This window comes from Diplotaxodon limnothrissa, linkage group LG4 (assembly GCF_057381915.1).
Source record: "Diplotaxodon limnothrissa isolate DT_005_m linkage group LG4, D_limnothrissa_male_GT1.1, whole genome shotgun sequence".
Lineage (NCBI taxonomy): Eukaryota > Metazoa > Chordata > Actinopteri > Cichliformes > Cichlidae > Diplotaxodon > Diplotaxodon limnothrissa.
The window spans coordinates 30,282,584-30,354,672 of record NC_140599.1 but is presented as its reverse complement, the minus strand read 5'-3'; the positions used below and the strand labels follow the sequence as shown (position 1 = coordinate 30,354,672).

The following is a 72,089-nucleotide window of genomic DNA, read 5'->3' as shown; positions in this document are numbered from 1 at the left end:
GTGGCGCTGCCTAGTCGGGACGCCGATTTTGTGAACAATTAATCCGTATTTAAGGTTGTTAAGTGTGTTGATACACTGAATTCCTGCGCGCTGAGGGGAGAAGCCAAAGCCAGCAGCTAATCAAAATGTCTCTCAGCGATTTACAGAGCAATGCAAACTGCACTTTTTTTTTCCTTTGGAGGGGTAGGTGGGGGGGGGTTACACTAAAACCTTTTCCCAGTGTTTCTGAGCTGAGCGTAAGTTGCTCCCAGCTGTTTTGGAGAGGAGGACTTGGTTCAGCATTTCTGGGTTTCACGCTGCCCTCGCTTTCCTTTTTTTGTCGTTTTTTTAGCTCAGTGTAGAATTTCTTGCAGGAGGTCACACTAAAGCATGTCAACTCTGGCTCCATGTGGCTGTTTATGTGTGTGACATTTCTGTGATGGGGTCAGACTATGCCGTGTTCAGTGCGTGTATCATCATACTTTTTTGGTCAGTGTACAATGTGCATGAGCAAAGTTGAACTGGTTTCTTTAAAAGAAACAAAGTTGTAGTACATCTGGAACACTGTATCCGTTGCTCACTCTTAACAAATATAATAAACAGAATACTGGCACTTATAATAAATATTGTTTTTTGTATTTTTATTTATGCATGAGTTACTGCCATCATCAGCTCAATCCAAAAAACAATAATGTGCCATTTTGCTGAAACAAACATTAATCATTGCATCTGCGTGCCCTGGATTGAAGTCAATGAAAAAAAGTAATCCTCAAAAAGTAAAAGGTACTATGTCATTTACAATTAAAAGTTAGGTTCAAACAAACACAAAGGGAGGGTTAGAGTTGCATTTTAGCCACATGCTAAACAAAAAAAGATCCAGAAACTATACAATTCTACCTTTTAAATCAGATTTCTAACACAGATTTTTTACAGGTTTTTTTTTTTACATCTACAAGACTGAATATGCTAAACAGATTTTTAAAAACTGAAATAAAGGGGTAGATGTAGAGCTGGGCGATATAAGATTTTTTCATATCACGATATGTTTTTTTCATTTCAGGCGATAACAATATCTATCACGATATAAGCCAAATAACTATATTTGTAAGATTTAAATGTGCCGTTGCTCACAAGTAAAATGTGAAATAATCAGCAGCTTGTTTTTATTTATATATTTATTTCCCATAATAAGTTCAACAGGGTAGATGTACTAAAGGAACATGAGACTTTTTCAGATAAATAAAGGCAAATATTGCAAACTACACAAAAGGCAGCCGCTAAAGCGTTTAAGTTTCAAAATAGAACAAACAAAACAGACTAAATTGTCAATTCCACTTAGAAACAAAATATTAATTCTAAAAATAAATCTTAGTTTGTTTTACAGAAGAACAGACAAAATTGACTAACTTTTGTCAATATCAAGTAAACTGAGAACTAAAAGGAAATTCTCAATCTCTCCTTGTTGTATAGCTGAGCTTTTCAAACAGTTTTAACAGTTACTTTAGTCTGACAAAAGCCGAATGACGAATTAGCGCTTCCAGTCAGAGACTGAGGCTACGTCCACACGTACACGGGTATTTTTGAAAACGGAGATTTTCCGTTTTCGTTTTAAAAAATAATCCCGTCCACACATAAAGGCAGAAATGAAGGAAAACGCTGCTATGAACATGCCAAAGCAGCAGGTGGAGCTAGATTCCTAACCGTGCAGAAATGTTGGCCAATCAGAAGTCTAGAAGCCTCGGTGGGAAAAAGTAAACAAAGCTGGGGCATAGAAGCAGAACCGAGTCGTATGTGTGGAGGGACAGTAACTGTGTGTATATGTAAGCATTTAAACACTGCAGAGAGTAGAATTAACAGTAACAGTATTGTAGAAATTCATTTCACCGAAACAATAACGTGGTGCACAGTGTGACGTCAAAAAATGCGCACACCTTTGACGCTGCGTTTTCTCCGTTTTTCTAGTCCACACGTAAATGCAAAAACTGAGTTTTCAAAAATCTTCGTTTTCAGTGACCAAAAACGCCGTTTACGTGTGGACAAAAGGTGCAAACGCATAGAAAAATCTGCGTTTTCAAAAATACCCGGGTACGTGTGGACGTAGCGCATGCACCAGTTTATTGTATTTCCAGACTTGCTGTCGGCACAATTTACAGTGCACGCTACTCTGTTTTTTGTCAGACTTGAAATAGCCGAAATACCTTCACACTACGGAACTTCTATGGCTCTTCCGTTCGACAATCTCTCCGGCATTGGAACCATCATCTGTTTTCTCTTCAGTAACCTTCGGTCACGCTCGGTTGATTTTTCTAGTCGGCACACTCATTTCCTCCATTACCCGGGCGGTACGGTGGCTGGCCGCTTCCCAAACAAATACACGTGTGCGGCTTGGCACTTGTGCTGTACGTAACAAGTCACGTGACGTGACGCTGCGGCTGTGATTGGTTCGGCTCTGCGCTACGTAATTTGGATTGGCTGCTCTTTTTTTTTTTTTTTTTTAAGAGGACAAGAGCGGCGAGGTCTATCGCGATAGTTAAATTTTTCTATCGAGAAAAGGTTATATCGCGATACATATCGTTATCGTTCTATCGCCCAGCTCTAGGTAGATGTAAACCTAACCGTATCACCATCACAAACTCTGGGGTCACTGGTGACCAGGTGGAGGTTAAGAGTTTAAAATGGATAACAGGAAACAATTCAGTGATTTTTTTTTTAACAGAAATGTGTTTGTATCCCATTTTAGGTGGAGGTACCATTGAAATGTAAGGAAATACACTTTATGGACAACTGAATATAGGATTGTCAAATAAATCGATACAATTGATACAAATTACTATTGGATTCGATGCTCATTTGCAACAGTATCAATACCAACAGGCAGGCACACAGCCCCTCCCCTCACTAGCAGCTGAACACATGAGCAGCAGTCACCACACTGACCGACACGTTTTGAGACAATGTGAGAGGTCAGCATAGCTCCAGTTTCAACAATGTTAAACTCATAAGTGTTAAGCTGGCAGGAGCAACATTAGCCATCTGTTATAATTCGTTATCATTAAGGCAGCAGTTAGCAGCTACAGCTAATAACAAAACCATAATGTTAATGTGGGAGCCAGGAAGCAAACATTATCAGTCCAGCCCATAGATTATGTTAATTTAACAGGATAACATAATTATTTGAGTCTAAAAGGTGTAACTTTCCTCTTAAAGTCCCAGATAGATGCTGTCAACCAACAACTAGAAAGAAACAGTGGCAGCCTACCTTGACAACTCCATGTGAGCAGCAAAGAAAATCATCTGACGTCAGTTTGAGTGTTTGAAATTTTGCCTCTTTTTCATATTTTAAATTTTGTTGTTTTTGGTACTGAAAATGGTTTTGAAATTGGGTTTGAAATTCTAGTATCGTGACAACACTATCCTCTTACACACGGAGTTGCTAGCGCAGTTATCTTTCACTCCTCCATAATTACATGTTCAGCTAAAGATGAATTGATGCTGGTTTGTTACAGTTATTACAGGGGTGTAATCTGCCTGTCATAACTTAGATTACCATGTGTAATTCTTGCTCTGTATTATTGTCATTTTCTAAAATAATCCACTGATTTTTCGTAGCCCTCTATTTGCTTTGCTGGTTTATGTAACAGGATGCATCTGTTAGGGAACAAAAATATTTTTATCTGGATACAAATGGAGATGACTATTTGTTTTTCTTCATTGACACTTCTCAATTTATTGCATTAAAGTGGGTGTTCTGCAATCACTTGTGATAATAGTGACGTGCAGCAGTTGGCTGTCACAGTCACATTATGCTTTTATCATTATGATTCTTAGTTTGGACTAAATACAGACGCTGCAGTTTGGCAATAAATTGTAATATCTGACATTTTTTGAGGTTTTAACAAGAACCTGAAGGCATCAAGTTTATCTATGTTTCATAGGAGTCTACATTTAGTACTGCATTACTGCTCATGAAAATTATATAATTTATATATTTTTCACATCACACTGAAGTCGCGTCAAACTAATGTGCATAATGTCTTTCAGCATGAGGCTTGGCAAGTATAAGTACTCCTATAAAACTCTAATATTTGGGATATTTTTTGTTTGGCAGTTTTACAGATTTGTTGCTCTTAATATTTAACTGTTAACACTCCTTTATCCCTAAAAGTCGACCTTTTTCTGCATATGAACATGGTCAAATTTGCAAATAATGAGGTGAGCGTATGTATAAGTAACAGTTGGTGCTGAAATTTCAGACTGCTCCAAACATTTCGTTTGAAACCATTTTTTTCTGCTAGTTGATGTTTTTAATTTCATTGAGCCAAAGGTCCCTAAAATAGTCACATCAGGCACACATCTAGTTGTGAGCACACAACCCCCATCCACCTGATGTTTATGAGGCACAGCCAATCAGAAGAAGGACAAATTAAAGGGAGAGGATGTAGGATAAATAATGATCATTCTGAACTGTGAATCATGCAAAAGTACTCTTAGTACAGTAGTGAAGTCTTTAAAAACAATGGAGCTGGACATGCTTGCAGGCATTATATATGTTAAAGTCTTCTGTTGAACAGAATGTGTAGATTAAAATATATATAGATCTTTGGGGATATTAGCTATAACAGTTCTGCTGATAGGTTTGATCCTTGATCATTTTCTTTTAAAAAAATATATTGCCTTCACACATTTCCAGTATCAGTGCAGCTGCTTATTATTTAGAGTCTGAACACAGTGTAGGAAAAAAAACCAGGCCTGTATATGACTCAGGTGTGTAAAAGCTCGACTATTAGTTTGACGTCATTGTTGTATAACGACAAAAACATGCCAGAATTGATAATAGCGGGTAATAAGCTTGGAGGCGTTCAATTCCGATAGATGGGATAATTTGGAAATGGTTCTCAGCTGCCATTCCCATCAATGACAGAAAAGGTCACACACTACTGTTTTGCTTATTAAAACTACACAGAAGGCAACTTATTTCTGTGATACTGGTAAAGTGGTGTTAATTAATTAATTTGTTGTTGTTTTTTGTTGTTTTTTTTTTGTGGTCATTTCAAATACAGTTTCCCCTGGGCATGTTAAAGCAGTGGTTCTCAAATAGCCAGTTTAGAGCCTGCGTATGATTGAGGACTGCATGGGGAAAATGGACACATCAGTGAAAACACTTTCAGTTAGAGTGTGTACCATGTCTGCTCAGCACAGTGCTTTATGTTGTTAATAATCATTTTCATACTGGTTTAGAGTTTTTCAACCATATCCAAGGTGGCTGTTTTTTAATATTGACAGTATCTGTCACTGTTAGGAAGATTTAACCTGCTTCGATGACTAAAACAGGGGAACTGAAATTACAGACATACTCTGTTAGTTTCCTGCTGGGCTGCAATATCATGGTATGACATGAACTATGTGATAACATGATTGCATTGTTATCCTAGGCCTCAGTCCTAGTAGGCGTAGAGATTACTTTACAACCCCGAGGCAACCACTGTTTGCAGGGAAAACTGGTTAGTCAGTGGTTGTTGGAAGTTGCTGGTAGGTGAAATGAGTTGCTAAAGATTCGGTCATGCAGGCCTAAAGTCTAGTGCAGGGGTGGGCAACTCCAAGCCTCGAGTGCTGGCGTCCTGCAGGTTTTAGATCTCACCCTGGGTCAACACACCTGAATCAAATGATTAGTTCATTACCAGTCCTCTGGAGAATTAGCAGACTACCCCAGTTAAATGGTGGTGAAACTGTGGAAAGTGGAATGCAAATCAGAAATAAAGCTGGTTTGCCTTCAAAGCGAAAATGGGACTTTTTAAAATGTACTGGTTGCAGCAGTAAGTCACAAGTTTTACTTTGACATTTTTCACTTTCCCGTTTGCGTTGCCCTTTCACTACTGCCTGGTGAGTAGTTGGCAAGCGTTTGCAGATAAGTTGGCATCTTTGATACAAACCACAGTGACTTGCTGGCTACCAAAGCCATCACATGGAGGTTTTTGGTTCTGCACTCTCTTTGAAATCTATTTCATCTACTGACAGCGACCAGTCGCCATCCAGTCAGCTGTTATACATTTTTCCCTAGCGACTTGTGGTTGCCAGGTGATCACCGACCAGTATCTAGACCTGTGTGCAGAGGCATTAAGAGGTCAAAACTCCAGCTAGACTTCAATTACTCGACCAACATATTTGACTTTTTGCCTTATCAGAGCACATCATCAAAATCAATCTTATTTAAGATGTTATAGACAACATTTTACATAGGACGGGTACAAAGTCGAAAAAAAAAACAGTCATCTACATTCACAAAGATATCTGAAAGTTAAACATCTACAAGGATGGGCTGATATGGTCAAGTGATTTCAGTCCAATCACAGACAAAGGGGAGTGTCCAAGAAGAAACATGGGTGGAATGATGTTTAAATTTTGCTCCATAATGTCTTTGGACGTCAACACCAAGTGAGCACACAGTTTTGTATTTTTGGTACCTATACTTATTTTATTTAAAAAGTTGATATGTTTCCATTTTGACCCCGGCAAAAAGCCACAAGCCAAAATATGTCAGTCAAGTGAGTGTTGCTGGAGTTTTTCTCTCTTCTGACTTTATTCTCTCCTCAGTGCATCTTGGAAGTGGGTGAATTTGTGCCAAAGACCTCTATTTATTTATTTTTTTTCATTCTTATGAAAAAATTATGATAGCAAGGGCTGCACTTTGAGAACCATATGCTAAAGGACAAAATACACTTCAGCATTTCCACTGCTAAGGGAGCTTAATGGTTTGCACTATTTAGGTAGTGGCAAAGCCCCAGAGTGTGCACTTTTTGCTGTGTATAAATGTAATGGTTGGAGCCTGGTTTGATGCACATCCATGTATCAGGACAAAGCTCGCTGCATCTCTAATTGGAGTGAGGAGTCACTGCGATTCAACAATGCTGTGCAACAGCCCCACTTTGAAGTTAACAAGAGCGTTTTTTTATATGTAACATTAAGTCGAGTCCCCCACACACTTACATCATTTACACACACGCACTCCAAGCTAGCCGCTCCGACTGAGCACCTTTAATCACAAAAACGTTTGTTTCTAATTAGAACAAGTAATGTCATTACAAGTCTTCCTTTACTACTCAAGGTCAAAGTGAAGGTCATCAATACATGATTTCACAAATGGAGTTGTGGACTCTCTTCCAGCTACATAGTGTAGAGTAAAAATGAGCAAATGCCTGAGAAATAATGAGAACAGCAACAGTTTAAAATAAAAACGATTACGATATTAACTGCCTGTGCAAGTGAAGTGCTATTCTTTAAAGCAAAGGAGAATGCTATGACTGCATATGTTCTATTTGAAAAACATTTTCTGTTACATGACTGCAACACACCACTCAACTGTCTGCTCACTATAAAGAAAAATAAATTAGATTAGTTATAAAATGGGACGTTTTTAGCACTGATGCTGTCATATTGCTGGTGTTTTGCACATTAACAACATACAGAACAAAGTGAATTATTTAACCAAAGGAGTTCTCTGCAACATATGATGCCAGATTTTACACTGGAACAAGGCTCAGCGTTTAACTCGGACAACACGAGTGGAAAAAGGGAGAATAAGTATTTACTAAGTGTCGTGCAACATGTGGAGCAGAGGTGGGTACACTTTTATTTTGTGTGCATCTGTGTGAATGTCTCCGGCGAATCCTCGCGGTTTTACGCATAAACCTTCGTCTTTTTCCCAAACAAACCGACGGCGTGTGCGTTCATGAGTGAGTGATAAGCAACACGCTCTCGGCCCCCATCCATTCAGGCCTCGCCCCAGCCTTCTCTATGAGTGACACACTGACTAATACACAGACAGATAAACACTCACACTGACAAACACGATAAGGCTTTGCCCACAAAACACTGACACGGACTGACTGATGGACGTCTCCATGGAGACTAGTCACCAAGACTGACACAATGTCTCTCGCCGCTGAGCGCCGTGCCAACTGAATCAGAGAGGTGAGGGAGAAGAAATGGAGATAGAAGGCGCGATAAATAGTGTGCAGCACCAGAAAGATTACAAAACAGCGTTGAAATGTTCCGGCCTGCGTGTGGATGCAGTGCAGATCTGCTCTAAAGCGCCACGTGATCGTCTTCGCTGCCCTCCAATCGGCTCCTCTCACACCCTAGTCTCACCCCACCACTTACACCTCTCCATCACTTTTCCCCCTTCACACTCCTCTTCTCTCTCTCTACCTCCTTTGTGCTCATCTCCTCGCCCCGCTTTCCTCTCTCTACACCTAAGGCATGTTTATTTCCACACCTCACCTCCTCTGCTGATTTCTCCACCCTTCTTCCTCTGCAGGTTCTTCTCTCCAGCCCATCTCTCTCCCTCTCTGTCTCATTCCCCCCTCTCTCCCTCTCTCTTACTCTCTCCCACGCTGTGCGAAATGGAAGCTCTCACAGAGACCTGAGGTTGCCATAGTAACCTGCCATAGTAACCACTCACCATCTTGCGTCTCTCCGTCACATCGGCGGGGGCTCGGGGCGTCCGCGGCCCTGCTCTGCAGCTCCCAAAGCGGGGTGTCAGTTCGCTAAACCCTGCAGTGTGGAACCGTGGAACAGTCCCTGGATCGAATCTGATTTTGGCCAGACAAAAACTCTAAATGACTACGCCTCTAAGAGGAGAAATAACTGCGTGATAACTGAAAAAAAAAACAACAACTATTTTATCTTCGGATTTGTTTGATCGGTCAGGTCACTGTAAACCCACAGCTGAGAGGAAAAATACAACCATTAAAGGAACAGTTCACTCCAAAATCAAAGATACAGGCCCGTCCTCTAGACTGTAGTGTTGTTCATCCATCTAAATTAATCTAGTATGAGTGCCCTGCTTTTAAAGCTATCAGCTGTTCAGATGCCTGCCTTCTCTTGGATGTATTAGAACTAAACGGCACTCGCCTTGTGGTACTCAAAAATCCAAACTCAACAGCAATGCCAGAATTCATGACCCGGGTACTCTAAAAGCCCACAAACTTTGATGTGAGCAGTTTCATTTAGTAACTATTTTTTTACTTTTTTTTTCTCTCGCACTATGCACCACTGCTCTGTCACTCTTAGAAGCTCTACTCATCCAGTGAACACAGCAGAGAGAGGGAGACCTCTGTTCCTGTGCCAGGAGAAGTCGTCGTGATGCTGACCAGAGTTTTTTTTTTTTTTTTTTTTGCAATGCCTTTAAAAGAAATCCTCTACAGGGGTGTGAAAAGTCGCTTAATCTCCCAGCAAAGTCACTAAGTTAGCAGCAGTGAGGTCATCTGAAGTGTGATGCTCACTACTGGGAGTGTGAGGGAGGTCAGTCACACAAGCTGAGTATACAGTCAACATTTTATAAAAAATAACCAAATCTGAAAATTCAGAATTAAATACTCAACAAATGGATATCCAAATGATTTAGTATTTGGCACAGTCTAATTTTTGGTCTTTATCTACCTGCAAAGACAGGTGAATACCCATGACTGCAGCATGGGTATTCATCATATTAGCTAACTGGATGTTTTCTGGATTGGCCGATGTAGACAGTAGAAAGAAAATAGCTCCTAAGGTGAAACTGATCACAGCAAGGTTTGTGGATTTTTAAAAAATTAGTGTTTTTTTTGATAAATGTATCATGACTTCTGGAAAGAGAATTTTACGACTTCAATGGTATTTTGTCATGAGTGTAACAGATCTGTTTTTCCTTCTCCTTGTGGGATGTTTGGTTCGGGTGGTTTAGTGTGTCGATATATGATAACTGAAATGTGCAGGTACTTGGACATGATTGATGTGCCATCTTTCGGCTTGCAGATGATTGGCTCCAGGCTGAGGACAGTCTGGTGCCATCGTGGGCAGAGATTTATTCATCTTCCTCCTATTCCAACCTGCCACACGTGTTTCCACCTGTAGCTTTTGCTATGCGGTTTGCTTGATAGACTGAAGGAGTTTGTAGTGGTGGGATGCTGTTTCTTTTGACATGTTTTCCCCATGCTGGGCAGGTAAGTTTATGTATTTTGGTTTATTCCTATCAGTTAGGTCGCCTTCGGTATATTTCTTTAGATAGAACTCTTGGTTATTTTGGTCTTTGGTCACTTTAAAGATAACTATATCAAGTTCAACAAGTTGTTTCTGTGCCTCATCGGGAAAACTAAGATTCTTCACGTTTCTCAACCACCCCACTTTTGCACTTTGAGCACCACAAGGCAAGTAAGGTCTAGTTTTTTGGTATTCATGAGAGGGCAGACATAATATCTCCAAAAGTACATAGCAGCTCACACCAAAGCAATCTAGATAGATTGGTCTGGGATGTTCTAACTCTTTAAGTCTCTATTCTAACAGAAAAGTTCAAACTAAGCCTCACTGAGGCTTTAGTATGGGAAGTGCCTTACCATATCAACTGTTTTGAGTTTGATAGAGAAACTTGAGCCTGAACACCTCGCCACTGCACCACCCAATCTGAAAGCTACCACAAGAGAAATATGCAAGAGGGGCACAATATATAAATAAACCAGTACAACTGAGTCAACACTCTACATATATCGCGGGGAGTCCGGGGACTTGGAAAACAAACAGTGAAGACGTGCACAGGTTCATGTGATGGCACCGAGAGTAATCGTCCTAACCATACAGCAGAATCTGCGATTTATCACAGCGATGGCGCGTAGCTTTGCTAACTGCCTCCTCTGGGGCCCTTAACGGCCTCCAGGGACGGCTGCTGGCATGTCTTATCGCCCACCCCCACCTCAGGAGCCGCCATCTCACAGTGACATCAGCACAGCCCCCATTGCTGCCCCTGAAAATATGACAACCTCCAACCAGCTACAAAAAGGACGTTTGGATTACGTGTCATCTTGTGCGACAGCATGCCCACGCTTCTCTCCAGGGATCTCATTGTGATCTCTCAGAGCGCCGTGGAAACCAAACCTGTCTGTGTCAGGCTTGAATCACATGTAAAAACAACAGCGGGAGGAAGAAAAAAAAGAGCGAGAGAGAGAGAAAACATTTAGCATCACACTTTGGTCATCAGGATTATAATTTCATGCTTCTGTTTCTTGCCATCTCCATCATCAATATTTATACTGTCATCAGCATCAGTATGCCACAACTGTTGTGCCTCCGGCCGGCACAGCCAGCCAGTGAGGCAGACAGAGGAGGAAAGGCCTCAGCCCGACTCTGCAATGCTGTATTGAACTCTTATGCCACCACTGACCCGAAACAAACTCCCTCAAGACTCTGTTCATAGATGCAGCCAAGCCGGCAGTAGCTGTAAAGCAGGGTGGTCATTGAGGCTTGACCGCCTTCATTACCCAATCACATTTACTAATACTTAATCTAACCAGGAGAAGATAATATCTCTTCTATTTGCCAAACTCAATATCAGACACTCAGAGCTGACCGCTCTCTCTGGTGAGCTCATTTCAGACAGCACAAACCGAAACTGCATCCTGACTGCCACTCACGGTGACACGAGGAAGAAACAGCCGCTTTCAGCCATCTTTACTAGGAGATGATCGGATTTTCGAGCACCTCCAGGCAGCTCTCCCAATGTGCCTTCATGAACTCATGAGGTAGGAGGGGGAAGGAATCGCCTTAGTTCATTTTTTCAGGCGTCGCTCTTCACTTTAGGTCATGATGAGAATATACTCCTCAGGGGAAATCTCACCATTTCTAATTATGTCAATTCAATGGATTATAGCTTTCATTTTGTGTCATTAACCATTGCCAATCTTCCAACTATTATTCAATAATTAATGTCTGGACAATCATCATGTTCCCCAAAGGGCCAACACCCAGGCCTGGACAGAAGACTCAATCAAACCAATCATGGCTAATTATACCCACCGCGCCATCATAGGGAGCTTAGCATTTCTGCTCTGCACGGGTCAGTGCTCATGCACTCCCTGCCCCCTGGTTGCGGGGATTCAAATTGTGCCACATCATGCACAAAAACAGAATCTCAGATATCCAGGTTCTGGCGTGGCGTGAGCACGTGGCGACTGTGTGCGATACGATCCCAGCGTCTCAGATGGGTCCCTCGTCTTGCTGCATTTTGAGCTGAACGCCGGAGGTTCCTCCCACAATTCTCTGCCTCTCTTGGCTGATCGGTGACTCTCCCTTCACCCTTCAACCCGTGTACATCAGCAAGTCTTGCAGCCATCAATCAGTGACACCGCCGCTCTATGAAGAGATCAGCGGCCAGCTTGCCCTGATTAGAACAGTTTAAGTGTCATCTATAATCTCTATCTGGCTCTGGCTCTTTGTCACAGAAATGAGTGCGTGTGCATAAACACACAGGTATGCACAAACTCAGGCAGACACCATATTTAGGGCAACAGTTACTCCCTTTGCATTCTAATGTAGCAGCGAATTAATGCAGTCCATTGTCCTTTTACAGTAAGGGGACAAAGAAAGGCAAACTACACTTTAACCAGATTAAAAGCAACCTGGCTTCATTTGGGAGATGCACAAATCATTGGGACAATATTTTAGGGGGCAATCATTTATATGCTGGACTCCTCTCATGCCCTTTGCCACCTAGGGTGTTTGTTTTTGGAGGATTTGCTTCGACTTTTATATATCTCCTCTGGAAATAATCCGCAATGGCTCCACTATTCCGACAACGTTAGAGCAGTGGGGGGCTGAGCATTATCTCAAAGTCACACCTTCCCTCTAGGCCAGGTGTGCAGGTGTAATTTACCATGTCCCTGTTAACCTGCTTGCTTGTTTTCTTCAAGCTCATCGGCCATGCATAAGTGGTGTGCCTAGGAAATTAAAGAGCAGCTTGGCCTGATTCCTCAAATGACTGAAATTGCTCAGCCGGTGCTTAATTTGTGACACAGGAAGGAGTCAGTGGGATGTGTGTGTCTGTGTGTTAAATTTATCAGGTGACAGTTGAAATTTGCAAGATGACCCACATGCTATTTCTTTTTTTAAGTGGTCAGACTGTAGAAGAGGTTCAGAAAATCCTTCAGGAAAGTGTTGACTGCTATATTTTATTTTATTTATTTTTCCACCTTTCGCACATTTTAGAATTAAAAAGAAGATCTGCCAAATGTCCTTCCTTTGGTTGCCGACAATTTAGACCTTGGAGCTACCAGTGTCTAAATGTTCCCGTTACATGAACAGAGTCCATGAAGAGGAAATCAGATGAATAAAACATTCCACCTGCATCCCATTTAACTAATCTGTGTTAACCTTTCCTTGTGAATCGTGACATTGTTCAATTTTAATAACATGCATATTAGGTCAAGAGGTGTCATGACTTTGCACCTTCAGGACTTCATAGAGATCTGACCTACTGTAAGTTGTGCATTAGATTCCCCCTATTTCAAGGTCTTTACTCATTCAGTACAGGGTCTTCTTGATTTTATTTAAAATTAAAATCCCAATAATGAGGATCACAAGAAATCACGTCCCCCCATCCATAAAAACCACATCACAGAAACTAAATAGACTGCTGTCTTGTTTGAGTGGTCACAATGTGGCTGTCTTTCAGTAAGTGAGGTAACGCTTCGGTTTGTGGGGTTGGTGGGAGGAGGGTAGCAGCAAAGTTCAAGATGAACAAATTCCGGTGACATTCCGGCCTGGCTTTTGCGGCAGTGAGATGTCTTGATATTTTGAAGCGCTGCCCCGAGCTGGAGCACCTTGGCTTTAAATGCGATATCATGTGACAAGCTTTTCATGAAGCCCGAACCTTGCAGTTACTGGTGATGTTGTAAATACAGTTCACGATCAGCTAAGAAAGAAGCCTCGCTACCTCACTATTGACCATAAACCAATATGATTGGATGAAATACATGCTTTTACGAGCAACATAAAAACTTACCATCCTCTTAAAGTTTTACGTCTCTAGGCTTATTTTGGATCCAATAGAAAGGATGTGCAGTGGAATGAGGGCCCATAAATGGTATATGTCGTGGTCATTTGCTCGACTGTTTAGCTACAATGGTGTAGAAATTTATAGGTACTGTAAAGAGCTTTGAATTGCGGGGTGTAAAATGCAAGCAGCAAACAGTTCTACTTTAGCAGTATGAGAGCATGGGAGGAAATCCATACTGACACAAGCCATCTTCCAGTTAAAAACACACACACACACTTCTTCTGAACCTCCCTGAAATTCGGCTTCATTTTCTTCCTTCCAGGCATGCAAATCTGCTAAAATGTACACTGTTGGAGGGGCTTCTCGGTGCATCAACACCCCCTTCCCCTTCCCACACATAACTACAGACACACGCAGATCCTTCCAACCTTTTTCTTGTCTAATCCTGCCCCAGTGCCCCAGTTCACCTTCCTACACCCCATTAATAACCTATTCTGTCTGTCATAAAACTCAGGAGATCATCCAGCTGGTCCACAGCACACACATTGCCAGCAATCTCCTCCCGCTAGTCCCAGTCGGTTCGGATTTCTCTCAAACACTGCACATTAGCATTTAAATCCCCTCATAACCATATCATTGTGTTGCAGATAGAGGCAGTAGATCTTCATTCATCAGTCCTAATCTATCTGTTCCTTGTTCTCAGCCGGAGGGGCCCCAGGCTCTGACTCAGAGCTTAACCCACCGCGCGTAAGCCGCAAGGTGCCTGCGCATTTTCCTCCAAATCTGGGGTCATCAACAGGGGCCAGCGAGGGTAGCTGAAGCCCAACACACACACATTAACATTGTAAACTGGTCCGATTAGGGGGGGGTTTAATTGAGTATATTTGAGTGAAAGCTGCGCGTTAAACGGATCATATATTAAGCCCTGTCAACAGCTTGTGCTACAGTGGATGCTCCTCTTATCTCCAAGGTTAGATTAACTTGTGCTGAAAAAGCACACAGAACACAAACAGAAACAAGAAATACATCCCAAGGAGCTGGTGCAAAGTTTGAATTGCGCATACGGACCAAATCCAATCATGCAAATCAATAGAATTGAATCGATTCCCTGTGACACACGTCTGTCTTGTTGTCACGCGTAATTCCTGGATATCAGTCACCTTTAGAGGCCTCTCTCGGATTCCAAACGAGGACAGTTCCCAAATCACATCCGGTCATGATACACGCAGATTTCCAACATATTAGTAGTTTGTAGCGCGTGAAATGCACTTAACTGTCCGCCAGACTCTCTCTCGCGCGCACACACACACAAGCGGACACACCAGACAAACACCAGAATGTCACGAAACTGCACCCGGACTCTGAATGTCATCGAGACACTTACCTTTATTTTATTATGCTTCCATCAAGTCCTGAAACACATCTTCGCTCAAAGCGCGCGTGTCGGTACTCCGAGAGCTCTCACCTTCCCTCAAATAACAGCGTATTCCACTGCAGAGCCGCCGACGCTGTCTTCTCTCCCTCCTCTCGCTCTCCTCTCTCTCTCTCTCTCTCCCCTCCGTCTCCCTCACTGTTTCTTCTCTCTCTCTCTCCCTTTCTCTCTTTTTCTCTCTCCCTCTCTGATTGATTCACCCTTTCCAAGTGCTGCGCTTCTACCGCTGGTAATGAGAATTGTCTCAGACATCTTCAGGTGGATGGAACCACTGGTCGATTCAGAGGGGATGGGCTACACTGCCGGGACAGTTTTTCTTTAAAAAAAAAAAAATTTATATATATATATATATATATATATATATATATATAGTTATTTTAAATTCTTACTTTTGAAGCAAAAAAAAATGTTAAATGAGTGATTTGCGTTGGTCTGCGTTGCACATAAAACCTAAACAGTCAGTTGCAAACGCGCTCGTAGCATTAAACAACCTATTAATAACGCAAAAATGGGATTACATAATAAATAAATAAATGCATCCAATGTAACAGTAATTATCACCTTCCTATGTGTTATGATTATAATTAGTCACAGGAACCCACACTTTCGTTGCATTTCACTATTCAGCTGCGGTGTTTTTTTTTTACATTTGATCCCAGAGACAGTCACGCACGTGTCCATATGCTCGCATAATCTCTATAAAATGACGGTGATGGTGCTGTTTACTGCTTGTTACAAGGAACACTGCTGCTTGGTCGGTTCCCTTGGCAACACTCACGCACACGCAGTGCTGAGCCCCACCTGTACAGCGCTACCTCGTTGGATTTGAGTCCTGCTGCCATTGTGGATCCCGTCGTACGTGTGGCATATACAGTATGCGCGCGGGTATATTGATTGGCATCCTAAGATGGAGGAAAGGAGGGGTATTGTGTTGGGCGCGGGGGGTTGAGCGTGTTTATTTCCCAGAAATTAACTTGCCTTTTTAAAGAATGTGAGCACTAATGTGATTGGTTTCAGGTGATGACAGTTTGGGCAAAGCCTCTCTGGGGATAGGTTATTAAATGTGGGAGTGAGGCGAGGTTTAAGGTCAGGTTAAGGTTGGAGGTCTGCTCGGGGTTGAGTTGTCAATCACTTCAGCAAGATATTAGCGGGGAGATGTGCGGTGGGTGGTTGAGCGTGTGTCCATCAGATAACAGAGGGTAAGAGGGAAGAGGGGATGAGTGTGTGAGTGCTGTGGGGGGATTCAGACGGGTGATTAGTGCTGGATTGATAATGTTCTATATCGAGACTCAGTGGATCACTCTTCTCACATTCTTGCACCTCAACGCCAGCACTTCATCACAGGCACGTGTTTTCATGCACACACTCCTCACACACGTGTCTTCCTTCCAGCACTGCTCCCGGCTATCGCACACACACACATATACACACATACAGGCATGATTTAGATGGGGATCAGGGTTATGACTGACCCCTGCATATTTAGTCTGGATGCAGCAACAGGGTGGCCAACCTGTTCCTCTCTCTTATTAAACATTGCACAGTGCACACTCTACGTGGCCTTGGCTGCTCTCTTCCACTTTATGCACAATATGTTCTCGCTCACTTGACCCCCACCCCCCACTTCCCCACCCCCCCACACACAAACAGCCCCACGCTCTGCAGTGAGGGTCTAGCAGCATCCACGCTCTGTCCCAGTCCTCTGTAATTCCAACAACAACGGCTCTCGCTCAGTGCTTTTTGCATTGCGTCGCTCCTTCGCCCTTCTCTCCACCCCACCCTCCCTCCTCCCCTGCTGCCTTCCTGCCTCCCTCTCTCTCGCTCTCTCTCTCTCTATTAAATTTCCAGTCACACAACAGTGCAGTGGATATCCCTCCCTCTCTCTAACTCTCACACACTCTCCACCAACACGTCCCTCCTTCCCTCCCTACTCCCTGTCCTCCTCTCCCTCCTCCCTCCCACATACATACCTCAGTAGTCTGTGGAGGTGTTGTCGTCGTCCCGGATCTCTCCCTAACGCCTAACGCTTGCTCTTGATATTGACTGTTCTCTCCCCTCCTTCACTTTGAACCTCTCAATCTCGCTCACTCTTGATATAAGGCTGCTCTCTTTTCACCTCCAGTTGTCTCACCTCCCCCCTCTCTCCCTTTCTCCTCCCTCCTTGCCTCATTATTTAAAAGAGCCCCCTCACATTTCCTCCTCTTCCTCCCCATCCCACCCTGTTTGTATCTCTGTACTGCAGTGTCTGCTCAGGCTATATGGTATGGAGTATAACCTTCCCTCCCCTCTCTCTCCCTCTCTCCCTCGCTGTGGTGGGTGTGCGGGGCTCGCTCCATTAGGCCAGACTTTAACTGACTGATTGAGTGGACACCACAGGCCGATAAATGAATAAAGATGGGAGCCACTGTGAGGATTAATGTGCCTCATATGAAGACAAAAAGCTTGCCATCTAGTATTTCTGCCTCTGCCCTGTGGATGAGGTTGCTCACGCCTTCTGTGCTCTGCCTTGTATTGCTGTGTGTTATGCTGTGCTGGCATATTGGTTGAGAGATGTGCAGGCGCTCTCTTTGCCCTGGGTTATGTTTAGGTCCTGTGGCCTCGGCGGTAGTTGCTGTGCCGGGGTGAAACCTCTGCCATCGCCTTACTGCGCTGGAATGGCGTGGTGAGAGGAACTGGGGCAGATATGCCGGTGGTGTAGGGAACAGGCCTCCTGCCTTTCTCCTCCTGCCGCTCCCTTCTCACATGCTGTCTCAAGACTGAACTCTTCGCAGCCTCCGAGGCCCTAACAGAGCCCTGATCCGTATCTGATGGCGAAACAGCACGCCACAGGCTGCAGAAATCCTAACCCGTTTGATACCAAATTGAACATTCTGGCTGTCGTGACAAGCAAGCAAGGGTTGAATGCTCCAACGCTTATGGCAGTGTAGACCATAAAACACTTGGCTTTCACCCACAGAAAAACAAGAAGCTCCTTTAAACACGAAGTTAACCAAGCCTGTATCTGCAACACTAAAGCTAATACTCCTCCCTTATCACTAACAGCCCTATCTGGCAACCGCATCCATTAGGGCTCAATGGAGACATTGATCCTCCCACACCCAGGCCAAGTGGACCTCGACCACAAAGCTCCTGAAGACAGATCCAATTTTAGGTGTTATACGCTGCTCTTACCTGCCTCCTTTTCCTCATCGTCTCTCCACATGCACCCTAATCTCATCATCACATCTTCAAACATGACCACCGCAACTCATTCGCACTACGTGGTGAGGCTGAATAATAAGACATGTCTCTCGTGCCTTTCTGTCTCTCGCTCCTGTCAACACCACCTCCGGCAGGGCGTAAAGCAAACTCTGCCACAGGCCTATAAACCCCATTATGCCGAGCAGTACTTCTTGCACCATGCTGTATAATCTTCATCTCTAGCTTATAGCCAGGCCAAACTGGCCCTTAAACTGGTCCGCTGCTTTCCTCGCGGTGGCAACGCAGACAGCAATAACCAAAATGTCACCCAGCCATCAACATTTTAATTTCAGGCCCAAACCACTTTGCAGTAAAAAGTGGTCAAACAGCACAGACTATGGGCATACTGTGTGTGAGGATGTGTCCTGGCACGTAAGGGTAACTGCACTTAATATGTGTAATCGTCTTTTTAATGCAAATGTCATAAATCTATATGAGGCACACAAAAGAAAATATCTTTACTCAAATGCTTGATATTGGAATGTTCGGTATAAAGCACTGAGTTGTTTTATGGTTAACTTGCACGTTTCATATCACATTCAGTGTCTTTGTTCCACTTTCATATGCCAGTATTTTAAAGAAACCCATTCTAAAGGTACTTGTTTTAATTTCCCGTTTTTGAAAAATGTTTAAACTATTCCAAAGTGAACTAAACTAATCAACAAAATCTTGCAGAAACAGCTGCTGTTACTGTACATCCAAAAATCAAACAAAGCCCAAATGGTGCCAGGTTGTACTTTCCTTTACTAACAATTTGTACCACAGGACAGTGCAGTGTGATTTTAACCAGACAAGGCATTAAAATGCAAAATTTAACAATATGTATTATATATAATTAAAGTAGAAGAAGGTCAATTCTGCAGAGGGGGACCGCAAAAAGGACATTTAAAAGTTAGCATGCAAAGAAAAAATGTTCTTCTTCTGATGCCCAGAAAACACAACTGGGTCCATTCATGCATTTGATTAATTCTTTATCCAATTCAGGTAGAAAGGGTGGAGAAAGAGCGAAAAAGAATATTATTGTGTTGGAGCTAAAAGCACCAAGAGGAGACGAGTATATGGAGGAGAGTGGCAGGGTCAAGGAGTGCCAGAAGCAAGGCTGGAGGGCAAGGTACTTCTCTGGGTGCTTCGTGGGACAGTTGCTCTGCCAGGCCTACACTGGGCTTGGCATCACAGGAGAGAAAAAAGGCTACAGAGAAAGCGTCAAGATGGCTGATGACAAAGAGTGGATATTTGTGGGCAGCTGCCAGGGCAGAAGTTGCGGTCTGATTAATCCTGGCTGTGTCGCCTGGCTGAGGGTGTATCACGGTTGCATCAGAAGGGCATCCAGTTTAAAATCTTTGCCTAATCAAACATGCATATCATCAACAATATCATTTTCATACTGGATTGGTTGGAGCCTGGGATGAAACACCAACTGGCTCTAGTGCTGTTGGTCAACAGGGTGCCAGTGGAAGACAAAGAAAGAGGAACGGGGGAAAGCATGGTAGAAGGACGACTCGTCGATGTAGTGAAGAAGGACATGCAGAGAGGTGGTGTGACAAAAGAGGACACTAGGGACAGGGTGAGACAGAGGCAGACAATCTGCTTTAGTGATACCTAAAGGGAGCAACCAAAAGAAGAAGAAGAAAAAACATATCTTTGGACTGTGGGAGAAGGCTGGAGTACACAGAGAGAACACACAGGCACAGGGAGAAACTCCACACAGGGAAGCCCCAGTTGCCCTGTGGCTTCATCTCAGAACATTTTTGCTGTCAGATGACAGTACTGCACCTCGGTGCAACAGGTATCAAATCAAAGTGTAACTGTAAAAGACCAGCTTTTAACATGGAAATTCTACAAAAACAAACTGTTTCCCCAGAGCCATTACCAGCGTCTGCACCTCTGTGCTACTATTCACAACACTAGTTGAGAAACTGTCTCAAATTTTAAACAGTGTTACGGCCCTAGCAGGGCCTCCTCCTGAAGGTGCCTGTGTGGGCGTGTCCCACCACCTCTTCTACCTGAGGTGCCACCTTTCCCTTTTGTGCAGCTGACTCTCATCAGTAATTAAAGAGATTTAAGCCCAGGGAAAGGTGAGCTCTGGGCCAGAGTGCCATTAGTGTGGTTGCAGCTAGTGAGCTGTATGTCTGAGTGTTTGTAGCTAGTGAGCTGTGTTTTTGGTGGTTTTCAGCTAGTGAGCTGCATGTCTGTATTTGCAGTTAGTGAGCTGCTCTCTCTTTTTGACTTACTTTTTACTTTATTGACCAACGCTTGAGTTTTGTTTGTTTTCCTTAAATGGTGATAGCGGCTTGTCCGTCTCTTTTAGTTGAGCTACTTCAATAAAACTATTTAATTTAACCCTTTTGCCTCCTTGACTCCTTTTCCTGACCCGGACACTTTTTGTTACTTCCCCCTCACCGCCTAGACCCCTCAGGGGAACGTAACAACAGTTTCAGGAAATGTCTGGAAACTAGCTGGATATTCAAAACGTGGCAGAAATATTTCTAAATATGCATGAATTGTTTTATTTTACAGAACATGTTTGACCAGAAGCTACATGAACTTGCTGAGCACTTGTGGCCATAGGAAGTTTAGTTATAAACTTTCCCTCCAAAAAAAATTCAGCAGTGCATGTAAATGTGACAGAAGCTTTGCCAGAAGCCAGACGGAGCACAGTGAATTTATGAGCTGCTTGTTTGATAATTTAGCAAAAGGTCTTAAACAGACCCAAATGCACAACACCAAAGAGGCACACAGTTACAATTCACTAGCTGGGCCCACGTCCTCATTTTAGGTTTGACAGCGTTTTAGTAGGTAAAAGTGAATGCTTTGACATGAATTGAGCTGCGGTTTGGGGAAGGAATCGAAGGGGACTGGCGATGGCTCCCAGGCCTGGCAAATCCCCATGTACTAAATAGAAATGAAGAAGTTAAAGAATTGAGAACAAGGAGGGAGGGTGGGGCACGTAAATGAACAGCTTGCAGAACAGGGGGAACCTATGTAGATGACAACCAGAAGGAGGGTGTTTGGAGGCGATACATAATCTCAAAGAGAGAGAGAGAGATTTCCATCAATGCGATATTCCAACTAGATTTAACAAGGAAATAAAACTCTAAAAGAGGAAAACAGGAAGTTACTGCAAGGCAGATAACACACTGAGGCATGAAGACAGGGAGAGGGGAACATGAAAACTAGAACTACAAAGGAGTACAACAACTATTTGAATTATTTAAAAAAGGATCAGGACCACATATGTACTTTTTGTTGTCTGTACATATTTTTGGGAAACTTGACTGTACTCGGTGTGTTGTGGAATATCAAAAGCTCAGTTACTTCTGCTGACAAGCTTAGCTTTTCTTTTTAATATAATTAGTTTTTGTCATTTGACCCAGAATTAGAGAACGTGAACTTTTCTTTTTACTGCAGTCACATAAGATCTCCCCGGAGAAAACGTGTTTCACTCTGAACATGAGATTTTTATAAGGTTTGATGTGTGACAACACTGCTCAGCTTGACAAAAGCATCTATCCTCTCTCCGAGGTGTACGCATCCACACATCAAACAATCTTAACGTCTTAAAAGCGTACTGTACAACTGCACAGAGCAAGTTCACGTATCCTTCCATTATCTGGCTTCACTTACCCTAACGTCGGCAGGTCTTAGAAAGGTGGTTATCTATTTAATAAGTTAACCCAGGGTTCATCAATCTAGGTAGAAGCATGTTCATATAAAAAGGGTGATTTTGGCAGCTTCTGACCAATCACAGCTGTAGACAGGCCTACTGACAGCTTAGCCCTGGACTTAAAACTACAATCATGGAAAAATATAAAGAGGTAAAACACAGAATACAGACCAACAGCAACACAGCTGCTGCAGACAAATCAGCGGTATCAGTGTCTATAACAGGACAAGCACAGTGCAGCGGTGTAGTATTGAAAACACACTGTAGGAATGCTGGAAAAGATCGACTATATTAGGTTTAACCTATTTGAAGACCAGACAGAGTTCTGGTAAAAATGCAGACTGTGTAAGTAAACAAACTTATCAGCACGTATCATCTCTTTTATTTATACGTGGGATGTATTAATCTGATGGATTACAAACGTAATTTCATTGGGGGCATCCACTGAAGCTGCTTGTCTGAATCATGACATCGGTGAGCGTTGTCATTTTTACACTGCGTAAATTTGAAAACACACTTTGAAAAAATTGCTAAAAACAGACATTTGCTTGCCGATGTCAAAGCTTTTAGCTCGGTGGTAAGTTGAGGAATCAAACGTGGTTGGATTTAAGACATCATTATTCACAAAACATAGACTACATGCTTATTCTTTCACCTGCAGCTGCAGTGAAATTTAATCGTCTGGGTATAAAAACAATAAACACAAAATACTGGTGGTGGCTAATTGTACCCCTCAGCTTCCTAGTAGATATGGTATGAATTTCAAAATTCTACATCACCTTGTTTTCAAGTTATTGCATTTACAATGCAAGAAAACTTGATCTCTTACCTATGACCTTGAGGCCAAAGTCAATGAGATTCAAACTCGATCAAGATTTTTAGTAGATACACCTATGGTATCCATTTGAAACTCCTAGGTTGCTTCTTTTTAGAGTTATCACATTCACAAACTTGGGTGTCCATGTTGTGTGCTCGCCCACCCGGCAGGTTAAAAATTCTATTCAAGCCACGGCTTACATCATGTGTTCTATGATCTAAGCGTCAATGTAGAACAATAAAAGTGTTATAAAATTATTTGTAGAAAACAGGGGAAAAAAAACATCAAGGAACAAAGTTGTGTCCAAGAATCTATATTTACTACTGACGCTCACCAGAAAAACAGACGCGCGCAACTTTTGACCCTCCAGAAATGCATGAATAAAAGTCTGAAGGAATGGCGATGGCATTTTGCAAAGATCTGATTGGTCGGTGGGTGCTGATTTCAGACCTGCTTATATCTAATCTCGAGGAGGAGGAGGATCATGTATGAGGTGCTGTGACTGCTGTGGCTGTGGTATACAGTGTATACCTGACTGTACGTGGTAACAAAGTTAACTTGGCAATGATCAAACTATCAACAGCTGCAGGAAGCTTATTAAACACCCCCCATCGCAGAGCTTGGCCTGTAACAGGCTGGTGACCTGTCCAGGGTATATATAACACACCTGTTGTCCTAAAATATGTCAGCTTGAATAGTCAAATTTGCACCGACAGAAACAAGTCTGGGTGCTTTTAGAAGTGAGAGTCAAGGGAAGTCTTCTTTTTCAAGTTAACATTTGAATAAAAATGCATGAAAAATGTTACTTACTACACTTTTAAATATTTACTTCTCCTCAAAAATTTTGGAATGTCTCATTGGAGTTGGGAGCTGGTTGCTGCCTTATAGGATGTGCATTTGTAATAGCACTTGATCTCTTTATAAACTTGCAATAAAATGACGAGTTCAGAAGTGGCATGCTCTGAGCTTTATATCATCTGAAGCTGCAGTGCAGCACTGTGATATAGTGGCATTCTTTAAGGTATTTATGGAGCCCATAGATAACTCACCAAACAGGCTCTGTGCTGAGTTTACTTAAGCTACATCAAGCTATACACGTCAGCCATACTTTTTGTTCTCTTTGTCAGGCCACTCTTACCATTGTGACGACCGCTTTCCCCATCTCGTTAAACTAAATGCGCCTGAACTGAAGTCCTGAATGTTTGCTGTTTTATTTTGAAGGAGATCAGAAGTCGACTCATCTCCTTTCATCCTTCATACTTGCACTGCCTAAAGGGAAGGAATTTGAGTTTCACAGAGTTTGGTTCACCATAGATAGTTAGGTGAGTTTAATGGAGGTTGAGATCACACAGCCTCCTTGGTGAATCTGGAAACTACTAGGAGGAGCTCGAGGAAATAATGTAGATGTACATGGGTTACCACGTCCATAATTATGAAACGCAGCTTTCCTAATTATGCCGTGATTATAAGATTTTAAGCTCTTGTGCAATTAAATGTCTTCATTTTCACTCCAGGAACTAATTTGCACATTTTCTAGTTCTAGTTCTGCAGTGCTCATGAAGTTCTTTTTATTTACCAAACTGTCTAGCTCTGCAACTAAATGAATTATATTTTAATGTTTAATTGGCCATTGAAAAATTGTCTGTCAGGGCTAAGTAAAGGACACACTGGTGGTGTATAGTTTCATCTACAACCAGAAGAGAAACATCAAATATTCTTCTTCTGAGGGGTGCAAACTAAAACCACAACACTAGTGTTTAAGCAAAGAAATGTGCAATAATTTGACATCATGTGATCGCCAGATAATTAGTCCATTGCATCATAAGCAAGAGGAACATGACTTAAACTAATAACTCACCAAAACCCTCGTGATATTTTCTGTATAAGACAGTCATCATTGATTTAATGCTTTAATTACCGAATGCTTCTTTGTGATTATTGCTTTCCCAATTGGTGTTAAAGTTAATTTCCTTAATGTATTAAAATACAAGGTTAAGGTTTTCAGAATATCTAATTATAACTCTTTTATATGCTAATATATGCAGCAAGGCTGTCAAAAAACCTTATTGCATCATGTTTATTTGAATGAACCACACGTCATTTTTTGCACAGTGCAAGCATGGAAGGGAAACCGAATTTATTAATTTATTATTCATGACCACAGAAAACACCAAAACAAACTTTTTCTGCAATGTTCCATCTTAGAAGAAGCTGTAAAAGGGTTGACAGCCACACTATTACTTATTATTCTCAATGAAAGGTAAAGGGTCACATGATAACACCCATATATATTCTTCTGCTGATTAATTAGGAGGGGCTTGAGCCTATTCCAGCTGTCAGAGGTTGAAAGATAGGTTACACCATGGGCAGATTTCCAGCTGATTTTAAAGGTACTTTTTGTAATGAGCGCAATGAATTTGTAATACAATATTTTCACCACCAGGGGAGAGAATTTTACCATGTGGGTTCATTAATTTGTTTTCTTTTTTCACCCCTTTAGTCTTACTTCCATTACCTGCAGATGCTTAGTGTTCAACTGGGATGTTATTGAAAATTTTCCTGGTTAAATTAAGTTTAAACAAATAAAGATTTTTTTCTCACTGCACTGTCTTGTGCTACAAAGAATTCATGTTCAGTTATATCAACTTTAGCGTAGTACAGAAATCATGTTTTGGATATGAAGTCACAGCAGCAGTTTCCTCACATTTTGTTGACGGTTGTAATCTCTTTGGAGAAAAAGGAAATGTCCATTTTATGCAATTGTTTTGCATGACTAGTAAAATTAATTTTTGGAAAACGCCAGCTGACACAGACAGGAAATGCGCGAGTAAGAAACACAAGGAAGCAAACTGGGGAATCACCGCTGATGGCATTTGTGTCCATGTAGTTCGTGTACTAACCGCTTGGCTATCAGCTCCCCAAGTAGTGATTTGGTAAACTTATTATGTTTGTCTATACATTTAACCATTTTTATTCCATATGAATGAATTTGGCTGTTAATAACTTGGATACTGAAAAACTTATGAGCCTAGAAAGGTACTAATAGATCCATATTGAGATGGAGGCAGATAGACGGAGATAGAGAGGGAGAGAGGAAGATGAAGTGAAGCTAAGCCGGGCTCCGAGGGCCGGCCAGTGATTTAAGGGATGGGAGGGATGAACACCAGCCACTGAGGGACTAGTGTCTATCTGTGCGAGTCCATGTGAAAGCGGGGCTGAGGAAAAAGCTCAGAAACAAGAACCCACTGTCACGGTATCTTAGCAACCGTCTCAGTCTCCCAGGTGACAGGGACTGACATCATTTCCTGTTGGTTAGTGTGTACACACAGTGTCCACGTTCTTTGGGGGGTGGGGGGACTGCATAAACTGACATATGTCATTAAACATATGTGAGAGACTGAAAAGTTCAGGTGCGTCATTCTCCCTTTTCTCTCAGCGCCCGTGCCACCACGAGGTGCACAACAGGCCCGTGTTTGTCGATGTACAGGACTTAACTCGCATGCAATAGAACTGATGCGAAAGCAGACTGTGGGCATATATGTGGAGTCCGTGCCATGTGCGCATGCGGCCAGCCTGTTTGTACGTTATGCCAAGGGAAACATGGCCAACTGATGCCATCTGGTAGGACTACTTGGCACGAGGAGACTCTCTATGGTTCCACAACATATTGGAGTAGTTAAAATTAACACTGTGACACTATTTGGCAGAAAAAGACACCGAACTATCTATTACTGTGTCTATTTCAGTCTCACTCTCTCCCACCTTAAGAGTCCAAGCGGCGTTCACACGGGGGTGGTGGTAGGAGTGCGGACTCATCAACAACAAAACCTCTTTGTAATCACAAACAACTTGGTCTTATACGATGTTTACCTTTATTTCATCTCCATAAAACAACATGATCAATAATTAAAAAAAAATCTTAATTTAAAAAAACAAAACAAAAAAACACAGGTTTCCATTTCAATGATAAAACTTAGTATAATTTCTAGAAGCATGATAGCTTGTTCTATCCTGTGTGTAGTATGGGGGATTAGCGTGCTGATGGTTTGAACATTTACATGAAAAACTAATGCTCACATTGTGTGCCCCTAATTAACTTCAGCGACTCAGTCCTGTAATTTAAAAAAAAAAATAAAAAAAAATGTTTATGACTTGTTTCCTAATTACGTTGAACATTTGTAGGATTAAAGCGACAGAGCAGACATATGTGTCGAAACTGAAAAATGGCTGCCCAGATTCAAATCAAAAGCCCAGTTCCATCAGATAAGATCCATGAGGACTTCATCCTCCATCATGCTCGAGACCTGTGGCATCCCGGGCTGCGGGACGGCTCCTCTCTGAGCTCCAGACATCATCATCTGACCTGGGATGGGAAGAAAGGATAAGACAGTTTCTGGAAACGCTTTAAAAATCGAAGCAGAGAGAAAAAGTTAAGAGTTTAAAGCAGGATAGTGAGAACTAATATGCTGCGGCACTGCATTTGTTCTCCTTTTTACAGAGACCTACTTTAGAGACACTTTGTTTGAGATAAGTAAACATCAAGGTACTTACTACTGTGTACAGTGAGCTAAAATGTTTATGCGCTGCAATAAAATGTATTGGCTCAGACATGCAGGATTTCGAAGCCAAGTGCTTCCGTTTTATTTTTTCTCAAAGTAAAACATGAACAACAAACCACAGGCAATCGCAGACAAAGATTATGTATATGGAGCCATTTCTATCATCAGGGAAATCTTTGACACCCCCATCCACGTGCACTGCCTGATGGCACTGACAGTGTTCAGACTGGGACGACTGCACAGCGGCTGTGTTTTCTGTTGCAAGCGTAGCTTTGTTTTTGTTTGTTTTTCTGATTACTTTCAGTACGTGCATATCAAACCACAAAGCAAACCAGTGACTAAAATCAATCCATACTCTCAGAGGGTGTAACAAGTGTTGGATTTCAGTACTCTTAAAAAAGAAAAGCCACGTCTACTCTGCACTTTTTCAAACGCAACACATTTAATTTATTTACTCCCTATAGAAAGTAATTTGTTACCCCAAACACTAGATTACGATAGTGTTTTGTGTAATTTCGAGTCAATAATAAAGCACTAAACCTCTACAGTAAATTACAAATTCATAAAAACACAAATACTTCTGTCAAAAAAAAAAAAGAAAAAAAAAGTCATTTATATTGTTATTTATTAGGCAAATAATAAACTGAATTCACGAGCCGGCACACTACACTTCTCTGAGATAGAAAACTAATAATTTAAAAAAAAAAAAAATTTCTGCTTTTTGTAGGTCAGTAAAATTGCAAATTCATGAATACAAACAATAATTCTGTTTGGGCAATTAAAAAGAATAATGGATTAACCATTGTAGAAACATAAATGATATTGGTAATTACCAATATTGTTCATTTAGGGCAGCCGTTAGGGCTGTTCGATATAACGATATATATCGGCTGATGATATGAAAATGTCTATCGTTTCATATTATGCTATCGTTTGTTTTGTGGTGTCATAAAATAAACTGTTTACGGCAATATTTTTCCATAGTTTTGATGGTTACTGTAGAATTCCTTTAAGTTCTCTCTTTCTCTTATACTTAATATAGCCACACTACGGACGGACAAGCCACTGTTTTCAAGCGTTGGCGTTAGCAACAATGACGGTAAAATCATCGCGTGGCTCTGCCGTCCACTTGTTTATTTTCCACATAGACCTTTCACAATAAAGCTGAAGATTCTGTCCTGATTTTTCAAAATAAACTGAATCACGTGAAATACTATGCAGAACGTTTACGGACGAGAAGCTAAAAAGAGCCGCCAGGTGCTAAAAAATAAACCTTAGAACAGCCTTTTCCCCGCAGCATGCCGTGTAATAAATACTCAAAGAAAATTGCGGCCGTTTCAACTTATGTAACACCCGACTCCAGGTACACGCCGCCCAGCTGAAAATACTTCACGCGAGTCGAGTTGCCTGAGATTCACAAAATGTTAAATTTTTGTGATATATATCGTTGTCGGGACGATAAATGTCTTATATCGGGATATGAGATTTTGGTCATATCGCACAGCCCTACCAGCTGTGGCATAAACATTACACTGCATGGAAGACAATGGACATATCCCTATAAAGCATGATCCAAAAAGCCTGTTCATCTCACAGCTTCACATCATAAAAGGAACATTTCAGAAGCAGAACATTTAATCTCTACTGGGTCTTTTATTTTTAAAAATGGCCAGATTCTCCATGTTGCGGCTCAGACTTTCTGCCCTCCTCATCAACCTTTTGAGTCACGCCACTTCCTACCAAAATTTAACATCGTTTTACCTCTGCCAAGAAGATTATGTAATTAACTTTCTGGAGTCTATCCAGATGTTTTTCCGGGTATCTTGTGAAGTATTCTATTGCCAGACATGATATAATTGGACATCTCTAGTCTTATTTTCACAAAAACACATCAAATTGCATTAAGAAAAATGAAGCACACGTTCATCCTGTTTGAACTTCTATCATAAAAACATATCATATGAACTAACGTGGACCCAGAAATCCTTCTGGTTCCATGGGCTCAGCTCATGCGTGGCATTGAGGGAATTTTCAGGCTCAGCAGAGGCTGACTGCTCTTGTTTTTTTAAGCAATGAAAACATTTAAAGTTTGAAATCAATAGATTAATGCACCAGAACATTTCAATCAATGTGCACAAAAATAAAATGTCACGAATCAAAATTTGCCCAGTACACACAAACACACACTTGAATGAAATCTTCAACTTTAACAAGTCCATGAACTTTTGTTAGATACAGATGGCTGCTTTGGTGGCTTTAAAATTTGCTTTGAAAATAAAAGTCTGCAGAAATATCTTTAATGGAATAAAACAAGAATTGCTAACTTGTTGTCAGTTTCTAGAAATGTGACCTTTAAAAGTTATTATTTTCTTTAGATGTCAAGCTTAATATCCTTCAATGAGCACATTTCCTGACCCGTATTCTAAATGTCTACTTGAGTCAAATATTAGTGAACTCTTTCCATCTCTCTGTGGGATGCTTGCTGACCTGTCATGGGTTGCCTCCACTGGCTCTGCATTTGAGCCCCACTTCCTGGGGCCTGGTGGACCATCTGTTGTCCCAAACCTTGGTGAGACATCATGCTTGGCATGTGAGACACCCCACCCTGCTGCAAGGACAGAGACACACAACAGTTTCAGAATCAAGCATTTACTACAAGGTAATTCATTCGAACAGCTGACTGGTGCACTCTTACTGGCTGCTGTTGGCTGAGAAGGAGACTGCGAAGCTGTGGATTGGCTCCTGGATTTGTGAGGCGAAGGATGGGACCCTGGGGCGGGGCTTGTCCGCTAGTCGGAACTTGATTAGGTGGAGCGCCACTGACGGGCGGCTGTTGATTGGTTGGTCCGGCAGCTCTCATTGTCATCTGAAGGAACGCCACACAGTTTAAGAGTTAAGCCTAAATATTAATTAGAGTAATCACAAACACTGCTATTTTTGAAAGCAATGCTACAGTTAATAGCAGCTGCAGTGGTGTGACAAATTAGAATTCAACATTGTCACATACAAAAAAAAGCAGTGTTTGTGCAGGCTCACTGAGCACTCACTTGGTTCAAGTGAAGAAAAAGAAAAGTTAAACTTGACCTGCACTTATTCTAAAAATGGAAAAATAAGATAAGTTCTGGCTCTCCAAATTACTGGGTGGATGACCCATAATCTCAGTTTACACACTTGGGGTACCTTAAATATGATCCCCAGCCAACTACAAATACAAGGAGTTATTGGAGTCTGATATTGGCGACTACAGTCTAAAAACCTTCAGATGACAATAAAAGATCAATTTCATTAAATTACACAAACATATGCATGCATGTCATCAGTTTAATGTATTATTTAGCATCAAGGGCATGCGGTCTCAGACGTACTCAACAGGAACTTAAAACATCAGCACACATGCTGTGACAGGAAATTAGCAAGCAGCTGAAAAATGAAGCAATTATGGAATGTGCAGTTCCTCTAGTGGCCACATGAGGCTGGCTCCAAAGGTTGTTAAGATACAAAGAAACAGCACTAAAACCAGCCTTGCTTAGCATGAATAGCATGAATCACTCCTGGCTCAGAAAAACTGACAAAGCTAAAAATTAGGCCTCAAATTTGAGTCTAAAACCAACAGGTGACGTCAACCTCAAATTTTTTTTTTTTTTTTTTTTTTTTTTTTTTTTTTTTTTTTTTTAAATATAGTCCATGTAAATTAGCTACACACCAGGCTGATGCTGAGCAATTGGTTGAGAGAAATAGCTATCAACATTTTCACACATAAATGTAAGAGAAATCATAAAAGAATCAGGTTGGGGGAAATTCCACAGTCGTCACAATGTAGGAAAAAGTCCTCTGCAGAGATTCACTCTACTGGATATACTCCATGTGGTTTAAGTGAGGGAGCCTCATTGCATTTTTGAATTCTCATGTACTGTATGAGCAAAATTATTTGGTCACACCTCTTAATCTTTGAATTTGAGAGTTTTCACTGGAAAGGGAAAGCATTTAGGAGCTATAGTAATTCAGCCACAAAGTCCCAGACAAGATTACAATGTGTTGTGTAGGTGGCCAAGGACGTTTGTCCATGTAGTGTATGTTGGATAATGTTGCAGCACGTGTGAAAAAGGTTGAATACAAGATTCCTGACACCGTCAAACAAATGAATGTTTCTTGATTTTCAGGACAAGAGATGCAATTGTAAGGTAGCTTTGAATGAAGACACAAGGAGCTTATTATACTATATATTGTATTATAATCGATGTAGCTCAGTAAGACCTACAACTGAATTCTAATATTATAATTATAAGCCCTTGTGAACAACGTAAATACATGTTGGTTAAGTTGAGAGCTACTTTGGGTCTCACCATGTTGTTCTGTCTCTGTTGCTCCTCCATCATAGAGACCTGACTAACAGGGGGCATGCCCACCACCACAGACTGGTCAGATCAGAAGAAGGAGGGAGGGGGAGTGGAGAAGAGTGGTGGAAGTGTGAGGAAAAAAAAAAGAAAAAAAAGAAAAAACAGTGGAGGAAAGAGTTAGCAGCAACGCATGCAGAAATCCCAGGCAGTTCAGGTGTCAACATCAGGCAGTGCAGGAGGAATCTGATGAGGGAAAACGGGCAGACGAGCCAGCACAAAGAGGGTTCATTTATTTACCTGCTGCTGGACATTGCCGTGGGAAACTGGAATAGGACCTGGGGCTCTGTTGATGAAGTTCTGGTTGGGGGGGACCTGATTGGGCTGCATAGGTCCTGCTGCACTGTTTAACTGCTGAATAACCAGAGAAAGCAAGAAACTGCGGTTATTATAACATTTAACCATCTTTAACTGGTCTCCACTCCAACACTGCTCCATCTCTTTAGTATATGACTTGAATGACACCACTGTATTTCACACATCACACACACACACACACACACACACATATAAAAAAAATCCAACAAAAATCCAGAAAGAAAAAACAACTAATCCAAAAAAAAAAAAAAAAAAAAAAAAAAAAAAAAAAAAAATCCAAAAAGCGAGTCCACAGTTTAGGTTTATAGCTTCTACAAACTCCTACTTCCCTTTCTCCCTCCTCTTGGGAAAGCCCAGACATGTCTGCAACATCCAACCATGACTCATACAGCCTGTCTGCAGTTACATCACTCAGCAGCAGTACAGAAAAATAATTTTATTCACTGATTACATTTATCATAATATAACTTGATTGTAACCAAATTATTATTTGCATAATATATAGATTTGCATATATAGTTTTCTTGAAGTCTGTGTTACTTTAACAACAGTAAGGCTTTTATCTGTTATCCTTGGGTGGAGAGGGGTCTCTTTTAGAAAACTGACAAAGTTTAGATAATTTAATAAGAATGAAATCCATGGCAGACAGAATCTGTTTGCTGCATCTGAGAATCGTTGATTAATTTCTTGCAGCAGCACTCATAACCTTAAATGCAGATTTAACAGCATTACAAGCAGACGCTCAGGTAATTTCTGAGGAAAGCAAATCATGGCAGACATAATCTGTCAGCTACGAATGCAAATCACTGGTGAGTTTCCTCTCCCACAGCCACTAATTCAAACCTGCAATTTTGCACTGCGGTTCAGATCGTTTAAAAGTTATTTAGCCCGGGTCCTCCAGAAACAAAGTCTCTTGGCCCTCTCCTAACCCAGTCCTCCACAAGCTGGCTATGTGACAACAACCAGCACTCCACAGCGCTACTGTATCACTGGATCTAGACTGGATTCTGACTTAGAGATGTAGCTTTGCAAATTGTACTAACCACAATTATTACTGCTAAGACACAACATCAGTGCCGTGAACCTAACCTATCTTACAACGGTCCCAGCTCTAACTTCCTGTAAGTGTGTGAACAACCCAAATCGTTCTACACAATGATGAGGAGACAACTTCAAATGGATCAATGCTGCTATCAGCACATGGCTGTTACAGACCAGTCAATCCTTGTGTTAGTTTTTCTGACACCTCTTGCTTAAAACCAGAAACGTCAGAAAGCTTCTGAGGGTATATTTATTGTGAAAATTGCGCTCAAGTGACCTGTGGCCTTTCTGTTCCATTGAAGGTTTCTGCACTCTCTGAGCTTGCCCTAGGACACCTGTGTTACAGTGTGACAGGTGAACTGCAGCAGTCAGTCCTTCCACCTGTCATCAGCTAGAAAAGAAAAATAAAAACAAATCGTCGTTTGTTTTTGTAAGCATTCCACTGCATAACTGTCAAAACTGCCAAAAATAAATATATAAATATGCTGTTTTGTTATACTTATTGTGCAAATGGAAATGAAAAAAAGTCCAAATTTAAGTGAATGGATCTTGAATTGAAAACTGCTAAATGTTACAAATATTCAAGCGGCTAAAATTGCTTTTTATTCCCAAATGCAAAATCCAATTAACAAACTGAAGATCAAAATCTGATTAGTGCCCAGATGAAAAATAATGCTTCTCTTCTGCTAATAGGAAGAGCACTGTTCAATCTACCATTCTGTCTTTGCTTCCTTTTGATAATCATGTATATGCATCTCCGATCCTCACCCTAAAAGCAAACCACATCTGTGTATGCACAACGTAAAGGAGAGCTGATCCTCTTTCACCAGCACCGGATATCCACTTTGTTATGTGTAAACTATGGCTAAATCTTTAAAGTGTGGGATGTCAAATATTATAATGATATCATGAACGTCACACGATCAAAGTGAAACAGTTCTTACTTTACTGAAACAAGTGGATTTAAAGTTAAACGATTTAGCTTATCTTCTTTTTAAACATTAACACAGGGAGAGTTAAATAGTAGCTACAAAAAATAAACTAGTTTCAACAGTGTTTACCTAAAAGTGTCACATTGAGACAATCCTAAAGCTGCTGTTAAAAGAAGAAAAGAAAAAAAAATGTAACACACTTGCTGAATCTGTGTGTGATTGTGCCTACTCAAAACGTGGCTGTGCAGATTGGGCAGATTGTGGGTTGCAGCATTCTGGAGAACTGCTCATCCAAACAAAATGAGTGAGTGATTCAAGTCTTTTGTCAGAGGAATATGAAGGCCAAAGTAAACAAAAACAAATAAAAAACCATGGCCAGTTATTTTTGTAAGAGTCAGTTTGAGTGTTGGGCCCTCTTTTTAAGCCAGCTCTTCTTTTTAACACTCCTTCAAAGGCCTGTTTGCAGGTTAATTCTTGGTTCTCGGGTTAAAGCTCGAAGTACATTAGGGTCAAGGTGACAGTTTGGCAAAATTAACTTGGCTTGGGGACTGTTAATGCCAATGGCTCTCTAAAATAAAGCAAACAATCATCTCTCTGTGTGTTTCCCCAACCCCCACACACACACACAGTGGCTACAGTCACTCTGGGGGAAACACTAAGAACAGAGAACAACTTTTAGCCAAAATATGAGAACCGCCAAATCCAATCTACCTCAAACTCAACACAGCACTTACTGGGTCCCCAGCAGCACATCCACTGAGACTGACGGGGTTCTGAACGGTTGTCCAGGCACATGAAGAGCAGACAGATTTCTTGATCATTAGTACAACTGTTTTTGCACCACTTTAAGTGAAAGAAAGTTGTGTGTATTTGTGTCTTGATCCATGCTCATCTGTTCATCTGGGTGTAGAGTTTTCAGTGGGAGAAATGTTTCGTCAATCACCCAAGTGACTTCCTCAGGCTACGCCCACACTAGCCCGGGTAGATTTGAAAACTGCGTTTACGTCTGAAAACGCTCCACGTCCACACTAGCATTTTCAGTCGTTTTCACAGAGTTGTGCGTCCACGTTGAAATGGCCCAAAACGCTTACGTTCCAGTGCTGCGCATGCGCAAAAGCGAGTGAGAATTAAAGAATTTGAAGAAAAGCTATCTGGAGCATGTACAAACTGATATTAATCTTTTTTAGAGCAATCAAAACAACTGCTGTATAATGCACTACGCCATCTTTAATTGGTCACATGACTGCATCACATGACTAAAATGTGTCATCGTTTTAGAAAGTCTGCGTTTTCGAGAGCATTTCTAAAACGCCGTCTCAGTGTGGACGGAAGGCCAAAACGGAGAGAAAACGCATTAGTGTGGACGCAGCCTCAGCCAACTGCATGTTTCCCCAAGCTTATAAACAGTACATCTGCATAATGACTGAAACTAGCACCACCAACGAACATGGGCTGTGAGGTCAGGAAAAAAAGAAATGCAAATGGTCATAAGTACCATTCACAGAGAGTTGGGGAATGGTGCTTACTTGTATGTTTTGTCCGGGCTCATACTTTCTAGAGCCTGTTAAAGTGGATTTTGATCTCAGTGAGATCGTGGCTCAAGAGTTGGGAGGTCGCCTTGTAATCGGAAGGTTGCCGGTTCGAGCCCCGGCTTGGACAGTCTCGGTCGTTGTGTCCTTGGGCAAGACACTTCACCCGTTGCCTACTGGTGGTGGTCAGAGGGCCCGGTGGCGCCAGTGTCCGGCAGCCTCGCCTCTGTCAGTGCGCCCCAGGGTGGCTGTGGCTACAATGTAGCTGCCATCACCTGTGTGTGAATGTGTGCGCTTTTCTAGTCCTTAGGGACTAGAAAAGCGCTATACAAATACAGGCCATTTACCATTTACCTGTTTAAATAAAGGATTCATTAAGTAAAGACTCACAAGATATAAAAGAGGAACTCTGAAACCCTGTTAATGTGTTCAGGACTTATGAAGCTTCATGTTAACTTCATCTGAACCTTTTGAGTATTTTATTTTATTTTTTTATATAAAATCGCAGAAGAAAGACTTCTTGTTACTTTGGAGTGGTCTGTGTGGCCTATCACAAAGACAGAAGAAATTAGTCCAGTCATCAATAACATACATATGAGTATGGGCATGTCACGATCGATTTTAATTTATTCCCTTTAAATAAGAACCTATCCAAACAAACAAAAAACCCATCTAGGCCAAATAAATCAATACTGTTTACAGGTTTCGATATTTTTATACTAATGCTATGAAACCATAATCCATATTTACAGAACTTCATATTTGCTATATGTAGTTGATGTTTACTGTGTTAACAATGCTGAAAGAGTGTGAAACCACATATTGACTTTCTTTGTACATGTGTGTGCACAGACGGGAAGCAAAAGCAAACACAGGACGATGATACACCAGCGGAGATTTAACTTCAAGCACCACCAGCTGAGGTGTTTGTTATTTTGGATTTCACGGTTTAAAACAAACTGAAGCCGCCAGCATCGTCTGGCGGGGTGGGGGATATCATATACAATATGCATCTCCAGTTAAACACAGCAACATGAAAAGAGGAAACTTGTTGCTGTTACTAAGAGAGAGTCTGAATAATTCACAAATATAGCACCTGAAATACTGAAGTAAAATGAACTGCAGTCAGTATCATCTGAGTTTTATCTGCAGAGTCCTGCACTTTAAACAGAAATCAGCCAAGACAGACTATTGCAATATGAGACGAGTGGTAGGTGCTTGAAAAGGCAGAATTTGAAACTGGCAGCGGTGCTCCTGAGTTAGCTGTGCTCTGCAGGTGCTGTGGTGTTTTGTGCGATTCTACACTAAGGGAGAGACGAGGAGGAATGAAGGGGGTGTTTCATCCCTCCTCCAAGCACAAATTATTAACCAGACACTGAGGGAGGAAAAAACTGTGATAGAAGATGGGGGGGGACAAACACCCCCCCCACCTTAACCCATCCATCTTGCTGAGTCTGAAGAAATCACCCTGGGATTGCACTAATGCAGGGTATGTTTTCTGACCAACAAAAGCAGTGCAACAAACAGCTTTAGGTCTTTTGAGGGAACTAACAAAACAGCTGCCTCTTTCTGTTCTACTGCCTCTGATTGATCTCCTGTCTTTAACCCACTAACCTGTGAAATCCTGGATCAAGGTTTAGGAGCTTGCATTGCTTTTAAGGGAAAAATATTTAATTTTGTCTTGCAGTGAACAGAACAAACTGCAATCTTGTTCCTAAAGAATGCCACTCCAGGGGTTTACACAGAGAAACCTTAACTACGGGTCCAAATTGAAATTTTAATTATGTTAAGATTGCTCTACCGCTTCACTATTAGTAATGCAGCACTGAATATGTGATGATACACAAGAGGCAGGAAAAAAAAAAAAATCTTCATTATAATTTCATGTCTACTGCCTAATCTAAATGCCCTGATGCTCACACACATACACGACTTCAAGTTACGTATAAGGCTTATGCGCATTCGCGAAGACATAAAATTAGCGGGGTGAGTAAACAAGCGCTATCATCGCTGATGACAGCAGACTGCGTGGAGAAATGTGATCCAACTCGTGTAAAACCGACAGCGGGCTTCATTTTTAAAGAGAGACACACTGCTTCTCTGGCTAGATGCTGCATTGTTTCAGTTACGCTGCACCTCTCCTCCCTGGATGCTACAAACTGGAGTACAACCCTGTGATGGAAAAGACAGCTAATCCAGAGGACACACTTTAAATCGCCCCGTCTCCGGCGATGAAGATGAGCAGAGAGGGAGAGTGAAATTTCCAAGTCATGTGGACAAAGCAGCAGTGTTTGTAACCTGTAATGAACTCTGCCACAGGAACAGGGAACCTTCGCCAGTGAGATTGAAGGCAAGGAGGTGGGAGGGCGGGCTTTGTCTCTAGACCTCCTCATCCCTGTCCATGAAGAGTGACACACACTTTGCCTCCTACAGCACGTCTTATGTAATGCTAACATCTAGACAGCCTGCAAAATTAACACCCCATCTTCTTTGCTTAAAGCTGAATTTCACAAGTTTACACTTTTCACATTATACAAAACATAGCACAGCAACTAGTGTGAATGTTTTGGTTTCACCTTGCTGTATAGCAAAATTACATTACCTCTTAAAGGTACCATAAAATAAGACAAGTTTTCATCTTTCATTAGTCTAAAGATTATTTATTTTTATTTTGATTATCAAGGTAAGAAAATGTGGAAAAAATGCTAATCACAGTTTTCAAGAGCTTTAAAATTCCTTCTCCTTTCCTCCTGAAGAAACCTTAAACCTGAGATGATTCACTCTTCTTCTGTACGGGACTGCCTGTATTTTGCACTACAAACCGGTGCCAGAGGTGGGGGTGCAGGTGCTCTAACTATGCTGGTGTATAAAATGCTAAAATCATAGCCTAGTGAGCTGCAATACGTTGGATGAGGGCTGTGGAGCAAATCAAGACCTGATTCAGAAAGAGAAGAACACAATCTAGCAATTTATAAATGTGAATCATCACGTTTCAACTTGAAAGGTCCACAAAAAATGTATTACTCATCTTTTCCTGGTAGTTTAATCATAGACTGCATATGTGCCTCTGCTTCCTGTCATTTCCCAAAAATGAAGCTAAAACCAAAGGAGGCTGCCATCTTTCATTTTTGGATGCCCAGTCCTGATTTAACGCGGAATGCCCAGACTTGACTCCACGCACCCGCCCCCAACATTTTTACAAGCCTCGCTGCTCCAGTGGTGATGGCCTCTGCTGTGACTGAAAGCCACTTACGCAGTGTTGGGAAGGTTACTTTTAAAATGTATTCCACTACAGAATACATGCCCCAAAATGAAGTTTGTAACACATTCAGTTACGTTACTCAGTGTGAGTAACGTATTCTGAATACTTTGGATTACTTAATATATTGTCATGCTTTTCTACAACTACATGAATGTACTATTGCTGTGTGATTTATTACCATTACTGAAGGTTACTCGCTACCGAGCTAACATTGTTAGGTTAGTTCATAGACTGCTCTTAGAACTATGCATGATTATTTGCAGCTAGCAGGTTAATAATGCTATCCATCAATTCTAACCGCCTGCAGTCTATGAACTAACCTCAGCTAACGCCAGCAAACAATGTTAGGTCGGTGGCGAGAAGCCTTCAGTAATAGTAATAAATCACACAGCAAAAGTACATTGAAGACACTGAAGTCACACATAGCCCAGGTAGCTAACACAACTAAAACAAGGTAATTGAACTAGGCTAATGGTTAAGTTCTTAATAAAAGAACTTACTTCCAGATGTTTCTTTAGATTGGAGGTCGATTCTTTGACTGCTGGTTCTGTTGTGCTGGCTTCGGGTCCATTGTGTAACTGACGCCACCAAAATTAACAGGACCCTTATATTAGAGCTTTTCATTTCGTGTTTTATTTGGGTTTCGGCAATGCGTGTAATTACCAAAATTTGAGAGGGGATAGCCTCACATATGAAACAGGAAAAGATCGCCCTGCAATCCATTTATTTCAACAAAGTAACTGCATACTACTAGTCAACTGTAACGGTATACAGTTCCTCATACATACAGTATGAGTTCCGTTACTCCCCAACACTGCTTACAACAAGGTAAAGATACTAACCAGCCACAAAGTCACACTGGACTATGCAATATCAAATGTCAACCCTCGAATATTTAGAACACGTACACTTACTGCCTCCTCCCCCTTTACAAGTCTCAAAAAGCAGAAAAACTGCTACACTTAGCAACGGCAATAATGCCTCCAATAGTGGAGGATCTTTTCTTTTAAAATATGAATACAAATTATGAGTTCATACCACCACTGAATCTTATGTGGTAAACATAATTATCCCTGCCACACACACACAGTTGTGATATCAGTCAGCAGCTGCACAGTGTCTCCTCCTCCTCTCTCGTGCTGGCAGTTTGATAACTACAGAGGAGCCAGAAAAAAAAAAAAAAAAAAAAAAAAAAAAGGTTTTAGAAATTCTTTTTTTCTAATTTACCAACTAATCTCAAGATCATGTTGCCTGTCCTCTTTGTTTTCAGACAGTCTCAATAACAAACATGAGAAGTGCTTGATTCCTAAAAATCATCCCAAAAAACACATGTGCAATGTGCTTTTAATGAACAAGAGTGAAATGAAGGTGCAGGAGTTTACAAATTAATTTTTTCACTGACGTGAACAGGTGACGCATGCACGTTTAAGTAAGTTAGTTCCACAAGCTTAAGAAACAAAAGCAGCCTGATATCAGACGTAACAAGCACTTCATTGCACTCTGACTGTCGTGTCTGGAGCCAAGCAAACACAACACAACAGAAGAGGAAATTGTGCTTATATATTCACTGGCCAATTTATTAGTTACAACTTGCTAGCACTGGGTTGGACCCCGTTTTGCCTTCAGAATTGCTTTAATGCTTTGTGGCACAGATTCAACGAGGTGCTTGAAAATTTTCTGAGATTTTGCTGCATATTGACAGCGTCACGGCATCACACAGTTGCTGCAGATTCGTCAGCTGCACATTCGTGATACGAATCTCCCAATCCACCAAATCCCAAAGGACTCTACGGGATTGATTTCTGCTGACTGGAGGCCATTTAAGCACAGTAAACTGACTGCAATGTTTGCTGGAAGCAGCCATCAGAAGATGGGTGCAGTGTGGTCACAAAAGGATGGACACGGTCAGCAAAAGGTATCATCTGGTGTTGCTAAACAACACTAAACTGGCACTGAGAGGTACAAAGTGTGCCAAGAAAATATCCCCTACAACAGTACGCCACCACCACATACCGGAGTGGTTAACACAAGGCAGGATAGAGCCATGCTTTCATCTTATTTTGTGCCAAATTTCAACCCTTCCACACCGACATCAAAGCACAACTTGACTAATTAGAGCAGGCAATGTTTGTCCAGTCTTATATAACTTTGGTTCCCTGCTCTTAGCTGACGGGACTCGGTGTGGTCTTCTGCTGCTGCTGTAGACCACCTGCTTCAAGGTTTTCTCTGTTCTGCCTACAGATAAGCTTATCAGTATGTTACTGTTCCAGTCGTATCAGCTTGAGGCACTCTACTCATTCTCCTCTCACTTTTGACATCACCAAGGTATTTTCACCTAGTGAACTTCCACTCGCTGGATATTTTCTTTTTCTGACCACTCTCAGAAGTTTCTGAAATACCCTGACCACACCATGTAGTACCAACAATCATGCCACATACAGTCACTTGCATCACCTTTCTTCTTCATTCTGATGCTCTGTTTGAACTTCAGCAGGTTGTCCTGACTGTGCCTACATGCATAAATGCACCGAGTTGTTGCAATGTGGTTGGCTGAATAGACATTTGCATTAACAAGCAGTTGAACATGAGTACCTTATAAATTGGCCGGTGAGTGTCTGTTGACTCAGCAGGGCTAATATTAAATGAGGAAAGTGGATAATTTTCCGTCATTGTTAGAAAAAAAAAAAAACAACAAAGAAAGGGAAACATTTGAATGTGCTATTTATAGGCTATTATGCAATAGCGTTAGTGGTCTGGCCCACTCAAGATTAAATTGGACTGCTTGTGGCCCGTGAGCTAAAATGTGCTGGGTACACCTGAATTAAACGAAAGCTGGAAAGATTTGGACTATTATTCCTGAAGGCTTTTGTATTCATGGTTTCTGTATTTATGGTCCCATATAAGTGCATTATTTGCCGTCAGATTTAAGCATACCTCCAAACTCCATTTAGACAAAAAAAAACAAAAAAAAAAAAAACACACACACTAAATCAATATATGAAATTCAGCTGTTTGGTCTTTGCTTACCATGCTGGTTCAGTTTTGAGTGTTTCACTCTTAATAATTGATGCCCAACAATGGTTTTCCCCTCTGTGACTTTGATTTAATATGAATATTTGATGTTAAAGAGAAATATTTAATATTTGAAACTGAGTTTACAAGAGCTTTAAACTACGAAGAGACTAACAAAGTCAGAGCCAAATTCTGACAACCCTAAAAATACTTGGAAACAAACAAAGGTGTGATAGTTTCATCACACACACACACACACACACACACACACACACACAGAGCTGAGTGAAGCACTTAATTTAGGGGCACTTAAACCCTTAATATTTGATGTTTTAGCCAGTTATTAATCATTAACGTGAAATAAACAATTAAAAAGCAGTAACTGTGCATTATCCCAGCATTTTGAAATAAACAAACAGCGCCGATTACTGCAGAGGCCATTGTGTTGTGGTTGAAGCAAATTCGACATAAAGAGCTTTTATGCTTCGCACCTATATTTGCCTTCAGTTAAGCAGCGATAATGAGGTGGGAGTGCAACAGTCAGCTAATGTTGCAGGAGGTAATGCCTGTAGTAGAGTGGCTGCTGTGAAGATACCAGGCTCACTAAATGAAATGTCAACAACAATGCAACTTAACGCCTTAAACAATGCACCTCAATTCCCTGTCCAATCTCTAAAATACCTCCTCATTATCACCTGCTTTTGGTCTCCCCGCTGCACATGTTTTCTACCACACTGAATCCTTCTTCCCACAAACTCCACTTCCACTCACCGCTCTGTGCTGCTGGACCTGCTTGTGGCTGGTGATGACCTGCCGGATGCCATTGACGAAGCCACTCTGGTCGTTGGGGATGAGGCCCATGAATATTCTCTTCTTGGATGAGTAAAGCAGCATCAGCACCCGCACTTCACAGGGCGAGGTAGTGTGGGGGAAGTGGACGCAGCCAGCCTGCAGAGGGTCACAGGGCAGATTAAGACCCTGACATGGGACACTGTTGTAATTATGTGATGGGCTCCGGCTTGGGGACATAACCTTCTCCTAAGCTCCTTTGCCCAATCAAACATGCCAGTTTTATAAAGTGAATGCAAATGATATTAATTCACACTGTTCTTTCCCTGGGCTGCAAATCAAATTTAGGCAAAGAGGTAGAGCTCAGCTGGACCGAATGCCATTAATGCCTCCGCTATTTCTCAAAGGTACCAGCAGATTAAAAATAAACCACACTAACAAAAGTCCTATCATTATGCTACCCCTTTGGAAAAGGATCACAACTAAAAGCTTTTTTCTTTTGCTTAAACTGATGACAAATAATGTTGTAAAATGATGTTGAGCTTTAAAAGAAAGAGTGGCCTAGAACCCCCTCTAGAGTCTTCACCATAAAACTGCAACACAGGTTCACGCTCAGTCCATCTACTGGGTAGAGGTGGAACCTGCACGCAATTTGCACTCATGCAAAATAAATTGAGGTATGCTGAATGATGGACAAGAGCGGGTACAAGCAGAGGACACACATTCCAGGTTCAGAGGAAGGCAGAGGGAGCTCGAAAACTTACAAAACCATTGGCCATAATGCGGTACAGGCCTTTCAACGACTCCACGTCTTTGTTCGTGAAGAGAAACTGAACCATCCGAGAGTTTCTAAAAAGGTGACCTAAGGTTGTCTACGGAGAGAGCAGGCGAGATATGCATCATTCATAAAGGCATCCCTGTTGCACATAAACAAAAGAAAACAGTATAAACACACGGTCTCACCAGCAACTGCTGTGGAATTAGCTGCATAATGAGCTTCTGTGGCCACTGGTCTGTGTTTCTGTTTAGAGACAAACGTGCATAGTCACGGTGTGAACAAAAACATTTCACCACTTTTAACGTCCAGGGTGTCTGATGAGCTACTCACAGATTTTCTCCTGGGTTGACGTGCACCTGACATGGCAGGGATCGCGTCAGCTTGGTGGCCGAATCCATGGATGAGGCTTTAGGTTTCTGCATGGGTTAACATAGAGGGGCGAGTGTGAGACAAAAAGAAGAGGGGAATTTAGAAAATTTTCTTTAAAGAAGTCATCTAGAAGGGCACAGAAAACATTACTTAAAGCTCACAGAAAGCTTATTCCAAGACATTCGTGTGATCTTTCAAACCATGGCCGACTCTCTTAAACCAAAATTGAAATACAGAGTAGGCAGACTGGATTTAGCTAAACTGTGAAAGTTCTTGTGGCTGAGCACATTATGTATTAAGTTTAGTGTGGACACGCAGAACAAAGAAATCAGTAAGAGTGCAGAGAGAACAAATATATTTTTAACACTTTTATATAAGAATTCGCACCTCTAGCCCAACTTCAAAATAGACCTGATGGTGTGTTCTTACTGTCCCTGAGAAAACAACTGAAAAAGCCCAAGTTCAGCCTGCAGAGTGGACAAGATTTTTACTCTTTCACAAATAATTAAAGGGAACTGGGAATTTTCTATTTTGGTCTGCATTTTAAGCCTGGGAAGAAGTGCATAGTTGCAGCCAGTTTATGGGGTTCGTTGTCGATAAAGCTGTTACAATATTAGATGTTCACTATACAGCTATGATGGCCAAAATAATTTATATCAACTAGAACAGCTTTTGAAATCTGGGAAAAGAAATGAGTGAACAATAACATAATTTTATAAGTCACATGAACTTTTAATCTTAATTATTGTGGTCTTTTGCAAATGAAATACACTCAAAGCCTAAAACGCTCAGCACATTATTCTTGCACTCAGCCAAAGTAGCTTTGCAAGATTCAGTTCAAAATCATTCTTATTTATCGTTTTCTGGGCTTTCAACCTAACAGATGATCCTCTATATTAAAGAAAAAAAAAGCAGCTCTTTCCCTTCTGTGTAAGACAGCTTTTTTCTGATTGGCTGCCACTTAAAAATACAAGGTCTGAACAGCAGATAGGTGGGACACCATATGAGGAATATCCACTCTCTCTGACATCATACAAAAAAATAAGGAAAAACATAATATACTCCCTTTAAGCACCCAAAGGCTAGTGCCACTGAGTTCTATATTTAGACAGAAAGAACAGATCTCTCTGAAAACAATCACTAAAGGCCAGAAAAAAAAAAAACAAGAAAAAAAAACAAGAAAAAAAAAAAAGTATATTTGATTTGTGTGTGAACACTGCCTTAACAGATTTTTCACCAGAGTCAGATCACTCAATTTTCAGACAGTCTGATACTGAGCATTTAGAGTGGTCTGAAGCAGAGCTTCAGGCTCACCAGGATTACGTGTACATATGCTGACCTCATTATTGAAACCATGCATTCAATGCTGCAATACAGCATAAAGTTAACCATAACTGTGCAAATTAAACAGACAGTTATGGTGCTGGAACATTTGCAGTATTATCACGTGTGTTACTACTAATAAATCATTAAATTCATTAATTGACTAATTAAAATATCAGATATTGTTAACACCAGAAAATCGGAACACTGTAAAATTTAGAAAAGTGACTGTTATGCAACTCTTTACTTATCAGCACACTCAACTCTCAATAATTTCAATGACTGTGATTGCAGTTCATAGGGCCCTAGTCAGTTGTTTTGTAGGCTTAAATACCTCACAGCTTATTCAGTTTGAGCAATGAACTCCCAAAAGAGTGTGCTTTGGAGTGGCACCGTTCCTATTTGGTGTGTAATGTTGCCGTTTTGGATGCGTTTGACCATCCAACATTCAATTTACACCAGAATGCTCTGATGGGTATCTGGGATTTCAAGTTGGCCTGGGAGCAATTGGAGAATATTGCTGAGGAAAAGGATCTGTGGGCTGCCCTGCTCAAGCCTCTGCCAGTGACCTCAATCAGAAAAAGCAATTTAAAGAAATGGATGGACTTTTAAGACCTAAACAAATTGTCAAGAATTAAAAGGAGAGGGGCGCTCTCTCCAAGCACATCACTGCAGCAATCCCACTGGGAACACTGCCAGCACTCGTCTTCAGCGCATCAATACACGATCAATGGTTAATCTATCACATATTAGTCAGGTCTACTATAGACCATTACAAATGTGTTGTGCTGCAGACAAATGGGTTATTTATCTCCAGGGCTTGCTAAGGTGGAGAAGAAAAGGAGCCAGGAATGTGGACAGTAACAAAACAATCTAATCTGCTTTAAATTACGGGTGGATTTAAAAAGTGTGTCAGTAAACCACAGCGGAAACCGCAAACACGCCACATTTTAGACGAGAAAAGCTTTCATAGAATAACAGATTGAAATTCAGCCAAAAACAGAACATACCATATTGATAACACTGTACTCCGAGCAAGCGCCACCCAAGTGTGCTGGCAGTCCTTGAGAGTTTTTATCAACAGCCATTTCTCCAAATGAATTTTAGTGTCTGCATTGTAATTATTCTCAACATTACAGATTGTGCCACAGAAGAATCACTTACAGAGCTGAAAGCCTGATGACTTAACTGCAGTAGGAGGCAGCAGATTAAGAGCAATGTTTCATGCTTCTAATTTGTCCACTCAGATCATTTGTGACGGTTTGTATTGTCATAGACAAGATTTAGATTCTCCAGAGCTTCTTCATTCTTATTCCTGTCCGTTTAACCGACTTGTATAATTTTGACAAACAGAAGATGGGGGCTGGAGTCGATGCAGGGAATTGATCCGAGTCTGTCCACTAAACACAAACACTGGAAGACCTCATGAGTGTCGCATAAAAGGCATTAACATCCATTTTCCTGGTTCAGCAATGCAACTGTAAACTGAATCGATTTGACCTTGGGCAAAAACCAATAGAAGTAGCACAATAAAATGATGTGCAATTAATCAAGCTGTACAATAATCAATGGCAGGTGGTTATTAAGACTTACTGCTGTGATAGGTCCTAGACAGCGGTAGGGCAAGTCTCAGACTGTGCTGGTTTTTATTCTAATCTAATACAGGCTGATTTACAGCAGGGACATCTAATTCACTTATTCTGAAGATAGTTTCAAAAAATACTTATCAATTACAAAAGGACAGAAAATGTAAAGCTGAGTCCAGGAGCCAGTTAGCTTAGCATTAGGAATGGAAACACAAGGAACCAGGTAACTTGTCTGTAGCCCCTCTGAAGCTTGCAAAGACAAAACTTTTTAGATAACAACATACAAATTTTGCACATTAAATAAATGCAACATAATGTACAGCCCCTCTGTCTAAACCAAGACGTCCAAGGTTCTTTTTTTAAGACAGCTCTCTTCTGATTGGCTCCTTCCTACAAACAGAGGGTTTGTGCATGAGATGTGAGGATATGAGGAACATCTGCTCTCACTGACTTACAGCGCCAAGGGAAGTGTTAGGTAAAGTAATGCATTAGATTACCCTCCAGCTACACTAAGCAACACACGTTAGTATTGCATTTGAAGTAATCAGTTATTTACTTTGTTTTTCCAACTTGCAACTCTTCAATATCTTTCCGGATTTCCCTTAATTCGTTTATTTTTGCTGTGACAAAAAGAAAACATTTCTGTTTTCCTCAGACTCATTTGCAGCTGCTGCAGCACACCATTAAAAGGTATCAGACTTTCAATGTTTACTAAAGTATCGGTCAGCTGCTAAAAAGCTCTATTTCACATTTTAAAGAAACATCTGCAAGCTGACTGGTAAATGGAGCTCCACAGTGTACTGGTGGTGAGGCCCACTGAGGAGGAGAATGGTTAGTATTAGCAGTTTTCCCAGACCTCTTTTGTCTGAACTCTGATGACTTAAGTGATTCTTTCCTTGATGGTTTTACTTTCTGATCACAAAGCTCTCAATAAAAGTAAGACATCCATTTATTTCCCATTGAATGAACATTAACTCAAAATCAAAGAATCTGTTTTACCTCTTGCCACTCGAGAACACCAGTCCAGGCCACTACTTTATTGGTGACACCTTGTCCTTGTGGAATTGGGTTTGGATTGACTTGACTTCCAGGCTGTAAGGAAATTAGAGGACGCTATCAATACAACACTTTTCCAGGAATAAAGAATTACTTCTCAATTCATAGGAAAAGTAATTATTTCAATAGTAAAACATAATTCTTTAGAGCTGATCGAACTACGTTATTAGATGTAAGTTTAGACAATTGAATCTGTTAAAAAAGGAACATTAATAAATGAATTGGAAAACGAAGGGGAAAAAAACGCTACCCACAATGATCTTCTGGGGAATTGCGACTCTTATCTGGTTTTGATCTGATAGTAGTAGTAGTAGTAGTAGTAGCAGCATTTAAAATTCATTTTGATATTAGGCTTCAGACAGTGTGCTGGTCTGAAAACTCAGCTCAAGGCTGCTGCTTGCAGAGCATCACCAAGTAAAGTCCTGAGTCTTTCTAAGTGAAGCAGGGCTATTTACATGTAAAAATATCAGTATGACTTAATCTTTGATAGCGTTTACAGGGGTGAAAACAGCAAATGAAACATAAGATAACCCAATATTTTTTCAGCCAACTTGAGTATATTTGAACCACAGACGCTGATGCTCCAACCGCTCAATTAGACAGATTTATTGCTTCCTTAATCAGCAGTTTCAGCTCTGTGTTGGGATAATTGGATGGGGGTTTCCCCCCCCACAAAGATCAATTAGCCTTTTCACAAAATAAACCTGGATTAGGAAACACAATATGCCACTGGAACATGGAATGAAAATGAACTTCTGTATGCAGAGTACTGTATGTCTTCAGCATTAGTCCAACTATTTTTTCACCCTTTTCTTTTCTCTGGGTTTGAACAAAATGTGTAAACAGAACAGAAAAATAAAGGCATGAATGTGACTTAGGTGTACAAAGGCTATGTTCACACTGCAGGCGAAAGCTCATCAAATCCGACTTTTTTGACCCTATGCGACCCATATCCGATCATGGTATGACAGTGTGAACGGCACAAATACGATATTTTCAAATCCGATCTGGGTCACTTTCGTATGTGGTACTGAATCCGATACATGTCCGATGTTTTAGAAAGCGACTGCTGTTTGAACGGTCATGTCGCATTAAATCCGTCTTTTACGTCACTGACGCAAGACAGACGGCAATTATCAGCGCCTGAGAAGACATCGCGAACAGTTCCTGGCCATCCAATGAAACTGTTGGGAAGACAACGTTGGAGAAACGTAAACATTTTATTTGTACTGTATAATCTGCAGATTCTGACAGAAATCTGCAACTATCCTTTGAAGCACCGCTCCTCTCTAAAACAGCAATAAGGATCATTATTAGGCCATTTGTAAATAACAAAATAACTTTATAACTTCAAGCAAAATTGGGAAACGTAAAGTCCGAAACAAGTCTTTATATTAAGGACCATCAGTCAAACAATACTGTTTGGTCTGGGTCTAAACAGAGCGCGTTGTGTGTGACGTCTTCTTTTGCGCATGCCGGCCGCTTTGAGGGTTCACACTAGAGCGCATTTGCTGTCGCATTTTATTTGTAGTGTGAACAAGCAGACAAAAAAAAAAATAAAATAAATAAATAAATAAATCAGAATTAAGCATTAAGACCTGCAGTGTGAACGTAGCCAAAAACACCGCTGCAATTAATCTGATGAAAGTGTTTTGCAATGTGCAACTGTCAGGACAAGTCAGCATTGGAAATAGGAATATATATGCTTGAAGGCCAATGTTTCCAGTGCACTGGACAACATGGAAGTAATTCTTTAGTTACATGATATCACGATTGATCGCTAATATCCCCTATATAGAAAAACACTTCTTGTTTTTAGTAGGCATGTGTGCGACTATACGACTAATTGTCACTACTCAGCACCAGACTTACTACTCATTTAATCCAAGTCTTGTTAAGATTTTAATTGATGTGAAATACCAGTAAATTGTTGTGTCCTAAATGTTATGCAGATATCTTATTGCACCATTATTGCTAGTTCTTTTAAAGGTGAAAGAATGAGCTCATGGATACAAGTGGAAAAAATTAGCTTTCTCCAAAGGGCAGATGGGCTTTCCCTTAACAGTATGGTAAGGAGTTGAGTCATTTAGGAGGGGCTCAGAGTAGAGCCGCCACTCCTCTACATTGAAAGGAGGCAGCTGAGGTAGTCCTGGATATAAAGTTGTCTGGCCAGGCATGTCCTACTGGCAGGAGGCCCCAGGTTGGGCCCAGGACACATTAGAGAGATTATATCTCTTGGCTGGACCTGATGTTTCCTGGATAAGCTGGAGGAAATGGCTCGCGAGAGGGGCTGCTGCCCTGCAACCCAGAACCAAATAAGTGAATTGCTGGATGGTTTATTGTTTTGCTATTTTAGATTTTAAATTATATTGAAGAGGTTGTCATGAATTTTAGAGCAGCGTCCATCATGTTCCACACTTTTTGGTCGCAGTTTATTCGTTTTTTTGGATGTTAATTTGTCACCTTTTAATAATAGGATATGAAAACATGTTACAAGACGTTCATGTTTTCATATCCTATCTAATATCGGTTTATTTTAAGTGTTTTTCTTCTTCAATGTCTGAAGTATATTGAGTTTGTCATCGGTGGTCAGACCCAGCTCCACTGAGTCTGTCTGAGCTACCAGCTTGATCTCTGCAGCTTTGATTTTTCCAGGGACACATTACAGAGCTACGGTTCTTCTAATCTAACTCTTAGCAACACAAGAAATACGAACAGTTTCCCAAATGTAAAAATAATGCATTTATTGCCTTGTTTGCAAATTCCTGTATTTTTAACCCTTAAAAGGGGGTTGGAAGTTGAAGAAGAAGAAACAGAAATTACCATAGTGGGCGCTGCAGATGGTTGCGTGGTCTGATTTCCAGAGGGTTGTGGCTGCTGAGGGAGTGGCTGTGGCGGCTGGCTGGGCACTGGCTGTCCTGCGGGTGGGACTGGCTGCTGATTGGGAGTAACTGGTTGGATTGGCGTATTTACCGTACTCACTGTTGATAAACTCGGCTGAATGGGCTTGACTACAGGGTGACTGGGAAATGGAGGCCCTTGGCCCATTCCTGGGACTGAAGGAAGGAAAGAAGGCATAAAAAGACAAGACTGACCAAAAAAAAGAAAAAAGAAAAAAAAGAAAAAAAAAAAAAAAGCATAAATCCGAACAATATCATATATAAATATGCTGTAGGGTTAAACACCAAGGCATAATCACACATGGTCTATGTAAACACAGACACGCTGCAAGTAAAAGCTTGGCTAGTATAAATTGTTCACAAAGACCCAAAGAGCCCTCTGGTAACTCACAGCGACTCTTCTGGTTGTTGGCTGCCTCCATGACCATCTGTGCAGCCACCTGAGCAGCAGTCAGAGGCGTATTCTGTCAGCGGGCAGATTAAAGGAAGACAATGCTTGGTAAAACGTTTTAAGGGAAGAAACATAAGCACCGCTGTCTGAAACTGAGCCAAAAGCAGGCAGCACGAATTAGTCTCCAGCCAGCTTTACACTATATGGCTGCTTGCCCATTACCTGATAAGGAGGGGTTGTGTTTATTGGTGGAGGGGGCTGTGGAGTTCCAACAACAGGCTGACTACTAGCCAGCACCGGAGGAGGGATGACAGGTTTGTGCGGCCCGGGTCCTCCACCTGCAGAAACTAGAGAGAGAGACTGGGAGATAAGCTCATAGTCTGTACATAAAAGATGGCTGCAGCCATCGGGACATCACCCATTGTTTAGTGAAGTCCAGTTGAAAAGGTACAAGCGTTTTTTTGTTCTGTTTTGCACTTCTTACAACTGGAAGCATGATATGTATTTATGACTCTGATCACAGAGATGTGTCGGAGTAACCTTGAACAGTAGCTAAGTCTTTAGAAATTCCTTTAAGAATTACAAATAAAGGACTTCCGGTCAGCATGCGACCCGAATAGACGCAGGAACAAGCTGCTCCGGTGAACTTAACTCCGCTTTGACCAGTTTCACCCCTTCAACTGCCACCTTTAAGTCGCTTACACTCGTAACTGCTTTTCTAGTGTTTTGAACACTTTTGACCCTTTCCAATGGCTGCTAAGAGTGCAAAAGCGAACAAAAAGGAGGACGCTAGCTTAACACTGGAGGCTATCACCACGCTGCTCCAGCAGCACCGAGATGAGTTGGCATCTGAATTTAAGACCTCATTTAACGCCCTCGATTCGAAGCTGGACCAGGTACGACAAGCCCAAGAGGAACAGGCCGAGAGAGTTTCATCCTTGGAGCTTGCAACTGAAGACCTGAGCCAACGTGTCGCTGACCTTGAAAACACGTGTGCCGCTCTTCGCGAAGACAACAACCAGCTAAAGAACAAAGTCACTGACCTGGAGAGCCGTAGCAGGCGTCAGAACATCCGCGTCCTTGGACTGCCTGAAGACACTGAAAGTGGGCGCCCCACTCACTTCTTTTCCAACCTTCTCTGTGAGTTATTGGGCAAAGAAATACTTCAGTCTCCACCGGAGCTCGATAGAGCGCACCGCTCCCTCGCAGCGAAGCCGCCCGTGGGACGCCCACCTCGCCCGGTGATCATCCGCCTGCACCGATACCAGATCAAGGACCTCATCATCCGAGAAGCTAGGAGGAGAGGGAAATTCGACTACCGAGGCGTGCCTATCCGAATTGTGGAAGACTACAGCCCCGAGGTCCTCAATCAGCGGGCGCAGTACAAGGACATTATGTCGGAGCTCTACGGGCGAGGCCTGAGGCCGGCTCTCCTCTTCCCAGCACGGCTTCGCATAACGCAGGCCAGCGGCGCCAGAAAGTTTTTCAGCTCCGTGGACCAGGCTCAACAGTACATTGAGAGGCTCCCAAAGGCTCCGGAAGCCCCGTGAAGAATTATTACTGATAAAACAATGGCACCAAATGCAGGTACCAAACATTCCATATAGGTATGGAGGCGCAGTCGGGATCCACGTAAGACGTTGCTTCTCCCCTCCGAGTGTAGCGATGTAGTCTGAGTGCTATAGTACTGAAATGCTGATTATTACTTTAATTTAACTCGATAATCTTATTTTGTTTTCTTTGTTAAATAAGGAGACAACCTCATTGGCTTCTACCCGTTGGCTAATGACGTAATATCTGTTGCACGGAGACGGGGAGTTTTGTTATCTACTCGTAGCCTTCTGTCTGTTCTTATTCAATAATTCAGTTATACCGGTAGTACTTATTGAACTACATCATCTTTTTGTGTTTGGTTGTTTGTTTACATACTTGGACTCTGCTTTGAAACACTCCAGCAATTACATTTGGACTTGGTGGCTGATACAGTTTCGAAACTTAACAGTATTATACGGGGTTTCAGCTTACTATGCTATGGCCACCGGAGCAGTGGTTCAACTGCTTCAATACCTAGGTTATTGGTATCATAGACAGGAGGAGTAACACTCTAAATATGTTAAGTTTGAAGAGCTCGCTGCTTGTTCTTGTTCTTTTTTTTAGCAGCCATTTTCTGTTGTGGGGAGGGCTTGGGGAGGGTAAGAGTCACTGCTTTGAACCTCATACACTGTTCTTTTTTTTAACCTGTTCTGCACTAATTTCCACCCACTGTAAAGTTATTCTGTTCTTATCATCTAAGGCCAGTGTGCATAGTTCCTTTGCTCTACAAATCAGATGAGTCTGCAATTGAACTTTCTAAGCTGGAATGTTAAAGGTCTAAATCATCCAGTCAAGAGAAGGAGGGTTTGGTCACATGTTAAACACCATAACACTGACGTGGCTTTCCTGCAGGAGACCCACGTCAGGGCCTCTGATAATGTCCGTCTCTTCTCCCGTTGGAGGGGCCAGTGTTTTCACTCACTTTTCCAAGCTAGGGCACGTGGGGTCTCTATATTGGTCAGGCAGAACATTCCCTTTGAGGCCCACAATGTCATAGCAGACAAATATGGTAGATATGTCATAGTCAGTGGGAAACTGTATAACAGTCTTGTTGCTCTAGTAAATGTGTATGCTCCTAATACAGATGACGAGAATTTCTTTAAACAACTATTCTCCTCTTTGCCTGACTTAAATGTCTACTCTCTTTTTCTGGGGGGTGACTTTAACTGCTGGTTAGACCCAGCCCTGGATCGCTCATCCACTAAGAGCAATGTTTTAAGCAAATCTGCATCTGTCATTCATGCCTTTCTATCAGAATATGGAGTGTGTGATGTTTGGCGTACTCTAAATCCTCATAAAAGAGATTACTCCTATTTTTCACATGTGCACCATACATATTCAAGAATTGATTACTTTATCATTGACACTAATTGTCTGCAGCAGGTCCACTCCTGTGCCTACCATAGCATAGTTATTTCAGATCACGCCCCTCTTACTTTGTCTCTGTCTCTTCCACATCCTCCTGTTAAAGCTGCACAATGGCGTTTCAACTCGACCCTCCTGTCGGATGAAAATTTTGTAAAGTTTATCCAGGATGAGATACGCTTTTACTTTGCCACCAACTCTTCCCCAGAGACTTCCAGCCTTGTCGTATGGGATGCCTTTAAGGCGTATATCAGAGGCCAGATTATTGCTTATTCGGCAAGAATCAAAAAACAGTCCACCTATGAAAGGAACAAGTTAATGCAACAAATTAAGGAGACTGATGAACAGTATGCTCTCAAACAGAGTCATGAAATATTTAAAAAGCGTGTGGAACTTAAAACAAGACTTGACCTACTCACAACGTACTCGACTGAACGTTTACTCTTACATGACAAATCCAAATTTTATATGCATGGTGACAAACCTGATAAATTACTGGCGAGCCTTCTAAAAGGTTCTCGGGCAAGGCAAAGTATTCTTAAAATTCGACAACAAGATGGCAACATAGTCACAGATCATGAAAAAATCAATGAAGTGTTCAGGGATTTTTACTCACAGCTTTACACCTCAGAGTCCCAAACTGACTGTAATGCAATTAATGAGTTTTTAGCTAAACTTGACATTCCTGAAATTCCACCAGAACTTAAAACAAGGCTGGATGAACCCATCTCCCAGTTAGAAGTTTCCTTGGCTATAGCTTCGATGCACTCTGGTAAGTGTCCAGGTCCGGATGGCTTTCCGCCAGAATTTTTCAAACACTTCTCTTCATTACTGTCCACGCAGCTTAGTGCAACCCTCACGGACTGCAAGGAACAGGGATCTCTTCCTCGATCATTCTATGAAGCCTGTATTACACTTATTAAAAAGAAAGGAAAAGATCCGTTGGAATGTGCCTCCTATAGACCCATTTCTCTACTGAACACAGACGCTAAAATATTAGCCAAGATACTTGCCCGTAGACTAGAAATAGTTCTTCCAAAAATTATTTCGAAAGACCAGACAGGCTTCATTAAAGGTCGTCATTCATATTTTAACATAAGGAGGCTATTTAACATAGTCTACTCCAGCTCTACAGACTCTGATGAATGTGTGGTCTCGCTTGACGCTGAAAAGGCCTTTGATCGAGTTGAGTTTGATTATCTCTTTGCAGTCCTTGATAGATTTGGCTTTGGAGCGAAATTTACTTCATGGATCAAATTACTCTATTCTCAACCATCTGCTACAATACGAACTAACCTCCAATTGTCAAAACCCTTCAAACTTCACAGAGGCACACGCCAGGGATGTCCTCTCAGCCCCCTGCTTTTTGATCTGGCCATAGAACCCCTTGCCATTGCGTTCCGCAGTTGCAAAGAGGTACACGGCATTTGGAGAAACAATACAGAACATAAGGTCTCGCTCTATGCAGATGATCTCCTGCTCTTTATTTCTAAGCCCTTAGCCTCACTACCATCTGCATTGAATCTGCTTAGTCAATTTGGTCAGATTTCAGGGTATAAACTGAACCTTAATAAAAGTGAGCTCTTCCCGCTGAGTAGCAAAGCCAGTATGTTAGACTTCACCTGCTTGCCCTTCAGAGTTGAAATGACAAAAATTACATATTTGGGAATCACGGTGACAAAAAAACATAAAAACCTTTTCACAGAAAATGTGAGTGCTTTGCTGAACCAAGTGAAGCGGTCCCTTACCCACTGGACACCACTCTCTATGTCTCTGGTAGGACGTATCAATTCAATTAAAATGACCATTCTACCCAAATTTCTATACCTTTTCCAGGCCATACCCATTTTCATTCCCAACACTTTTTTCAATAAGCTGGACTCTGTCATCTCATCTTATCTATGGCAGGGTAAACGCCCAAGGCTCAATAAGATGCATCTTCAAAAATCTAAAATTGAGGGTGGGTTTGCACTTCCCAACTTTCGTTTTTATTATTGGGCTGCTAACATACGATGTTTGGTGTTTTGGTATTTTTACCATAATCGGAGTGGTTGTCCTGACTGGGTCACTATGGAATTGCATAGTGACAACAGTATATCCTTACCAGCTGCACTTTGTTCTCCACTCCCATCCTCTTCATTCAACTTCATTCCCAACCCTGTAGTGGTGCACTCATTAAAAATATGGGGCCAGTTTAGGAAATATTTTAAACTTTGTGACTTCTCCCTCCTCAGCCCCATTGCATCTAACCATTTCTTTAAACCTTCTACCCAGGACAGTGGGTTTGCGGAATGGCACAGAAGTGGAATAACTTGCTTTAAGGACCTATTCATAGCCAACAAACTAGCATCATTTGAACAACTTGCTAATAAATATATTCTTCCACCATCACACTTTTTCAGATACTTGCAAGTCAGGCACTTTATTTGTTCCCAGATTTCAGGCTCAAGCCCTCCACCAGAGCCTACACTACTAGAAACTATTCTACAACTCAATCCAACCAATAGAGGGCTGATTTCCTTGCTTTACAATAAAATGTTAAATTTGACACATACCTCTTCATCCAAGCTCAAGACACTGTGGGAAGAGGACTTAAACATGACAATCTCTGATGAAACATGGGCCTCTATACTCAAACATGTCAACACTACATCACTATGTGCCCGCCATTGTTTAATCCAGTTCAAAGTGGTGCATAGAGCCCATTTCTCAAAATCCAGATTATCCCGTATCTACCCTGAAATCACTCCATACTGTGACAGATGCAAAACTGCTGAAGCCTCACTGGTCCACATGTACTGGTCTTGTCCCAATCTCACTCAGTTCTGGTCAGAGGTTTTTCGTACCCTGTCCGGAATTCTCAGTGTGACGCTGGCCCCCGGCCCCCTTCTTGCTCTGTTTGGCATCAGTGGGAATGAGGTGCTTCTACCGGCCTCTAAAAAACAGGCATTATCATTCTGTTCCCTGTTGGCCAGAAGGGCAATCCTACTGAGGTGGCGGGACGCTGCCCCTCCCACTCACAAACAGTGGTTATATGACCTCATGGCCTGTCTAAAACTGGAAAAGATAAGACACTCACTTCAGAACTCCACTGGGAAATTTCAAGACATGTGGGGACCCTTTCTTGATGCTTTTCAAAATCTATAAGAATTTTTCAGCGAACTCTTAAGTCAGGTGTGGAAATACAGTGTGCGGGTGCAGGCAGTGACCTGGGTGGGAATGAATGGGATTGTTTTGCAGGGATTATGTTACTTTGGGATATATTATACATTTGTTTATATTATTTTTTTTCTCTTTCTTTCCCTTTTTCCTTTTTTTTTTTTTTTTTTTCTCTTTCTTTTATTTCACAGCCGAAGATACATTTTTGGACTCATTTCACAGCTTAAATGTACTACTTAACCTCAATGTACAGATCATCTGTAATCCTTCTCTTTTCTTTCTGTCTATATGTATAATATATATGTTGATGCTTATGTGTACAAAAGGAAACCTCTTAATAAAAAAGACGTTGTTTAAAGAATTACAAATAAAGAAGCGCTCAGAGTGAAATAAAAATCTTATATAAATGGATGATTCATAAACTGATATACAAAGTTACAGTCATGTTTCAGTAATTTTAAAATTAGACAGAAATAACCAGAGGAAATAGAGAATGCAGTTTGTAAAAGATGATGTCATCTATTAAGGGGAAAAAGCTATTCAAACCTGGCTCTGAGTGAAAAACTAAACTTAATAACTGGTTGTGGCACCCTTGGCAGGAAGATCTGAAATCAATCATTTGTGATAAATGTAGAATTTTTATTTTTTTTATTTTTTTTAATTCAGCAGCATGGGAGTCATGCCAAAGCATTTCTGATGGATTTAAGTCTAGACTTCAACTAGGCCACTCCAGAAACTTCATTTTGTACTGTTTTTTTTTTTTTTTTTTTAGCCATTCAGTAGCAGAGTGACTGGTGTATTTTAATGCATGCTCAATCATCGAGGTAAGGAAAACCCAGAAAGTTCATTCTGTTCATCTGAATTTAGTGGGAACTTCTTGAGTTTCCGCTAACAGCAGGTATCCCCAAACTTCTAAATGGTATAGTTGCATTATGACAAAAACTAGCACCATTGATGGTTGTGAGCTCAGTTTCATGATTGTTAATATGCAAGTTGTCATCAGCATGGACAATGGCGATGACAAGTGAGGTGTTTCAGATCACTTTCTGCTGCATAACCTTCAGGGTAAAAATTGATAGTCAGACGTTCTCCTTCACGATTTTCAGGAAGAGAGCAGAATTCATAGTTCCTCAAATTTTGCAAGTTATCCTGGTCCTGAAGCAGCATCATACTACCACCACCACGTTTGACTGTTGGTATGAGGTTTCTTTTATGAAATGCCACGTTAGTTTTATGCCAGTTGTATTCCACAGAATATTTTTCCTAAAACTCCTGGGGTTCATCAAGACATTTTTTTAAGCAAACGTGAGATGAGCCTTTGTGCTCTATTTGGTCAGCATTGGTTTTCACCTTACAATTATCCCATTATGCCACGTCTCTTTCTTTTTGTTGAATCATAAGTGTAGCCACAACCGTAACTGAAGCAAGTCAAGCCTGCAATTCTTTAGATGTTGTTTTGGGTCCTTTTGTGACCTCTTAGATAAGTCGTTCATGCTCTCTTGGAGTAATTTTTGTAGGCTGGCCACTCCTGGTTATGTTCACCACTGTTTTTTTCATTTGTGGATAATGGCTAGCAGCATGGTTCACCAGAGTCTAGGCCTGGGTTTGGCCAATAAAAGTGAACTCAGCTTTCAAAAAATGTGATTACTCACAGTTAATTCATGACTTAACAAGGGAGGAAATAACTTTTTTTTTTCCACATAAGGTCAGGTAGGTTTGGATAACTTTTCTTCCCTTAATAAATGAAATCCTCATTCTAAAACTGCATTTTTCTTTGATCATCTTTGACTAATATTAAAAATGTTTTGAAAAGGTGAAACATGTTGAAAACAAGGAGGAGTCAAATTGTTTTTTCACAGCATTGTACACTTGTCTACTCACATATTAAACATCAACCTCCAGGGCTAAAAATGTCAAAGTGCCAAAACTACAGTTCCAACCAAGCGGACAACTTAGCAGTCCATTCTCAAATCTAAATAAGAACAATTCCTCCACCCGAAAACCAGCGTAATGGCACCCAGCGTGTAAAAGCTAAGGCTTTAACATGAGTCCAAATACCTTTACATATCACTGTGTATCAAAGAAGACTTAAAATTGAAAATTCATCAAGGCTTATTGTTCCACAACATATCTTTAGTATAAGAGCAAAAAACAAACAAACAAACAAAAAAAACAAATAAATGAATAAAAACATGTGCTACAAGTGGACAAGGCATAGTTTTCTCACCAGGAAGCGAGATGCCTCTGACTAGGACCATGTGGAAGGGATCTTGACTGTAGTCAGGAAGAGATTCAACTGCCCCCCCTACTGGTGACGCACGTTCAAACAAAGCCCTTAGAGGGGGCAGTTTCCGAGGAGCCACAACAGAGAAATTAATTCCTCTCTAAAAAAAACAAAAAAAAACAAACAACAAATATATATCAAGGTTAATACTATGATCATATCTAACCCAGTAAAAATAACCTTCACCAAAAAAGCCAGCCTGTCCTCCAAGTATCTACTGAGGACAAAATCTGTGTTTACTTACATCTCTGATGATTTTGACCAGGCTGTCTGCTGTGCAGCCAGTGTAGCTGACACTCTCCACAGCAGGAAGCAGGTAAGGAGGGGAATTACACAGCAGCACACACACTTTGTGGGTCTGACCTCTGCAGCAGCACACAGAAAGAGGGAGAGACATAAAAGTTTAGATTTTCATCACTACTAAGCTAATTCAAAAAAGAAAACTGGCATTGTTGTAATTGTTTTTTTCTTTTTACTTGAATTTCATGAGATATTAGAAACTTTTTAAAGATGATTTTAGCAAGAAGACCCAGTTATTTTGGGGATAAAGGAAGACTTATTATACTGATTCAATCATAGTTTTGCCTCTTAAAGAGAACCTATTATACTTTTCCTTTACCATTAATTTGGTGAATGTTCATCTATATAACCAAAATTACATATGGTCAAAGTTTTGAAAATGAGGTCAGTTTATGTGAGTGTAATTTGTGTGAGGTGAAAACTCAGATTTCAAAACTGATCTAAACACTCAAATTAAATTTTTTCTATTTTTGTCTCATAATAATGTTAATAACAGCAGACATCCGTAATATATTCATCATAGACACTGAGAGCAACGAGGCCCCACCCATTTGCCATTTTAAGCAGGTATTTCAAAGAGGGAGCCAATCAGAGAAAACGGGTTAAAATTACAGGGAAGTATGCTAAAACATGTCGTTTCAGAAAGAAGATGAACTGACGGGATCAAATATAAGAAAAATAAGGATTATTGAACTGAGAGGTAGCAGCTAAAGCAGCTTGTTTGAACTTGCTATTCTAAAAAAGCTACTCTGGTAGGCCCAATACAAACATGGAGCTGGAAAAGAGAAGAATATGTTATTTTAAGGAAGTGCCAAAATTAGCTTCTCACTGTCTTTTACCAAGTTACCTTGGATGAAAAGATTCTGCCTCTAGGTTTGTTTTATCAATGAAGAAAACACAAATACAGGCTTACATCTGCTCCCTCATTTTCTTAAAGTCATCGAAAAGCTGCAAGGCCACAGAAAGTCCCTCTGCAATCAGACTGCAGCTTTCTGCTCCACCTCCCATAAACCTGTGTGGAAAAGAAAAAAAGTGTGATTTTCTACAATTTCTCTTCATGATTAGAACAAAGGGGCAGTTTAAAAGGTGTAATAGGAAAATAATTTTTACTGGATGTTGTCGATCCAGGAGACAAATTCGAAGGCTGAGCTGGTTGGCGCGTGACACTGGACATATGACTCCGGAGCGCAGTCCACTGTGTTGAAGACCACAAGGCCATACTGTGTGCCCCCGTACTAGAAAAAAATAAAATAGTAATCATAAATTATCCACAGAATTCAAAAAACATATTCGAATTTCAGCAAACAGTGACAGGGAATGCAAGCTAAAGAATAAAAAGCAGAGATTAGACTGTCTACAGTGTACCTTGCCTCTTGCCCTATGTCAGCTGGGAAAGGTTTTAGCCCAACCTTAAGTTGGATAAGCAGTTAAAAAGATAGAAAACAGGAATTACAGCAACACTCACATCTCCACCAAAATCCGTTTCTGCTGGAGGCCCTCCATTAAAATACCTGTGGTGAATGAAATAAAATTAATTCATGGCTACATGACATTAATGAGTTAGGAAACAATGGGTAGCTTTAGATACTTACTCAATAGCTGGAAGTATGTAATTTTTTCTTAAAGATTCAAAGTATGGTCCAAGGTTCGCTGTCCCTTCAATGACAAACACCACATCAGCCACCTGGTTGGGCCCAGGTTTACTGGATGGCTCCATGAGTGCCGAACCTGCCACCATAGATCTAGATACAGAGGAGAAGGTTATCATAGTTTAAAAAAACAAAAAACAAAACTACAATAAAAACCAAAATTAGGTGTGAAAAATATTTCTTGGTTAAAAATAAATAAATAAATAAATAAATATAGTCTGACTGATTTCTTCAACACCAGCATTAGTAGGATTTGGTACATGTAACTCTTAAGCCTCTTACCTACTGTTACGTCCCTCTGCAGCCTCTAATCTGCTCAGTGTGTTCAGCTGGTGCTAATTGGCCACACCTAGTCAGGTGTGGATAAAAGCATACCTGAGGCAAGCTTCCCAGGGAGCTCACTTGTCTTTGCCTTGGTGGCAGCAACCATTTTAGCCAACCTGGTTTTCCATTTTAAGATGAAACCTCTTCTCACCGATACTCATCTCCTTTTTTATGTTGCGCCTTTTGAGCCGGGTCGTAACACCTACCTTTCTATTTGAATGCATTTCTGATATTCTTAAATCTTGATTCAATAAATATAATTCATAAAAAGCTATAATTGACATTGAAAATGACAAAACAATTCTAAAAATCACTTTTGTTAAAACTCGGATGAAAGGCCCTTGTGGTCTAAGGAGCTTGGAAAGAAAAGCGTCTGGACTTCAGATCTGGGACTCTCCACCATTTGACCTTAGAACTGAAGAAGCTTCTCGGATGAGAGGTGAAATGTCTTCAAGCAACTTAAAGTCCAGATGCTTTTCTTTCCAAGCTCCTTAGGCTACGATGACCTGGATGACTGAGAACCTTCACAGACAAATGCCTTTGTGGTATTTATGGCATCTATTATGATCTGTACGTATACTCTGCAGCACAGTGAGAAGACAGACACATTGGGCTACAATTTAAACTACAATTTTCCTTTAAAACTAAACAAAAGCAAAAACATGTTAATTTACTGCTCATTTCATATATATTCATTTAGAAAGCATTACATTTTAATTTTTTAATATTGTCTTCTTATTATCGGAACTAATATCTTTAGTGTCTTGATGCATGCTGAATCATCCAGGTAAGTAAATCCCAAAAAGTTGATTCTGTTCATCTGGACGTAGCGTTTTCAGTGGGAAAAACATTTCATCACTCATCAAAGTGACTTCTTCCGTCACAGCTGATGTTGTGTTTGTCATTGAAGAGACAGCGAACCTTGTACCATTACTTTGAATCTTTAAGAAAAAATATATACTTCCAGCTATTAAGTATTTGAAGCTACCCATGGCTTAAACAGTACTGTACTCACCCCACAAACCAATAGTCACCAGTGGTGTTAGTTTTAGTCAATATGCAAATGCACTGTTTATAACGTGCAGTCAACTGAGATTAAAGAACTCACTTGGTTGAGTGACGAAACGTTTCTCCAACTGAAAACGCAAAGTCCATACGAACAGCTTCAACTTTTTGGGATACCATCTTTAGCGTTACCTTGTTTAATTTCCTGTTTGATTTCTTACCTTAATTCGAGCTCGATTTGTTTGTTTTGTCAGGTACACAAGTCACTCGGAGCTGAAACACCCCAATGTAAGATAGTGATTTCAGGGACATCCAGCAGCTACAGTACGATGGAAGCATGTGACTTCACCTCTGTGAAGCTGTAACAGTCTGCTATTCTTTCTCAAAGAAAAACAAAAACAGCACATGTGTTTTTCAGTGTAGCACACTTGCGAGAAATGTTTTATTTTTTGTTTCTTTTTGTTTGTTTGTTTGTTTTAAACCGGTGATAAAATACCAGATGTTTGCTGCGATAGCTGTGCGCTCCAGTTTTAAAGGTAGGACCTAAAACCAAGCTTTTTTTCGCTAATCATTAATCCATAATTAATATTGCTAATCGACATTATCGCCAAGGGGAGGTTAAACGCAAGCTAACGAAGTCAACAACAGCTGAAGTGCGCACAGCTTTCGTTTTAGCGTTAGCTAGCACAGCAAACGTCAGTGAGCGATTCAAGCTAATATAGTTCAAATAACCCCAATTAACAAGCCTTTTTCAAGCTGTTAAGTGATGTAGACTGACCTGATGGACTGTGACTGTCCGACGAACCGCTGAACCGGTTGGACCAAACTGTAACTTTAAAAATTAACTTGAATTACACAGCACAGTTAGCGTGAGCGTTTGTTGTATTTTTGGCGGAAGTGACGAAACGACATGCCCACAAGAGTCCAAGAATTAAAAAAAAAAAAAAAAAAAAAAAAAACTTTATTAATAACAACAAAGCGGAATATGGCATACATCAGGTTGTCAAGAACACCGAAAGGAGTACAAGGAAAATAAACGAAAACGATACAACTTGGGAATTACCATAAACACAAAATACCAGGGGTTTCAAGCCGTTCTAACACACAGAATTATAGAAGTATACTAAAATCTTTAAGACGGTGACACGGTTTTAAGGTATTTTCAATTCTTGCTGTCCATTATTGAGAAAATATAATGCTTTAATATCAAAAGTAATTCAGTGAAATTTGGCTTACGACTGGAGAACTTGGATGTGTGAATACACTGTCAATATCACTGTAACCAAGAAAACGTTTTTCGAGCATAACGAAAAATTAGGGTTTCCATGATCAGAAACAAAACGTGAAAATATGCTCTAGAGATGTTTCGTAAACCAGCAATACCAGAATAAATGAACCACTGTTTCAATATCGGTTTCACAAAAAGTAACAATTCACATCAATACCCCTTACAAAGACTAAAACCAACCCCTCATAGTAATGAAAACTAAACTAAATCGAAACATTTTCAAACATTTAAAACTAAACAAAAGCACTGGCAGTTCCCTTAAAACACAAAATAAAAATGAAATAAAAATGAAATCTAATTAATAGAAAATGCAAAACTAATAGCTTTGGTCCTCATCAGTCAAAGATGTTTTTGTGTGGTCCCACATAGCAGATATGTACCTAAATAAGTGGGTCTTTGCAAGCTTAAAGAAGTCCAGTTACCTTGTCGAATTTATTTGTTGTCTTCTTAGGCTTACTGAAGGCCAAGACCCTGATTATATCCAATTCATTTTGAGTTTATTTTATTTAAATAGCACCAATTCAACAACAGTCAGTTCAAGTGCGTTCTAACACAATATTAAACAGAGAGAATCCCAACATTCAGATGATCCCCTATGACCAAGAACTTGGTGACAGTGGGAAACGGGAGCACGGAGAGGTGAGGATAAAAAACAAAAAGGGACAGAAGACAAAGTTGTAATAGCATGATCTGTCCAGGTGTTTTCCTAAATGCTAATTTCATCTAGTTCTATTTTGAATAAGAACAACAACAACATCAAAACAATAACAAAAGAAACAAAACAAAAAACAGTCAAGCCATTAATTCTTCACACAGTACTGTGGTATTTTCTTGCTTCCAAGTGTTTGGGTCACTTCCAGCCCACGCTTAACTTGGTGGAATCCACTTCATGACTTTTTAGACCACGTCTGGCCCATAAACATTTGCCATTGCCATAACTGATGTGTAAGTGCCCAGAGCAGGCCCAGACGTCTCTGCTATCTGGCTGCTTGTAAGCAATTACTGAAAATGAAATGCCCTCAATATATATTGCTCCACATAATGAAACATGGAGGTGCAGGGTCATCAGTGAATATTGTCTTGGCTCAGACTTCTCAACCTCATCTTTGCTTTTCAGTGCCTGAGTGATGAGGAAAGGGTCCAGTTAGCTTTCCTTAAATCTATCTAATGACCAACCTGAGGCAGCCAGAGGGCTTTCCCCAAGGGTAAAACTGAAATATACACAAAGAAAAATCCAGACAGCTGACTATTACAGATAACAATGGCAGGTGCATTCAGATGAAATTTCCCGAAGTCCAAAGGACAGGAATCACACATTAATTTGCTTAATGCAAACTTATGCTCAGTACTGAAGAGACAGAAATTGAAATCTTTGAGTGTTGCCACAGCAACCCCCCCCCACCACCACCACCACCAAACCCCCCCCCCCCCCCCCCCCCCAAAAAAAAAAAAAAACCCAGACTATTTTCTTTTTTGTGTTTCGAATAGGGTTCTGAGTACAAACGCTGGAGATATCCAAGTGCTTGTGATCCAGACCTCCAGCAGATGTCAGCAAATATCTAGTGATGATGAACCGATGATGGTGTTATCAGAGAGCAGGCTACACATTTTAACTTAAAGTTCCTTTAATTTAGTGTTAGACTGTTTATCTATATTCGGTATATGTTTAGAGTAAGTTACATATAGGAAAAGATACCGAGACAAAATCCATGGTACTGAGAAAAACATCTTCACCACAAAGCATGGCCTGTGATTTTTCGGCTTGACATTCTTAACCTAGTTGTTGCTTTTTTCTGGATTTCATGGTTTCATAACTTCATTGTTCTATAAAAAGGCTTTCACATTCCCCTTGCAACCTCAGTGCTGGAAACAAGACCATAATTACCACAGCAGCTATCGGCACATTAACTGCTGTCAGATCAGCACAATACACCAGAGGCTAACCTGTAGTTGTAACACATCGGCATGCTGCTTCTGTGGGTCCAACAATAGCATCCCCTTCCCTGTGGCAATGCCAGCCAGTCAGTCAGCTTAGCACAGCATTCAGCAAAGCGCTTCAGAGCTAATCAAGCTCAAACCCTCCCACAGAAACAATGCTCCACATCAATTTAACCTAAATTCTAAGGAGGGCAACAAGCTGTGGGCTCAAGCAGCTTTTCTATTTGGGCGTCAGTAAGCAAGAACACTTCAGGCGACCTAAAGAAAGTTCATCTGAGGGAGGGTTTATGCCCAAGGCTACCCCCTGGATGCAAACATTAGCTCCTCCACAGAGCTTTTTTATTTTGAATGAGCATCATGGCCAAATTAAACTGACAGAATGGATGGTGTGTGTGTGTGTGTGTGTGTGTGTGTGTGTGTGTGTGTGTGTGTGTGCCTGCGTAGGCATCCCTTTACTTTGCAACTCTGATGCTTTCTGCCGCTCAGAGGAATATACAGTGTGTCTCGCTGCTTTGAACTTCAACACACACAATGCCAGCAGTTGCCAAGCAATTACAGAAGGCCTGCTTTCAGTGTATGCCTTTGGAAGACCAGACAGTGTTTTCTTTTCTTTTTTTTCCTCTTATGTTCCTTGTTTGGTCACAGAATTACATAATACAATATGAATCAGAAATATAGTTGGTGCTGTAGCTATCTATGTCTGCAAGGTCCAGGTGGTATGGTAAAGACAATCCGTCTCCTGACATTGGTACCCAGCTGGGATGCTGAGGGCCAGATGGTCGCCTCACAACAGGTAGTCACAGCCAGCATGCTGATACAATGGCATCCACACAAATAGGTTACCAGACAAATAGGTTACCAGAGGCGTTTCCATGAATGTGAAGGAAAAGTGGCCAACAGGAAATCGTAATATTTGATCAGAAATAAATCCAATGTAGAAAAATTTATGTTGAAAACCTTAGGTGTGATTTGTAGGCTTTTGTGCAACCTGAAACAATGTAATACGTAAAAACTGTGCTGCAAAAGAGCCTGAAAATTCTTCAGCATTGAATAACTGTTTTGCAAAGTGGTGAAGTAGCAATGTCAAAATCTGACTTAAGAAAGGTTTTAGCAATAAATAAGGTGCCTGAAGTAAAGGGAAGGGGCCTTTCCAGAAGCACAGGCATTATATTGTTAGATCACAATTATTCATTAATGTGTAAATCACTTTAAACCATAAAAAACTATTAAAAAACAAAAAATAAAACAAAAACATATAAAAAAAGGCAACATTTAAATTTGTGTTTTAAAATCATATCTAAAAGCTTTAAAATAAATGACATGGAGAACAAAATGCAATATTTGGATCCAACATATAGTGAGGTGGAAGCAGAAAGTGGAGTAACACAGACATATTTAAATGAATGCGTTAAAATTTATTTGTGTCATTAGTTCAAAGATAATTAATTCAGTTATATTTTGGTTAGACAGCTCCGTCCCATGAGCTCCGCTGGACACACTCCTGCCCAGAGTATTAGATCTGATAGTATTTTTAAAAATCTTCATAGAAAATTACCTTTTTCTGTCAAATCATGGACCAGCAATGAAAAGTAATAAAACAGAGTTTAATTATGGATTTTACCTCAGTTTCTAATCTTGTACAGAACTTCCCGAGCATTCATCATTTAAAGCCATGCATGCGGCAATTTAATGTCAGTGGATGTTTTACATAAGTTTGTGCTCATCAGGTGAATAGCAAGTTCCTCCATGGCAGCAGTTTGCAGAGAAAGTCAGATCCTGGGGCTCACTCCTGTATTAATACACTGCTCCCCTGCAGAGGCAGGCTCCTCTAATACCCCTGCTGGCTGAAGTTTCCACTTGCATGCATTCATTGAATTCATTATTTTGAAAGGTTTCGGGTATTATTTATAGTTTTGGAATAAAATGTTAAAAACTGTATACGTGGCATAATAAGTGGTTGGCGTACTTTCAAAATGAGAAAGCAAAAGTTGGGCGTCACGTAAAGGTTTCCGGCGCGCTGGAGACACAGGTTTAATGTCGTGGCATAAAGTGAATTTCAACATGTTACATAAAGATTGGGCTCCATGCAGATGGCCCTGTCAAGAAAACTATAAAACCAAAGCATCACCCAGAGTTACAGCATACATCTTTAATGATGCAAGTGAATTCATTATCATTATGTTTAATAATCAGATATATTTGCAATAAGGGTTAATGCATTGCTGTCAGCTTTTAGATACCTTTAGATCTGTCCCTCAAGCGTGATACACACAGCTCTATGCTACACACACATACACACACACTCCCACACCCAGTGTCTCACTTGCTCCCCCCTCCCTCCTCTCTGCCTCTTTCAGTTCAGTGAACTGAGTGAAATGTCTTTCCGACTAAATGATTTTTTTTACACGGTGGGAAAGTTGCCATGGAGACAGCACCCCCCCCACCCAGCCCCTCCTCTCATTTTTTGCTCAAGAGCGTAGCCCATTAAAGCTGTGCTAACTGGTCGATGTCACGTGTGTGTGTGTTTTTTGCACTTCTTGAACTGTTAACACCGTCAGTATGCTGCAGGTGCCCCTTTATGAGTGTGTCTATATACAGAACTAGCCTCCTCCACCTCCTCCTGTGTCCAGTTCCACTCATCCTGCAAGCAGCTATCGCCTCTCTCCTCCAGGTTTTCCCATTTGTGTTCTCCTCCTCCTCCTGTTCTCTTCCTCGCTGACATTCTGTGGTTCTTCATCCTCCTTCATTTGTTTAATCCCCCCCTAATCCTCCTTCTCTGTCATTCCTCTGCACATCTGAGCTTCCTCTTCCTCCTCACTCTGCTTTCTGCCGAAACACCGGAGGTGCAGCTTGCTGCTGGTGGGCTTTAACGAGGGATAATAACCACATGACAAATGATATGAGGGATTTTTCTAAAAGAAAGGGAGACAAAATAGAAGTAGGAGTGCAGATGTGGGTGCGCACACAGGGCAGGCGACGGTGCTCCACGTTGCATTTAGGCAAAATGTGGCCACAATAAAGAATTCATGACAAAGTGGCTGAATAATTACATGCGACGTAATGCACAGCTGAAAGTCCAAAAACTCAAAAAATAAATAAAAAAGTTCAGAGTTCAGGCAGTCTCTATCCAGGTCTTACCTTCTATGCCTGAGGCAAATATACACTGTGGACATGTGAAATGCTCAGAAGTTTGTGAAGTTTGTATATTATATATAGCACGTAGCACACTGCCTGGCATCTGTGACAGCCCAGTGCATCAAGGGAAGTAAGAAACACGAGGCTGGATGATACATATCCTTTATTTCCATGATCATTACTTCAGCCACACTGTTACTTACACATTCACAGACATCCTGCGACCTGGTACAGCTATCTCGACTGAAACGATCGCCCTGGCTTAACCTCTCAATCAAAATACTCAGCATTAACCAATAAAAAAGTAAACCTCTTGAATAAATTATATATAAAAAGAACAAATGAAAATCAAAAGGAATACCAATTCGAGAAAGATAAATACAGCATAAACAATCCTTTTTCTTCAGTGTTGTTTTTGACCACAGAGATAAACATCTGCTAGATCTCCTTTTAGTCGTCATTAGTAGTATTAGTATCAAGTTCTTTGTCAGATTTTGCTTAAAGCATCACTTATATAATTTTCATTGCATCAAGTTGACATCATTCATGTTAATATAAGCATGCAAACATGTTTCCCCATGACCATTCGGAACTGCACAAACGAGAGAAGACAGCGAGGGGGAGAATAGGGAGGAGGACGGAAAGGGTGGGGTGGGGTTGTCATACACAGAGAGAAAGAAAGAGGGCAAGATGGGGGGAGAAAGCTGAAGGAACTGGGGAGGAAAAAGTAGAGCAGGAAAAATGGTTAGGTGATGGAGAGTTGCAGGAGGAAAGGTAAGGATTGCTGGAGGAGAAAATGAGTAATCAGACAGACAGAAACAGAAAGGGAGGGGTTTAGATGGGGTGGGGGTGGAGGGGGGGGGGGGGGGGGGCAGAGGGAGGAGGAGAATAAGGGAATGTGCTGGCTCCAGTATGAGTTTTGCAGTCTATCACAAGGCAGTAACACTAGTGCTAAATAGGGTAGACACAAGCAGAGAGAGAAGGAGAGAGGCTGGGAAAGGAGGAGAGTTTATGGGGCCTCTAGACCGATGGATCAATACCATATCTACTTATACAAGCTGATCAATAACCCCCCATCTGACAAACAACACAAAATACTTTCAGATGTAATTATAACCTCCTGCTACCTTCACTGATCCAAAGGAAAACTAGACCCCCCCCCCCCCATCCCCAAACTGCACGCACAAAATACACACACGTGTGTAGTTTGTGCACGTGAGGATGAGACTGAAATGGCAACAATACAAGTAGCTGCAGTGAGGTGTTGTACTGTTTTGCTGAGGTTACAGTGTGGTGACAGACATGGCTTTGAAAAGTCTGTATCGGTTTACACAAGTAGTGCAGATATTTCAAGCGCTCGTTTCTCACAACACCTCCTCCCTGATGTCTCGCCTTTATGGGGATCTAAATTTATCTTGATCTGTTTGTTTTTTTTTCCCTTAAACCTTTTATTTTTTGTTGTCTTCCTTCTCATGAATGTAATCAAAACACACCCAACAATTAAAATGATCAATCCCAGTGCCGTCCTGATTTTCCCTCGGACATACAGTACACAAACTACTGAAAGAAGTACACAATCAACACAGTTACTTACATCAGGCAAAGGGTGAGAGAGGAGAGAAGGGCTGAATGATTGGCAGCTGATTTCAGAGACGACATAGACAATACAAACTAATGTCTATGAAAGACAGTGTTTCCCCACCTAGTGCAATGAGGCACGTATAGTACATACACATTCACTCACTCACACACACACACACACACACACACACACACACACACACACACACACACACACACACACACACAGAGAAAATAGCTCCTTGTAAAGACACAACACAAAGTTGGCTCCAAGACAGTCTGTGGATGCCGGGATTCGAGGAGCGAGGGAGGCAAGACAGGAAAAGGACACGGGAGAGGAGGAAAAGGAGGAGGTGAGCACAAAAACGTGTCACACACAAGGTCACAGTGACACGCAGGCATACACACACGCACAGACACACACGATACAAAACAAACACAGAAACACACACTAATAAAAGCAACACGGACGTGTGTGTCCTCCTAAAGTCTTGTCGGTGACATGATATGGACTAGTAATTTTGTCAATTGAAGCTTGAGGAACAAAAACAACAAAAAACACATTGTCCTGGAATGATTGAAAAATAAATTAGAGTGGTGATATCCTTCAGTGTGGGATACATCCTCCAGCTAGTGCACTCCAAACAGATGCTGGTCCAATCCTAAAGCCAGGATTCGTTGAACCCGTTTTGTCCTACATTAGGAAAAGTCTGGCGATTTGGCCTGAAAGCCAGTGTCGATCAAATAGTTCGTGTCTCGCATCATCTCATCCTCAGTGGACCGTAAAAAAAATGGCATGAATAAACTCATTTCCGCATGGTTGCATGTATACTGTTTCACACAAATGACAGAGCAAAATAATTTAAAAAATACTAACGAGCACCATGAGGACTGTGACAAAAAGCATGAGGAAGAGGGACACATTTCAAGGCTATGTAACATGCTTAGACCAATGAGTCTGTCCTCATTTTTCGCTCTTCTGACATCAATAAAGACCACTGGATGCCTCGTCATCTTTCCTCTGGGGAAAATAAGCGAGTTAACTCTGAAACCAGAGGGTAGGAACCCTGGAGAAGGCGTCCAAAATGGCCGAGAGTATCCACGGTGGATATTTCGCCCTGCTAGTACTACATGAGATGTATTCCTATACAGTACGGCATATACTGTACACTAAAAGAAAAATATTGACATAAGGATTTTCTTCTTTTGTAGTCTGTACAAGGGCACGAACCTTTGGTCCTGTTTGAAATGACCATTCTACGATGGCTTACTTTTGACTTTTTTTAGTTTTCAAGA

General features: G+C 41.1%; 1 protein-coding gene across 4 annotated transcripts; it reads right to left on the bottom strand.

Moving 5' to 3' along the window:
* Positions 1 to 26,809: 26,809 nt before the first annotated feature.
* Positions 26,810 to 63,732, bottom strand: med25 (mediator complex subunit 25). Of its 4 annotated transcripts, none has more exons than XM_085351832.1 (21): positions 63,630 to 63,732; positions 63,073 to 63,228; positions 61,466 to 61,615; positions 61,339 to 61,384; positions 60,984 to 61,108; positions 60,787 to 60,885; positions 59,818 to 59,938; positions 59,517 to 59,673; positions 51,395 to 51,519; positions 51,173 to 51,245; positions 50,705 to 50,937; positions 47,825 to 47,917; positions 43,878 to 43,963; positions 43,733 to 43,790; positions 43,534 to 43,641; positions 42,752 to 42,928; positions 32,127 to 32,240; positions 31,836 to 31,907; positions 30,188 to 30,358; positions 29,980 to 30,100; positions 26,810 to 27,296 (listed from the first exon to the last, which is right to left on the bottom strand). In XM_085351832.1, the coding sequence occupies exons 3-21, from the start codon at positions 61,609 to 61,611 to the stop codon at positions 27,193 to 27,195; spliced, it is 2,229 nt and encodes a 742-aa protein (XP_085207958.1). In that variant the 5' UTR covers positions 61,612 to 61,615; positions 63,073 to 63,228; positions 63,630 to 63,732; the 3' UTR covers positions 26,810 to 27,192. The 4 variants fall into 4 exon arrangements, with proteins under 4 accessions (XP_085207958.1, XP_085207960.1, XP_085207962.1 ...); XM_085351834.1 differs by having other exon boundaries at positions 63,073 to 63,223; XM_085351836.1 differs by lacking the exon at positions 31,836 to 31,907.
* Positions 63,733 to 72,089: the final 8,357 nt, after the last annotated feature.

Excerpts from the sequence above, each read along its gene's own strand:
- med25 (XM_085351832.1), bottom strand. The coding sequence starts at position 61,611 with ATGGTGGCAGGTTCGGCACTCATGGAGCCATCCAGTAAACCTGGGCCC. Across the intron at positions 59,674-59,817 it reads TGGTCAAAATCATCAGAGAT|AGAGGAATTAATTTCTCTGT; the intron begins GTAAGTAAACAC and ends TGTTTTTTTTAG. Across the intron at positions 30,101-30,187 it reads TTCTCAGCCAACAGCAGCCA|CAGGGTGGGGTGTCTCACAT; the intron begins GTAAGAGTGCAC and ends CTGTCCTTGCAG.